This window comes from Meles meles, chromosome 6 (genome assembly GCF_922984935.1).
Source record: "Meles meles chromosome 6, mMelMel3.1 paternal haplotype, whole genome shotgun sequence".
NCBI classification, from domain to species: domain Eukaryota; kingdom Metazoa; phylum Chordata; class Mammalia; order Carnivora; family Mustelidae; genus Meles; species Meles meles.
In genome coordinates, this window is record NC_060071.1 from 48894091 (window position 1) to 48964604 (window position 70514).

Sequence of the window (70514 nt, forward strand, 5' to 3'; positions counted from 1 at the left end):
AGGAAAGGGGCGAAAGGTCCTGTTAGCCATCTGAAGTTCCCTAGGGACGGTGAGAAGGTAGAGAGGAAGGTCTGAGGAAGGCAACCTTAGGCGATACTTAGGGAGAGGGAGGGGAGTGCAGTGGGAATAGAGCAGCCAAAGCTGGAGCCCAGGGCCCTTGGCCCAGTGCCCAGTCTCTGATCTGCTGCATTGTTCAGCTATTTCCTTCCGTGGAAGTAGTAAGCGGGGTGGAGGGAACCAGGATCCAGGATCGCAGGGCTGGGGGTAAATGGAGCAGGGTGGAGCTTCCATGGGGGGAGGGGACCTCGAGTCCGTTCCCACGACCAGCTGCCCTTCCGGCAGCCATGGGACTGCGTGGGAAAAGGTCTTGGGAGTGCTGGGGACAGAGAGTGAGTGTATGTGTGTGTGTGTGTGTGTGCACGCGCACGCACACACACACAGAGGAACGTGGTTTTTTATTTATGACTGACTGTCTTGCTTGGATTTAGTCACAGGACAAAGCCCTTTGAGAAACAGTCACTAGTCTATATTCCCACTGGGCTCTGCCCCGGGAGAGGCACAAGAACCTGCCCCAATGCCTGAGAGGAGGACACTGGAGGCTTTAGGACCAACCCTCCTGGAGGAGTCTTAACTTCTAATGAATCTACCTTGGCTCACTTCCCTGGATTTATGAGAATGTTTCTGGAATCTTCTGCAGAGCTCCCAACTTCCTGGCAGAGCTCTACTACCAGCTAGATGTTGGACAGCAGGTGGGAACCAGACATCGGCAGTGAAGTCAACCATTCCCACAGCATCTCTCTAAGAAGCCTAGAGTCCCTCAGAACCGCAGATCTTAGAGCCAGGCAGCATGCCAAGAGATAAGAGATTACATGATGGTCCAGTACTCTGCCTTTAGGCAAGAAGCCTTAAAACAAAGATCACAAACTAGCAGGCAGAGGTCAAATGCATCCTGCAAACACATGCCTTGTTTGGCCAGCACAGCACTTAAGAAATTTTTGAACCAATACTGAGAGATTTCACACAAAAAAGTCCCAATTTCTACAGTCTCTTGAAGAAGATATGGCTAGCACTGATGCCATATTTCCTCCAGACAGCACTGAGTGGGCTGAGTAAGGACGGTTCCTGTCGAAAGAGCTCGGGCTGTCGTCCATTTTGCCATAGTCCCTACCGTCCCCCATTGTCCTCAACATTGAAGCTCATCACACTAGTGTGATCATTCCATCGTTTTCCAGGCCCTTGTCTCTATCAAAAGTGGGGACATAAAAGAAACCACGAGGGCCACCTGTTTCTAGAGAGAATATCTCTACCCAGCCAGGTATGTGAGCAAATAAAGGTGAGACCTGGTGTCCTCCCACCACCTCTTCTGTATCATCCCCTCCACTTCCCAGTGACATGATACTTAACGCCATCCTGACAATACTATCACAGGCTTTGTGCCAAAACTAACCCCACTCCTTCCCTCACCCCCAAATCACAATTCTCCTTTCCCCAGTGAGCAAACTCCAGTCATCAGCCATAAAAAAGTCATATACTGAAGGTATCACAGCCGATCCCCCAGCCCCTGGCTGCTTCATCATGTGATAAAGTTAAAATTCCTTCCCCTGGGTGTCCTCTCATGAAGCAACCTGTGCGTGTGAATGCATGGAAACCCACTGGAAGGAGGGAACACCAAACTGAAAGCCAAGGTCATTGCTGGGGAGGCAGGGAGGGGGCCAGAAATGGAGGTGATGGTCCCAAGCCTATCCCTAAAGCTTGACTATTTTACAAGGGGATTATACTCACACGTAACTTACATAATTAAAATTAAGAGGCAGAGATGCCTTAGCCTGGTAACTGTTAGCCTCACCCCAACTTGCGTTTCATGCTTCTCTCCATGAACTACACATTCTCTTGAAATTAAAAAAAATTTTTTTCAACTAGGTTTAAATACAGTTGAGCCTTGAACAATGTGGGGGTTAGGGGTGTCAAGTCCTGAAGTCAAAAACCCATGTATAACTTCTCACTCCCCCGAAACTTAACTACTAACAGCCTACTGTTGATTGGGGGCTGTACCAATTAACATAGTCTAGTAACACATATTTCATATATTACACGTATTATATACTGTATTCTTACAATAAAGTAAGCAAGAGAAAAGAACATGTTACTAAAAAACCTAAGGAAGAGAAAATACATTTACAGTACTGTACTGTATTTATAAAAAAAAAAATCCAGGAATGCCTGGCTGGCTCAGCATCCAACTCTTGATCTTAGGGTTGAGAGTTTGAGCCCCATGTTGGGTGCAGAGATTACTTTAGAATCTTGGGGCACCTGGGTGGCTCAGTCAGTTAGTCATCTACCTTCAGCTCAGGTCATGATCTCGGGGTCCTGGGATTGAGCCCCATGGGCGCCATACTCAGCAGAGAGTCTGCTTCTCCCTCTCCCTCTTCCCTTCCCTCTGCTCATACTCTCTCAAATAAGTATTTTTTAAAAATAAAATAAAACTAAAATAAAATCTTTTAAAAAAATCCATGGACCCCCACAATTCAAACCCGTGTTGTTTAAGGGTCACTGCAGTTGCAAAGGATATGATTTCTGGCATAATGGACTTACTGACATTTATTTTTATTTATTTATTTTTTAAGATTTTATTTATTTGACAGAGAAAGACACAGCGAGAGAGGGAACACAAGTTGGGGGACTGGGAGAGGGAGAAGTAGGCTTCCCACTGAACAAGGAGCCCAATGTGGGGCTTGATCCCGGGTCTCCAGGATCATGACCTGAGCCGAAGGCAGACACTTAACTGAGCCACCCAGGCATCCCCATACTGACATTTAAAAATTAAACTGAAATCACTGTGATTTGATACTCATCATCAACCATTTGCAAAATACATAAGTAAGCTCTTCTTTAATAGAAGAAAATTTATATCACTGCGTTTTCTCATTGAATGCATTTTCTTTCTACTTCTCCCACATAATGCTATCCTAATGGAATATATAGTTTATGCTTGAAAATCTTTTATTGATCATCAAACAATACTTCTCTACCATAAATATATATATATAATACGTATGTATATTTATATATACATAATTAAAATTATATTCTATTTTTTTGTGGCCATAAGGCTGCAGAGTTTAAATTTTTCTTCTGGACTGACTTATCATTATAGTTATAATTTGTTCACTGTTTATCAAAATGACATAAATATATTCAGATGTTGATAGAGCATTATTAAATATAAGGAGTAAAAATATTTTTTAAGTAAGCTCTACCCTCAGCGTGGGGCTCGAACTCATGACCAAGCCCAAGAGATCAAGAGTTGCATGCTTTACCAACTGAGTCAGCCAGGTGCCCCAGGGAGTAAAATTTTATAAGAAATTCTACTCATATTGAAATACTTATATACATGCTGGAATGCAACAGCGATCAACATCAATTTCATCCCTATATCCTATTTTTGTAAATGATAATACTGAGAAATCTCATTCACATAAATAAGTACCTGGGAATGGAAGAAGTTCAAGCAGAGTTACTCAATACCACCTAATCATCCAACCAGTAACAACTGAATTTGCTTCACCTCCCTCGATGGTTGAAAGCAAAATATTGGGAAATCTTTGATTTGCGAAACGATTTATTGCCCACATATCCTGAGTCATTCGCTTTCTCAATATGGAAATCACTATTTTAAATTGTTTCCTTGGAGCCCCACAGACTTTTACACACCAAAATAAGAGTTAGGATGGGGAAGACAGGAGTCCTATATATAATAGCATAGGTTCAATTAGGCTATAGTAACAAGCAACCTCAAAATCTCAACTGCTTTTAACCCACAAAGATTCTTCCCCCCAACTCACGATACGTGTCCGTTGCAGGTCAGCTGGGAGTTCTGGTGCATGCCATCGTCACTCAGGGATCCCGATGCCACCGTCTGAAATGTCATCAGTCAGTCACCAGGGCAGAGAGAAGGTTAAGAGGGAGAATCACACACGGGCTCCAAAATTCGTTCACCCAGAAGACCGATATTGGCCAAAGCAAGTCATATGGCCAAACCTGACTTTTTTTTTTAAGAGGATTTATTCCTTTTTTTTTAGCGAGAGAGAGAGAGAGAGAGAGAGAGGGCATAGAGTGGGAGGGGCAGAGGGAGAGGGAGAGCAAACTCAAACAGAAACCTGCTCGATCCCAGGACCCTGAAATCATGACCTGAGCTGAAACCAAGAGTCAGAGGCCCAATCGACCACGCCACCTAGGCGCCCCAAAACCTGACTTCTAAAAGGGGGAAAGTACCTGGAAGAGAACAAGGAATATGGGTGAGCAGCACTGATGGTTAACACACTTTTCTTTCCTAAAATGCCAGGCAAGAAATTGTGGAAATGAAGGGAAGTGAGGCGAGGCGTTCAGAAGCGGACACTAGTCTTCCTCGAAGATGGCGGTCTAGAAATTGATTCCCTTCAACACGACCCTGCCACTGACCCATACTCAAGTGTGGAGACCTCTGCGGCTTTGGCGAAGCCTTCCATTTAGATCCAGGGCCCTCTCCAAGTTCCTGCTGGCATCATTGCCTGTATTAGCCGTCTGGAAGCTGGGAGTTAGTTACATTTTTATACACGTGTTTCATGTTTTCCTAACAAGCTGTAGTTTCTTTAAGGATGGAAACCATATTTTAAGTTTTTATCTCCCCCCACCATCTAGCAAGGACAGTTAGAAGTTATGAGGTCTACCTAACGGCTGAATTGGTAATTTTTCCTCCATGTGTTTCCACCTCCTCCTCTCTGCAGTCCTAACAGCAAAGCTTGCCCCCAGGCTCACACTTAAGATGTCTGAGTCAAAGCTCCTCCCATCCCACTCCCTTTCACTTAACAGGCATCCGCGGCTTGCCACTACCCTTCTGAAAAGCTGTGTGTAATGATGAGCCATTGAAGGCTCTCGAAAGTTCTGTGGGAAATGGGTTTAGGCGGATCCACCTGACATCAGGGAATGCTGGATGGTTACGGGACCTGCAAGGCGGGCGGTGGGTTGGGGACAAGGATTCCAGGTAGAAATTTGCACTCCAGAAGTGATGCAGGGAATGGCGAGCCACACTGAACCCTCAGGGACCGACCCCAGATGCCTTCCTGAACTCCAAAAAACTGGATTCAGGGCTGAAATCGGCAACAATGCCAAAGGGTAATTACAAACCTCACGATTCCGCTCGTCAAAACCAAATGTTCTCTGCACCCGACCCTGCCCCCTAGTGGCCTCTCGAGGCATTGCCGATACAGCTTCCCGTCACCAGGAAGCCGAGTTCTCACAGGGAGATCTGGGATTGACGTAGGTGATGATGAGAGGATGGCCAAAATTGCTTCTGTAGAAAAGGAAAGGAACAAAGGAGGCAGAGGAGGGGCCATACACATGGGTTGAGTGCAACTGAGCATTTGGGGGGAATTTTTGTCCCTGGGCTTACTGCACAAAGTGAAAACTAGAAAAAATCTTTGAGTTGCAAACCAACACCACATGGGCATAGTTTGGTACTTGCAACAGTTTTTAAATTTGGGGGTTAGTTGCCAACAACCGAAATCATGAATCAAATTTTCCCATTAAAATCTGAATGTCCGATTTCTCTTGAAAGATCAAAACATCAAGCCATGTGAGGTCACCATCCTGCTGAGCTGCCACTGGCTGCGGCCCAGAAGCAGTGTCCCTTTCAGCAGGCCTGAGCTTTCCTGCCCCCAAGACACCCAGGCCACCTCCCTCAGTGCCACCCCCTTACCCTGCAGGCTGGGAGTCTGCAACTCCTGACTAAGGTGGATATTTCATGATGGAGAGCAGGATCAAAAAATACCAGGATGGGGGGCGCCTGGGTGGCTCAGTGGGTTGAGCCGCTGCCTTCGGCTCAGGTCATGATCTCAGGGTCCTGGGATCGAGCCCCGCATCGGGCTCTCTGCTCCGCAGGGAGCCTGCTTCCTCCTCTCTCTCTGCCTGCCCCTCTGCTTACTTGTGATCTCTCTCTCTGTCAAATAAATAAATAAAATCTTTAAAAAAAAAAATACCAGGATGGGGCCAACAGTCATCCAGTTTGTGACTTGCTACCAGAATATCCCCACTAAGCAGCACCTAGCTTATGTCTGAAGACCTTTGGGGACAAGAAAATCATTGCCTATGAAGGCAGCCCATTGCACCTTCCCACAGCTCCAACTGCTTTCACAGAGCGGGAACGGTCCGTTGAAGTTGCATTCTCTCGAAGACACGTGTCCAGAGAGACATGCAGATATTGCCTGCAATATCATCTCAGAAGTGAAATAGCCACTTAGCAGACATGTGTTAGGCACCAGGAGGCGCCCTAGACTATGCTGGTGAGTGATGATGGCATGACCTGTGCCCTAAAGAAACTTCCAGCATGGGCAGAGACCAGTCAGGTTTACACAGATGATATCAACACCTGGCAGTGCTAACTGATACGGAGACATTTGGGAATAGTGCTCTGAAAAGGAGCTGTCCAAATCTGAGGCATTCCCAGACATGAGAAATTAAACACGTAAACTCTGAAAATATCAGTGGTAGTTAGAAAGCTCAGTGCCATTCCTGGCACATTACTATGGACATTTAGGAGTTTAATCCATCAACCAGAAGGGCTTACAGGTAACTGACTTGATCTTTTGTGAAACAGTGAGTCAGCACACCTGTGTTATGTCATTTTACATAACTGAGTGAATTGGGGCAAATCTCTTTGCCTCTTAGAGTCAATGCTTCTCCATCTGTGAACACAAGCAAGGGACTGGATCAAATTTCTCGGGACCTAATATTTACTTTCATATCCCCAATTCCAGCACAGCAACTGGCTGCCTACAATACAAACTATGTACAAATCCAGTAGGTGCTCCCTAAATATACTTTAATTTAAAATTTTTGAAGATTTTATTTATTTATTAGAGAGACAGTGAGAGAGGGAACACAAGCAGGGGGAGTAGGAGAGGGAGAAGCAGGCTCCCTGCTGAGCAGGGAGCCCCTCAGGGGCTTGATCCCAACCTGAGCCAAAGGCAGATGCTTAACGACTGAGCCACCCAGGGGTCCCTTACTTATTTCTTTCTTTCTTTCTTTCTTTCTTTTTAAAAATATTTTATTTATTTATTTGACAGAGAGAGATCACAAGTAGATAGAGAGGCAGGCAGAGAGAGAGAGAGAGAGGGAAGCAGGCTCCCTGCTGAGCAGAGAGCCCGATGCGGGACTCGATCCCAGGACCCTGAGATCATGACCTGAGCCGAAGGCAGGGGCTTAAGCCACTGAGCCACCCAGGCGCCCCCTTATTTCTTTCTTTAAGTAAACTCTATTCCCAACATGATCAAGAGCCCCTAGGTCTGTGTACTGAGCCAGCCAGGTGGCCCAATGCTAACAATGTTCCCTAAATATTTGTGATTGCCTGCCCACCCTAACTTTGAAGGCATTAGCCAGAACAGAGGCAACCCAGAACAAATGGACCCGGAAGTAGCCCCAGGCAGAGTTCCTCCTGGGATATCAAGAGATATCTGGGTGAGGCTTGTGGACAGTTTTGACCACAAGAGGGCGCCAGAGCCTCACTCCACCCACCTGGCCCCTGAGAAGAGGGAGGCCTCCTCAGAGGTCACCTGTGTATCAGGCTGTGTTGGGTGAGCAGAAACGTCTCCTCAGGAACTACTGCACCAAGACAAGATGCCTGAGATGTAAACACAAGTGGTCACAGGACAAGGGGGCAATGGAGGATGTGGAGGAGGGAGGACAGGAAAAAGCCAAAGACCGAGAGAGAGACTCGTTCGGGTCCCAGAACGTGCCGGGAGATGTATCAGGAAATGAGACCTAGGGTGAGGTCACACTGAGCCCCCAAGTTACCTCAATTTCAGAGGGAAAAACTTCTTTGAGTATCTCAGCACCTGCACAGTGGTCAGCAAATGTCTTGACTGGCATGCACAGTAAAGAAAGGGCCAGAAGCCAGACTGAGATGGGTCTTGAATGCCTGAGTTTGACAATCAGCCCACAGGCTCTAGAGAATCATGAAAGTAAGTCCTTTGAAACTGTGAGAGTGGTATTGGGCATCTGTGGCCGTGGACAGGAGAGATTTTTTTTTTTTAAGATTTTATTTATTTATTTGAAAGAGAGATAGATTGCAAGCAGGCAAGCAGAGGAAGAGGGGGGGCAGCAGGCTCCCCACTGAGCAAGGAGCAGAATGTGGGGCTCGATCCCAGGACCTGGAATCATGACCTGAGACAAAGGCAGAAGCTTAACCGACTGAGCCATCCAGGCACCCCGAGAGATTTAAATATATATGTCCATAGGGGCACCTGGCTGGCTTAATCAGAAGAGTATGTGACTCTTGATCCTGAGGTCATGAGTTCAAGCCCTGTGTTTGGTGTAGAAACTACTTAAAAAAATAATGGGGCGCCTGGGTGGCTCACTCAGTAAAGTGTCTGCCTTCACCTCAGGTCATGATCCCAGGGATGGAGCCCAAGTCGGGGGGGGGGGGGGGGGGTCCCTGCTCAGTGGGGAGTCTGCTTCTCCCTCTCCCTTTGCCCCTCCCCCCTGCTTGTGCTCTCTCCCTCTCTCTGTCAAATACATAAACAAAATCTTTAAAAAAAAAATAAAAACCTTAAAAAATAAATATACACATCCATGAAGAGCACATGCAAAAAAAATTGGGGGGAATTGATTTTGGGGGGAAATCCTCTTCATGGTGTCTCTCTCTCCATCTCTTTCCTGAGAACCAAGCCACTTTCCAACATGCACACTCCATCAGTTCCAGAATGAGAACCTGGGCCTGGAAAGAGAAACTGGCACAGCTGAGAAGCCTCTAGTAGGACAGGCTACCTTTACCAGGGGCTGACCGTCTATGGTGTCCTGTTCTGGAAGCTGAGGAGTCACCCTGGGGTGGGAAATGGGGGTATCTCCCTCCATGCCCACATCTTAAACCGCCCATGGAGCTGTTCTGAGAAGCCAAGCACAGAACCACAAAACATGGCTCCAGAGCAGGGTCTGGACTCAGGGGAGGGGAGGCGGAGGAGAACAGAAGGGCGGCATGGGGCAGGGGGAGTTGGAGGGGGGCAGGACTGAGCCATCTGGAACCACTGAATTCCTTCTTTCTTTATTTGGGGGCAGGGGAGGGCAGAGGGAGGGGGAGAGAGGGACTTAAGCAGGTTCCAGCCCAGCATGGAGGCTGACATGGGCTTGATCTCACAACCCTGAGATCATGACCCAAGTGGAATTCAAGAGTTAGATGCTTAACCAACTGAGCCACCCAGGTGCCCTGGAACTGCCCATTTCTAAATCTTCTCCTCCTGGTTTCCGTGCACTTAAGTCAATCCACAGCCCAGATCTACAGCTGCATCCCCAGAATGGGAACTTTATCCTCCACCTGAGCACCAGACACAGGCTACACAGGGAATAAACGTCCAACAAGAGTCGGTGGCAAGGAAGGATGAGTGCAGAGAGAATGAATGGGTTAGAGGGTGTGGTCCCCCCCCCCCCGCCGCCCCTCAGTGAGGAGAGCCAAATACAACCCTGGCACCTCTCCAGACTTGAACTTCCTGTCCATGAAATGGAGACAGTTATTCCCCAGATCACATCCCAGAGCAACTGCAAAAATCAGAGACGAGTGCTTCGTGACTATAGGCTGTGGGCATAGCTCCCGTCTTCTCTCCTAGCCCCGTGATTTTAAGGTATTGAAAGCCTCAAACTCCAGTGATTCATCTTGAGTGATAAAAATTACTCATTCGGGTAAAACATTAACAAGATCATCCAAGTCGGGTATGAGAAGTCACTACACATACACATATGACCCCGCTCTAGCCAAATCAGGAAAGAAGTCTACCTTCAGAGTTCTGATCACCCTTATCCAGGGGGTTTTCCCTCATACCATACGATAATGGTTGGAGCCTTGCTTCTTGTTTGTTTGGTTAGCCTCTTAACCAGGTAACTAGAAAGGTGTGGGTAACTGCTCGTTCTTCTTCGTGCCCAAGTGGGCTCTTCCAGTTTCCATGAGATTCTCCCAGTCTCCCGGAGCCCTGGCCGTTTTGAGACCCTGTGCCCCAGAATTACAGGGAAGCATTTAACTTCAGACAGATGTGTCAGAAAGCCGGGTCTTGAGCCTTTTGCTTTCTGTGGGCCCCCCTTTTTTCTTTAGATTTGTTCATTTGAGAGAGAGAAAGCAGGGAGAGCGGTAGAATGAGAGGGAGAGAAGCAGACCCCTCACTAGGCACGGAACCCCGATGTGGGTTCCCTGAGCCGAAATCAAGAGTCAGATGCTTAACCAGATGAGCCACCCAGGCACCTCTCTGTGGGGCCCTTCTAACTTCCATTTCCATAGCTGCAGAAAGTAGATATAATACCTTTCTTGCTTATCTCACAGGGCTTTTCTGAGGATCACCAGAGATGCTGTGTGTGAACATGTTTGTCAGCTGTAAAGAAGTAAGTGACTGTCACTGTCGGTATAACCACTGCTATCGTTGGAACTCTCAGATCCTACAAGCCAGCTCTGGAGGCTTCCAGATGTCCGCTGGGATTCTTAAGCCTCTGCCCTCTCCTTCCTCCTCCACTCCTCCAGGTAGAACGTGTGGTTAAAAACCTTTTGAGAACCCTTGATCCACTGGGAAAATAACCAAGGAATGCATAAATTAGAATCACTTCAGGGATGCCTGGGTGGCTCAGTCAGTTAAGCATCTGCCTTCGGCTCAGGTCATGATCCCAGAGTCCTGGGATCGAGCCCCACACTGAGCTCCCTGCTCAATGGGGAGCCTGCTTCTCCCTCTGCCTGCCGCTCCCCCTGCTTGCACTCTCTCTCTGACAAACAAATAAATAAAACCTATAAAAAAAAATCACCTGGGTTTCACTACTTGTTCAGGACGAGAGAAAGAAAACAGGTGTTTTTTTCTTTTTTTTCTAAGATTTTATTTATTTATTTATAAAGAGATATATATAGAGAGAGATCACAAGTAGGCAGAAAGGCACGCAGAGAGATAGAGGGGGAAGCAGACTCCCTTCTGAGCAGAGAGCCCGATGTGGGGCTCAATCCCAGGACCCTGAGTCCATGACCTGAGCCGAAGGCAGAGGCTCAACCCACTGAGCCACAGAAGTGCCCCAGAACAGGTGTTTTTCTAATGATAATCAGAGCCAAGTGTCACTGAGTACCTCCTAGGCATTAGGCACATTCCTCTGTAATCATCAACACTCCTAATACTGAGAGAAGGGCAATGGGTTTTCACGGAATGATACAACCACCATTCCTATCTGAGACTCATCTTACTAAATTTGTGTTAAATGGAAATACACCATCTTGGTTCTTGCATAAGCCGGAAGCCAGAGGGGTCCTACAGACCCAACAACCTTACCCCTTAGGTTAAAAGAGAGACAGCACAGGGCTGGGCTGAAGGTAGATGGGTCTCTGTGTCCCTTAATCTGGGAGCAGCACCCAGTATCCTAGAAAGAGATCAGGCCATACTAAGACCAAGACACCTGGCAGAAAGCAGAGTGTGGCATGACAGGAAACCTGAGCTCTAGTCCTGGCCTCTGGAACTGCTGGGATGCTTCCCTGCTGCTAAAGGGTGGGTGTGTGTGTGTGTGTGTGTGTGTGTGTGTGTGTGTTTCTGGAATGGCCACACAGCTGGGCTGGGAGTCAGGAGACAGGAGTGAAGCATGCCTTAGCTGTTGTTTTTATAACCTTAGAGCAAACTGCTTCATCTCTCCTGCTTCAGTTTCCTCGTCTATAAAACGGGAGACTGGACTAAATACTCTCTGTGCTAATATTCTGATTCTGACCGTCACGGAACCCTCAGAAAACCAGGCAATGTGGTTTATTCTAAGGTCGTGAAGACCATGGCTAAGGGGCACCTGACCTCCCTCCCAATGCCAGCAGGGGCTCCCACTCACCCAACCTATTCAGGGGCCAGAGAATGGGAGAGCCTGTGGATGCTGTCTGCACTGAGCAGAGAGTGTGGGTGGGCTGGGTGATGGTCAAGGAGACCCAGGGGAAAGGCTTCAGGAGCTTAGGCCCCTTTCCTGTCAGCTCTGGAACACTGCCAGGACAGCGATCCACCCAGCCTCTCCCCCCTCCCAGGGGCGGGCCCTCAGTTCCTACATCCCCTCCTCTGTTCCTAAAGGAAAACATCAGGGAACAGTGCCTGCTTTCCTGGAGGTGGCCCATGACTGTGGGTGGGGGGAGGCCTTGCGTGGAAGGAAAGGTAGGGAAGGAAAGGTAGGCGGGGTAGAGAAATAGGTAGCTGGGTGGAGACATTTTTTTCTTCTTCCTCCAGACACTTTGTAGGAAAGTCTTTCTTCCTCCATGTTTATTCTCCCTCCCAGGGTTCCCTTCTGGTACTTTCCATAATCCTGTTCTGAGGGGCTTTGCCCCATTTGTCAGGGACATTTGCATTCTGACAGAGAGTTCCTCAAGATCAAAAAACCTTTATTCCAGACCTCAGAAAATGGAGCTGGCCAGGCACATACATGACAGGCTGGGCAGGGTGGAAAGGGCAAGGGACCGGTGAGTCCCCTTCCCTCCTGAGACTTCCAGGACCCCATGAAGCCTAAGCCTTCATCCTGTGCTAATTCTCAAAGAAGCTCAATGTCAGGCCACAGTCTAGAAGTTCCAAAGGTGGTCCAAGGAACCTGCTCTCCTACAAAGGCTCCAAATTAAGACACATCCCTAAAAGGGCTGTTTAGGCAGCAATGCCAAAGAATGGCCAAGTACCATCTTTTTTCCCAGGAAATCCAGAGCCAGCTTCAAGCCAGGCATGGAGGATAGCCCGGGCTCCCAAGTGCCCAGACAAGAATCCATTTGCACAGGCCTCGCTCGTGCGTGAAGGGGAGCGGGAGGTGCGTGCCCTTGTGAAGATGGCCTCCTCTGCCACGGACATGATCTCGGTGCTGCTGGGAAGGAGCAAAAGAACCCTGGCTGTTCCCAGATGCCTAAAATCCTTTTGGAAAGGGAAGAAGACTTTTGCCTGTAAAAGATCAGGATTAAACCCCTCTGGGAAGGAATAAGGTGCTTTTTGGAAGAAGCCCAAAATGGGTGGTAGGACCCGGCTGCTTCTGACCTGTCTTACTGTCCTTGCCAGAAAGATTTTAACTTCACAGCTTCACAGTTCAGTCCAGACATGACTTTCTGTGAAGGCCTTTCACCCTGAGGAAAGGCCCCAGTCCAGCTAGAGAGCTCCTCTGGGATGGCCTCGGGGGCCCCTCTCCTTCCTGGCTCCTCCTCTCAGACCCAGGCCTGGGCTCTGCTCAGCAAGGCGTGAAGGAGCCCCCCCCCCCCCCCAGGGAAGCCAGAGGAGCAGGGGCCTTTAAATTATGGAGCAGCTTTCCTAGCCCCTCTCAGAAAGGCCCAGAGCCCCAGCTAAATAATTCACCACCTCAGGAAGACCCAGTGGTTCCTGACACAGCGGAAGTAGGTCAGGCATCAGTGTGGCCCAGGAGGTGGGGGGCGGGGGTTCGGAGCAGCTCCCCGCCAGCACTAGGGGATGCTTCAGGCTGGGAAGCGATGCCTCGCTGGTCCAGGTACCGCAGGGAGGTGAGGAGTACACGCAGGAAAGCATCCACCCCTCCTTAGGCTGCCATGCTGGTGTGGACACAGACGTCCCTCTGGGGTCCCTGTCACCTTGCCAGGCTCCTCCTCCCGCACAACACCTGGGGGCATGTTCTCCCCTCATGTGCAGATACTGGCTGGGGATGAGTCACCCCATAGCCTCTAACAGCTGACACGCTCATGAGAACACCTTAGACCCAAATCCCCCAGTGCAGGGCTGGGATTCAGAAAAGGTGAGGCAGGGAGGAGAGAGACAGACCAGGGCAGCCACAGCAGCTCCCGTTTTGCTCAGAACAAGACTGGAATGAAACCCTACAGCTGGGAGCCTATGGGGCCGCTTCTGTCCTCCCTTTCTAGGCACAGCTTGGAGCCAAGCTGTGAAGGGTATGGGGTGGGGGGCGGGGCGTAGACCGAAAAGACAAACAGCAAAGCCAAGAGGACATTGAGCCAACCCTCCAGCTCCAAGAGCTGGAAAGGATTCCAAACCACCACTTCACAGATGAAACTGAGGCTCCAAATCACAAAACAACTGGGGCCGCTGCAGGCATCCTGACTGGGTTCCGGGCAGTCCGGGGTCTCAGCTCTACATGGTTTCCCTGACCTTCATACCCACGTACTCCGGCTTCCAGCAAAACTTACCCTCAGGAGTCAGCCACCACAGAGCTCACGGGGAGCCTACAAGAGTGCAGGAGCGTTGCCCTTTCTGGGCCAGACTCCTGGGTTCCCCTTCCCTCCAGCATAGCCTCACAGCAGACACTGCCTAGAGGAGCCCACCCTCCCGAACCACAGTCCTTTTCTTCTAGAGGGCCTGGAAAGGCTGCAGGCCAGGAAGGTCAGGCCAACTAGAGCACAGCACCCAGAGAAAACAAAGGTCCCATCTGGGTGTTTCCTCTGGGTGCAGAGACTCTCCACCCATGTGCTCAGAACTGGGATGAGGACAAAGTGAACGAATCAAAAGCAGGGTGGGCTGGCAGATATGCCCCCGCCGTGGGGTCCTTAGCAAGTCCCTTTTCCTCCAGGACTTAAGTTAGACAACAAAGGAAGGAAGGAGAGGCTACGTGAGCCCCAGGGCCCCGGGCCCACTTCACCTTTCTCCCCGCGGCTCACAACGTCTACCCTTTGGTTGTGCCCTCCCAGTGGCCATCTGGGTCCCGTGGAAGCAAAGGCCAGAGAACAGTTACTTTGGATGACTTTTTATTTTGCATTTCATATATTATCCAGCTTCACATTCTCACAGGATCAGCAATTACAACAGTCACCTTGTCTCCCAAGTCTGAAAACGTCAAGACAGCCACAGCTGCGGCCAAAGGCAAAAGCACTGATGTGCTCATGAAACAAACAAACAAAAAAATTGCACAATTTTTTTCCCTTCATTTTTCTGAAACTAACGCCTGACGCAAAGGCTCACTGCTGGAGAATGGAAACCCTTTTCTTCTTCATGCCTCAAACTAAACATTAAACTTATCTGACAAGGCGAACAAGGTCTCTTTAATAATTAATTGCACACACACACGAAAAATCCTTTATGCTGCATAAATATTTTGTTACACAGGGTACAAAAATACTTTCACTTTTTGGTTGGTTTCGAAGTTCGGAAAGAATGAGAAGCTTGGGCAGGGTGGGCGCACTGTGGAGAGGTAAGCAAACCGGCAGAGAAAGGATTTTCTTAGCAGATGCTGGCCTCTCTAGGAAGAAGCAGAAGACCCGGATTTGAAATGGAAAAGAAAACACGACCTGTTAGGTGGTCGTTGTTGTTCGGCCTGGAAGCACGTGGGGGTGGGGGGGGGGGTCCCCGGCCGCTGGGCGGAGCGAGCTGCGGGGCTCGGTCCTCACTGAAGCAAGGGGCTTTGGGGAGGGTGTGGAGAGAGGGACCGGGAATGATGAACCATTGGTGGCCAGGACCTGTTGCTATGGTGACACAATGTGAGAACAAACTGTACACTCACATATACACAAGTTTAAGTGTCTTAATTCATGCCAGAAAACATGCAAAATTAAATGCCTCGTTTCTCTGAGGTGGAGCTATGGAAGCAAGTCTGGACCGGAGGTCAGGCCTTGCTCAGTCCCAGTGAGGCCTCCGGGCTGGATCTGGGTATCCCAGCAAGAAGGCCCTCCCGGGAGGTCTTCGTGAGGGGGCTTTGGGGGAGGAACAGGGCAGAGGAAGAGGAGGAAGGAAATGGGAAGCAGTCCACTGAGTCAGGCTTAAAATTCACAGTCTTTGGAAGGAAGCCGCAGCTCTCCACAGGCCGCCTGGGGGCAGTGGAAGCTTAGAGCGGCTTCCTCCCCAGTGGGGCAGGGGCTTCAAGCTGCCGTGACAAGACCTGGAGGGAGGGGAGAGAGGTGGCCATGAGCAGAGGGGTGGGACGGGACCTGAACCCAGGCCTGGCCCTCGTGACAGGCTGCAAGATGGGTGGCAGGGGGTGACGGTGGGAGAAGGGGAGAGACCAGCCAGAGTGCCTAGCGCGCAAGCTCAGGAGATGCCTAGCACCGGGGAGCGGCCGGGCTCAGGCAGTGGGAGGAACCGTGGCCCCGCAGGAAGCCAGGCTCTCAGACTCTCCTCCTCCTGGGCCCTGCGCCAGCACTTACGGAAGAACTAACAGAACTGACGGTATTTCCATCCTTGCTGGGTGGCGTCAGAGGAAGGGTACCAGCGCACCTGCAAGAGAAGCCAGTGTCAGGAGCTAGCTGGGCAGTCCCTTCTCTGGACTGGGGAGCCGTCACCGTGCCGGCTGGAGCCCTACTTCTGTCACTGATTGGCCGACGCCGGGCCAGTTACTCACCTCTAGGCATCAGTTTCTTCATCCTGAAAATGGGAGAGGGCACCTGACCCGCCTCCTCCATAGGGCTGAGGTTCAAGTGAACCATGCTGTGCACTCCACTAGGCCTGATTCACAAGGCGCCAGCTTGTGCCAGGTGGAGTCTCGGCAGCGGGGGAACCGATGCCCGTAACCTGCCCCTCCCCCCGGAACCGGAAGTGTGCAGAATGCCTGGGGTCAGGAGAATGAACCTCCTATGGTTTTGCTCGGCTTCTTTCTGTCTCCGTGCCCTCATCCCCATATAGGACAGAGATGACTGAGCTGATCCTCAAGGGCATCCGTGAAGATTAGGGGAGACACGACATCAGACACCTGGGAAACCAGAGGTGCCGTGGTCTCCCAGAGGCACGACTCCCAGACACTGGCCCTGTCCTTGTAGGATCTGCCAAGGAAGCCAGGGGATGCCTCCATCCCTTCCCATACCTCTGTTCCCTCCTTTCCCAGCCTCCCAAGTCTTAGAGATTTCTAACCTGCCAGCTGAGCCCTCCACTGGGGGCCTGGCAGCCACTTCAACCCCCGGGCCCTATGGAGCAGTAACCCCAGAGCAGGATTCCCAGAGCTGGGTCAGGACATGATGTGCCCTCCCCTTCTAGGTACAGCGTCCCCACAGTCCCGGCATCTGGGCGCTGAGCTACACCGGGTGCCAAGCCAAGACTGCCCCAGTTATAGACAGCACCGCCTGCCCCGGCCTCCCCGTGGCTGCCTCGGACTGCTAGGGGAACACGGCATCCCAAGACAAGTCAGGGGCAAGGGGCAGAGTGCCCAGAGAAGGGGGCCCGGGGTCCACTCAGGAAAAGGAAGGGATGGGACCCAAGAACCAGTGTAGAAAACGAGTTGCTGCTGGCCTCACAGGTCACCCCCTCAGCGCTGCAGCGGTGGCCTCAGTTTCCCACTCGGCTGCCCGGAATCCCACCTCTAAGCAGGAAGATCGCCGGCAATGCCAGGTCACCTGGGGGCCGGTGGACGCTTCCTAAGAACTTCTCCATCTCCTTCAAGTTATAGGTGTTTCGTACACCCCAGGACCTGGTCACCACATGCTCCCTAGCACAGGCTGGTTACCCTGAAATGCCAGGACACTTGGCACATAGCAGGAGCAGATCCTAGGTCACCTGACCAATACCAGGACCTTCCCTGGGCTCCAGGGATGGGACACTGCTCTCACCAGGACACAGCTGACCCCATGCTGCAGGAACTACCTTGACTAAGAGCCATACAGCACAGAAAAGGGTCAAGTGCCTCTTCTTGCCTCTGAGCTGTTCAGCCTCAGAGGCCACTATCTTCTCCCCTGCCTCTACAACATCTGGAAGCAGTTCCCTCCCCTGCCGGGAGGGACAACCAAGTGGGGGGATGCCTCTCCTCCTCTCGGGTGAGCTGTGGATTATACTCTAGGCTGGAACAGTGGCTGGGCACAGAGCTCATCCCACAAGACAGGGACACGGAGAAAACGGACACAGGGACACGGAGGCTACCAGTCAAGCCTGTGAAACACCCCCGGGTGGGCCTGGACCACCACGCCTCACCCGGCCTCCGGCTGCTGCAGCCCTGCAGCAAGAAGTCTGGCCAGGCTGGGAGCCTTGCAGGGCTGGACAAGGGGCAAATGTTGATTAGGGTGGGGAGGACTCGGAGGCCTCTGACTCTCTCTTGTAACAGCGGAAGAAGCCAAGGCTTCCCGCAGCTGCGTAAGTGGCTCCATCGGCAAGACCTGCCTCATGGGGTCCCCCTCTCCCCACTAGGTGCTGCGACTCAGCCTCCAAAGCAGCAGCTCTCCCCCCAGCCTGAGATGGGCCACCACCTCCTTGGGGAGGAAGTAGAAGCCAGCCCGTTTCTGAGTTTGGGAGGGAAGCACCATCCAAGTGGACAGAACATCCTTGAGGTGCTGCCTTTCCAAGACATGGACAAGCCAGGACAGGCTGGCAGTCGGGGCTCTAAAGAAGCACGGTCCCTTCCTGTCCCTGCTTAGAACACGAGACTCGTAAGGCACAGCGATCAGGGCCAGCACCTCAGGGAGTGCTTGGCCCACTCCCAGGGCCTCTGGTTGTTCACAGGGATTCTGTGGGTCCTGAGAAGCCACCCCACAGGGACAGGCCCGTGGGCATCTAGAAGGACCCGGCTCCAAGAGGGGCAGCGTCAAAACGAAGGGGGAAAGGGGCACACGAAGGGGGCACATGAACTCAGTCGTCTCTCAGATCTTGGGACGGACTGAGAAGATACAACCAGGAGGCAGAGAGAGGACTCAATCCACAGGAGAAGAAACAGGAACAGCCAAGAAATACGGGCGCCTCGCTCATCAGAAAGCCAATTAAAGGAGCACTCAGGCTGGCATGTCTACACTTTGACCTTGTCATAGTTCTAGCAGTTTATAAGGAAACCAGCAGAACGGGCGCACAGGGTAGACAAGGGCATCCGCCGCAGCACAGCCTGTCAGCACAGAAAACTGCGTGAACAGCCTCATGTTCCATCGATGGGGAGCTGGACACACTTATATGATGGTGGGTTTGCCAGACAACCAGGATGTAGATCTACATTTACCGACAGGAAGCAAGGGCCTCATACTTAAGCTTTAAAAGATTAAATGTGTAACTTTTATATATATTTAAAAAAAAAGAACCACAACGACAGTCTTATACACGGGCACCCAACCAGCTACCAATCCTAAGGACTCAAAGTAGCCATTTGGGGGGAAGCAGGATAGTAAGCAGAGGGAAGAGAACCTTATCATGCCCATTACACAGATCAGAAAATAGAGGCAAGGAAGTTCATGTAACGTTAAGGTCACCAGTAAGCAGTGAGCCAGTGTAAGAGCCATGGTCAAAGGCCCCCACACCCTCAGGTGGAAGTAGAAAATGAAGCCCAGTCTGGGAGGGCCCTGGGACGCAAGGGGACACAGAGAACCCCTGCTTTCAGCCCTGTGCCAGACCCCGGTGTGCCCCAGCCACCCATACCTCTTGGATGCCTCACCCTCTTAAAGGGGAAGATTCTATTAAGAGAACCAGAGGGTCGAACAAAATGGCCTCATGCCAAGGCAGAATGCAACTGAACCCTCCCCAAGCCCCTTCCTGCAGGTCTGGGCCCCGTGGCCATAAACGGATGCCTCAGCCGAGGCTGGGCTAGCGGCAGAAGGCGTGCCGTTGGGGTGTACATGCTGGGATAGGGCAAGGAAGGACTGCTTTTCATCCCCTTTTGCTACTACCTTCTCTCCAAGTCCCCTCCTTGCCCACAAGCACAGAAAGTCAGTTCTGTTATTCCTCCAAGTTCAGAATAATGCCCTCAGATCAACAGCGTCCACTTTCCTTATTGAAGATTTCCGGCCCCCGTGTCTGGGCCGCACTGTCAGGGGACAAGGGAACTCTTGGGAGGTAAAAGCACAAATGCTTCTACTTGGAAAACACTCTCATTTTTACGACGACATCTGGTCCAGACAGGGTAGTTTCCTGCTCTGGAGACTGACGTACAGAGAAGTTGAGTAGCAGGGACAGAGCAAGTCACTCCCTGGTCTGATTTCTTCTTGTTAGCCCTCCTCCTGAAAAAATGCCATTATCCTTTGAGGTGGCCTTTATTCCCTTCCGGGGGAGGCCAGAGACAGGAACAACGACAACGAGTTGGGCCTCCAGCCTCAGGGAGGACCCAGGGGGCACGAGACAATAATGACAGTAAATACTAATTGTGATAACTGGCCCTCCTCTAGCTCTCCCTCTACACTAACATGCGAAAAACAAACACTGATAAAGTAGGCCTGATTATCACCATTCCAAAGAAATGGAGACACAGAGAGGTTAAGTAACTTGCCCAAGGTCATACAGGGGTTGAAAGAGCCAGGATTTGGACTGAGGCAGCCAGACCAGTTGAACAGCCCCTGGGCATGGATAGGGTGGGAGGAAGCTGGAAAAGACGAGGACTGGAGCACACAGAACCCTGCAGTACGGTGTTTAAGGACAAGTTGTCACATGCCACTCCCAGCCAGCTGGGGAGCCGCCCAAAGAAAGGGCAGAGGCGTCTCCCAGTATTAACCAGACACACTGTCTTGCTCCCAGCCTCTGCCTTACCACTGTCATGGCGGAGCATCTCAGAGCAGAAGGGGGAGAACCTCTCCACCTGATCTGGTCTTGCCCTCTCATTTTATAGATGAGAGCACACACGGAGGCCCAGAGGTGAAGTCACTTGCAAAAGATCACGGAGCTAAATGGTGGCAAAGCTGGGATCACAGGCAAGGAGGCCAGCAAGGCCTCACAGGGCTGCTGCAGTGAGAGTCCCTGCTTGGCCAGGAGCACTCCGGCCCACCTTCCCCACGCTGCCAGGTCACAGAGGACAAGGACTATCTTCCGGGCTCACAATTCTTTGCTCACCGAAGTACCTGGCTTGTGGTAAATACCCAAACACTTCCCTTGAGGGAAGGATCTTTACCACCTTCCTATCCCCTGATCAATTTTCCAGCTGTCTGTGGTACTCAGCTGGGGAACAGCGCCAAGTTTAACCATGCTTCTCTCAGTATGATCTAAAGGGGCCATGGCCAAGAACTCCCCCGCTGAAGGAAACGGCCTGCTAAGGTAGCAGCTGGGAAGTCCATACCTTCTACCTGGGGACTGGGTGGACCCAGATGTCACAGAGCCCTTCAGAGGACTGGAGACAGACATGCACTCAGCCGTCCCTTGCGCAGAGCACCCAACCTCTCCCACCCTCAGCTTCTGGTTGCCGTGATCTCCCTTGTCCTGGCTTCTCATGTCCTGCTTCCCCTCCTGCCCTCTGTCCTGGCTGCGCTACCTCCGACAGCAGCAGAGTGGGCCTGGCCCAGTTGGTCTTCCCACAGTCAACCGACGGCAGGCCAGAGTGGGCTTGCCGTTGCTCCTCAGCCTCACTGTGCCGCTGGTGGCACCCGGTCCCTACACCCGGCGGTGAGTCCTGCCACCACCGCCTCATGGAGGCTCAGGCCAGGATGGACGGCAGGTCACTGGCCTCTCAGGTACCCACCACGGCACTTGGGAGCACAGAGTCCCACGGTACCCAGGGCCCTCCCCAGTCCTCTCTGAGAGGGGATCATCCCCGGCTTCCCACCCCAGTGCAGGGCCACCAAGCAGAGTGTCCAAGCTTCGTGAAAACCAGCGCACACGCAGCCCTCAGGACGCTCCCGCTGCCGCGCCAGCGCTTCATGTGCTGTTACCGTGAACTCTCGCAACAGCCCTGAGGTAGAGAATACTGTTCTCATTCTGCCCGATAGTAAAAAAGCCAAGACACAGAAATCTTGAAGAGCTTTCTGAAGTTTATGAAGATGAGAGAGGCAGAGGCAGGCGGCCTGGCTCCGGAGGCCACACTCAGGCTGGGATCGGCATTGGCACTCTGTCACCATTGGCGCAGTACGGTGCCCGCCTGAGGCGTTCAGGGGGTGGTAGGACCACGCTGGGTCTCTCTCAGCTCACACATTCGGCCGCAGATCCTCGATGTGGCCTCTCGGCTAATCCTCTCCCTCCCCTCTGCCTGATACCAAACCCTAAAGAGAAGATCACGGAAGAAAGCAGTCCTGCTGTGGCTTTGGCAGCATGAGTGGCCCAGGGGCCACCCAGGAACAAAGTCTGGCTAGCTCGGAGCTTCCTCCGTCCCCTACTGCCCCTCCCCCAGAGGGGCTTACCTGAGCGTGGAGGGCGGCGGCGGCAGTGGCAGCTGGGTAGGTGAACGCAGCAGGTGAGATGGCGGGGGTCAGCTCTGTGGTGTACAGAGGGTAGGGAGCCCAGGCCTCTGGGGATGCAGGGATCAGAGCAGCCCCCATAAGGTCATCTGCAGTGGAAGAAAACAGACCCCACGGTCAGAGCATGGGTCTCCCCTTCCACTACCCCATTCCAAACAGAGAAGACCTATCACTATGGTTGAAGGGTGAAGTGCCCACTGAGGCCAGACTTCCCTCAAGGACCCAAGACCAGGGAAACAAGCCCTGTCAGCTTGACCTGGCATGGCAAGCATCCTCACTGCTTCAAGAAGCCCTAAGATGGGCCCCTGCCCACCTCAACCAAGAGAACCCATAGACCGCTTCAGGGGAGAGTTAGGGATACAGACAGCTCAGGAGCTCAGTCTGTCTGCAGTCCAGCAAAGGCTACAGGGGAGGAAGGAACCCTAGAGAGAGGTGGCTGTGGACAGAAGAAGCCCCCTGGCAAGGACAGATTCCCTCAACGACAATCTTGATGTCTCTCCTCTGTATGCAGCTCTGCTCAGGTCCCCAGCTTGGGCCAAATAAAAGGACAGCCGACGACAGACGACAGCTCTGAGCACTACTCACAGGGGTCCCGTGCGATGAAGTGTGCTCCTAGGGCGGGGTGAGCACTGGTGGGATTAGGTGTAGCCATTAGCTTGTTCTTGGCCATCTTGGTGTTGGCTTTGGCAAACTCTAGCCTCAGGGTCTGTGGGTTCTCAGGATCAAAGCGAATACCCTACAAGAGAAGGGAAGGAAAGGAAGGAAAAGACCTTGTAGGACCCAGACAAGAGCTCGCCTAGGGGGCACCTGGGTGGCACAGCCGGTTGAGCGAAGGACTCTTGATTTTGGCTCAGATTGGGATTTTAGGGTCCTGGGACCAAGCCCTGAGCTGGGCTTCCTGCTCTGCAGGGAATCTGCTGGTCGCCTTCCCCTTGCCTGTGCTCTCTCTCAAATAACTAAATCTTTTTTTTCTATTTAAGATTTTATTTATTTATTTATTTGACAGAGAGATCACAAGTAGGCAGAGATAGGGGGAAAGCAGACTCCCTGCTAAGCAGAGAGGCGATGTGGGGCTTGATCCCAGGACCCCCCTGAGATCATGACCCGAGCCAAGGGCAGAGGCTTAACCCATTGAGCCACCCAGGCGCCCTTCAAATAAATAAATCTTAAAAGAAAAAAGAAGAGGGGCGCCTGGGTGGCTCAGTGGGTTAAGCCTCTGCCTTCGGCTCAGGTCATGATCCCAGAGTCCTGGGATCAAGCCCCACATCGGGCTCTCTGCTCAGCGGGGAGCCTGCTTCCTCCTCTCTCTCTGCCTGCTTCTCTGCCTACTTGTGCTCTCTGTCTGTCAAATAAGTAAATAAAATCTTTAAAAAAAAAAAAGAAAGAAAGAAAAAAGAAGAAAAGAAATGATCTTGCCTAAAAGCCTCACCATGTGGGGGACAAGACAGACAACATGCTGCTTGGACCTTGCAAGTAGTGGCATCTGTGACACAGACAGTGCAGCCAGGGACGTGGCCCCGGAACGGCTGGGCACTCAGGCACATCTGTAGCCCTTTCTGGGGGAGCGGGGGGGCATGGAGTGCGGGAAGGTTTGCAGGAGGTAGAACAGGAATATTCGTGGCCTAGAGGTCTGCGGGTCAGAGAAAACCTTGTCTACTCACGTTCAACGCATTCTTGGCTGCTTCTGCTCCTGCTCGGCTGTCAAAGATCACAAAACCGACAGGCTAGTAGGAAGAAGAGAGAACACCCTTGCATCTCTCCCAACATCCCATCTCCCCCTCAGAAATAAAACAAACAAACAAACAAAAACCAACTTCTTGCCTATCTCCTGCCTATCTATGTTTAGCAGGAACAGAAGTTTCTCATGCATCCAAAGTCTCCCATCCAGGCTCCCCATTGTGGGAAAGGGTGCCAACAGAGCTTTATGCCACCACATTAAACATCACCCTCTCCATAAACCTTTTTTTGAAATGCATGCCCGTGGGGCACCTGGGTGGCTCAGTGGGTTAAAGCCTCTGCTTTCGGATCAGGTCATGATCCCAGGGTCCTGGGATCGAGCCCCACACCAGGCTCTCTCTGCTTGCAGGGAGCCTGCTTCCCCCTCTCTCTCTGCCTGCCTCTCTGCCTACTTGTGATCTCTGTCAAATAAATAAATAAAATCTTAAAAGAAAAATGCATGCCCGTAATTAAGAGTAAGTTCCAGTGTTTTCCCCAGCAAGAAAGGGGACACCAACGCATCAAGGACATAAGAAGGCTCCAGGCTCAATCAAGGGGCAACGGGTTGAAAAATTCTCCAACTTCATTCTGGCAAGTTCACTCCAGACCCCAAACGGCCCCCACAGGGCCATCAGGAGCCCGGGCACAGCCACCACATCTGTGCTCTTCAGCCTTGGGGCCAGGCCGCAGCTCCACAAACGCCGAAGCAGGAGGCCCAGGAAAGCAGGAGGCCCAGGAGCTGACTGGTAAGGACAAGGGAGCTGGAGGCCACGCTTACACTGGCCCAGCGCAGAAACCGGATGAGAGGGAGCAGGTCTCAGCTGCCAGATGCCTCAAGATGAGGAAGAAGGCAGCAGGCTCAGGTCCAAGCTTAGCAGCCAGTCTGGGCTGGGAGGAAAAAAACTTTGGAGAGAAATTACCTGTCTCGATGTGAGCTTGATCAGGGACCCTTCATAGCCCTGCAGAGAGAGAGGGTCATTGTGGAAAGGTCAGAAGCCTTCCTTGTGCCGATCCCAGCACCCCTCCTCCCGCACCCAGCTGCACCATTCTCACACTCCCCCGCACCCCCTACCCCTACCACGTCCACCACTCTGACCTCCACCACTGGCATGTGCCCTCTGCCCTTGTGTTCCCCATCACATGGTCTAGCACATGGGGTGGGCATCACGAGGCAGCATTCATCATTTCATGCGTAAATTCCCGCTTGCTCCGCTAACTTATAATCTGGAAGGACAGACCCTACTTTGTAAAGTTTTCTCAAAACTTCAACTGAAAAGTCTACACTGAATTGCAAATATTCCTTATATGGTTAAATCTACTGAGATCTCTCTTGTTTCCGCTTTACAGATGAGAAAAGAGAGGCTCAGAAAGGGCTAAGCCATTGGTGAAGAGAGACACGGGAATGAGCCGAACCAGGACAGAGAGCCAGGTCTGCAATCACAGTTTCTGATACGCTGTCCTCTGTCTTTTCTGCTACCCTGTCCAGATCAGACTCATTCCTGATGATCCTCCTCTGCCTACGGGCGGCTGGGTCCAGACTCACCTTGAATGGCCGGAAGAGCAGGTAGAGTTCTCTGGGTTTAATGTCCACAGGGAGGCCACTGACAAACAGTGTCCGGACCTGGGGGACAGAGACCACAGTAGACAGGGTATAAAGGCTCTTCCTTCAGGAAGGAACTGGAAACTTTCCAGAGGCAAAGGAGGAATCCCATGTACCCTGGGCTTCCTTTGGAGGCCAAGGCAAAGGAACACTCGGGAGTTTCACAGCATTTCACTTCTCAAAGCCCTTCCTGTGCACTTTGCTTTCTCTGTGTTCATCCCACAGGTGGTCCAACAAGCACCTGCTGACAGCCTCTGTGCACAGACTAAACGGTGGCCGGAGGAGAGAGCCCTGTGTGACAAGCACACAGATCAAGGATCCCAGAGACTTCCAGAAAGCTATGGTGTCTTTACCCCCAAAATTATACAAGTCACGATGTATATAGTTTTTAGAGAGTACCAATGGACCCCTGGTTGAGAGGCTCTGCCCGGACCAGAGAAGACACAGGAGGTAAACAGATCCTAAGTCTTAGGCCACCCTGGAAGGATTTCAACAGAGGGCCCAGCACGTTCACACCCATCTCCTAGTGCTTCCTACACGAGACGGAGGCTCTTCAATGGCAGGGACTATGCTGTATTCTTGCCTCTATGCCCCGTTCTTAGCAGGTGGCTGTACTAAATGTTTACTGAATAAGGAACCTGGCTAAGGAGGCAGAGAGGGAAGAGTTACGCGGGGTTTTGGAGAACGAGTAGGATCCTACCAGCTTCAAGTGAGGCAGATGGCGCTGTTAGAGCCTTGCCCTCACCATGGTGACAAGTTCCTGGTAAAGCCAGGTCAAGACACCAGGGGTCCATCCTGTGACTCCAACCAGCCCTGACCCCTGAGCTGTGGGTGAGGTTCCTGAGAGGCTGGCAGACACTACCTCACTGCTGGCACCGGATGCTCAAGGAGCAAGGCCAGATCAGCCAATAATTAGAATAGGGAGGGAGGATTTTCCGTCGTTTAGGTCCATTAAAAATACATATAAAAACCATGGTTGAGGCATGAAAAAACCCAAATGAATAGAGCTCCCCTACTGACTCCTGATTTCAAGCTCCATCTCGTACCATCAAGCCACGCATAGGTCTTCTCGACTCATCCCTGCTGGTGTAAGAGAAAGCTCAGAGGCCTCAGTCACCCCCACTCTCCATGTGGCCATTCCTGAGGCATTCAGGATGCCTTCTCCAGAGGCACCAAAGAATTTCCTCCATGCTCCAGTGGTAGCCTCCTGAACCCAGGCAACAGCCCTTCCAATGGCTTGAATCAGGAAGCTGAGCAGCCAGGCAAGTTACACCCAATGCAGGCAGGCACACATACAGACAGACAGACACACCCCCAGCGAATACACAGATCTCCACAGAGCCAGGAATGGCAAAGGAAACCAGCACTGACAGCTGCTGGTAACCAGGGTCACCAGTCCCGCCCACACCAAGAATGACTCCCAGCCCATCGCTGATCAAGAATGGGTTGAGGACAAGCTGCTTCTCTCACACAGGTGTTTGCCAAGCACACCAGGCAGAATCCCTCGCCATTCAGGATGCATCTTCCCCCTCTGGTCGTGCCTCTCCCTCCCCAGACATGTCTCTGCTTCTAGGCCCGGGTTGAAGGTTCTGCACATTTCATTTCCCTGCGGACGCAGTTCTCGGGCATGGCCCAATTTCCAGAGGAACCTGAGAAGAACTGGACAGCCCAAGCTCCAGGCAGAGTAAACCCAGCTCCTGGACTCTAGAGAACGACAGTCATCTACACGCCTCCGCCCTCTGATGGAAGGGCCTTTAATTTACATGTAAGCCCTCAAACAGAAGTGCTAGGCTCAGGTCACACAGCTTGTTCTTAAGAGGCAGCAGACCTGGGCCCCCAGCCCACCCCCCAAAGATGGACTGACAGAGTACAAGCCCAGCCAGGACCGTGCTCGATGGACCTGGCTCAGTCCTACTCCCTGCTCCCTGGGGTGTGGTTTTGGTCAAAGACAAGGAGCCAGAGCCGCCCCACAGAAACCTCTGCCTCAGTTCTCCCCAGGGGCCACCCATTTCACCCAGGCTAATTTTAAACCCTTCCTCAAATGGCTCCTTTCTGGCCAGACCTCCCTAGAGGCCCCCTTAAATAGCAAGTTCTCAGCATAAAATTTCCTGCTTGGGCTGGGGGTGGGGTTGAGGGTGAGTATGGGGGAGCTTTCCCTCATTCCCAGCTCGGAACCTTGTTTCCAGCCTTCCCTCTGGGCCAGATGACCCTTTTCCTCTGTTTCCAACTTTTAGGTCCTGAAGTGTCCAAAATACTACCATCTGGCTACCACCCCGTCTCCGGCCATCTCCCAGGACACAAGCTGAGGTCAGGTGGTTACGGATTAGGTGGTGGGTCTCCAGCAAGCCAGGTTGCAGATAGCCTACCCTGTATACTCACTTGACCCTGGGTGACCCTAGCATCACCGCAGATGATGTGCCCTCTACCTATCCCCTTGTGCAGACAGGGAAACTGAGGCCCAGAAAGGGCTCATACAGCTTCATGGAGCTGAGCTCACAAGGGAACCGAGTTAGGTAAGACCCAGGCACCCTGACTTAGCCATCTGTGCCACCAGCAGTCCATCCTGCTGTGGGGGCAGGGGGAGCGGCATCAAGGTGGCCTCATTAGCCCCACGGGTGGGTGAAGTTCGGTCAGTTCGGTAGGCGGTCCCTCCCCCAGGCACTTGTTTATGGCGCTGGAGTGATGGAGGAGGAGCAAGAAGGGACCAGAGGTGGGAGGAAGCGTCAGCCTGGGCTGCTGCTCAGCTACTGTGGAGAGGACAGGAGGGTGCAGAGACCACCCCCCTCCTGCCTCCAGCTCTGTCCAGTCCTGCGCCCCCAACAAGCGCCCCCACAGGCCTGTCTCAAGGCAGGTGCTTGTGCTGCCCCTCAGCGCACCCTTTCCTCATTCCCGAACTGAAGGGCACTCATCTTTTGGGTCCCTCTGTCTCCTCACTCCCGTTTCCTTCCTCTGAAGTCTTATGGGGCCAGGATGCCCTGCCTTCTTATGTTCCCACAATCTAAACTTCTAAACTTACCCCCTCCACCTGCACTCCATGAAACCCCCGAGATAGGAGCCAAGTCTCAAAACCTTCCCACCCCCCACGGGGCCTAGAGTCAGGCCTCTGCATTTGAACTACCCACTCCTCCCACCCGTCTCTGTGCCCCTCAGTCCGTCCAGATGAGAGACTCCCAGCCAGGGGCAGGTGTGGCCCGGCAGGGCACAGTGACACCACACAGGGGGAGAGCGCAGGCTCTCGTCCGTCACACCGGAGTTTGCCTCCCAGCTTTACACCTGGCTTGGGGAAGCGGTGACTTCTCTCCAGAGCTCAGTTCCTCCGTCTGTACAACGCAGATACCATCCACCTCCAGGATGAAGAACTCACTCTCCTCTATGCCCAGCACGTAGGAGAGGCTCAGTGAAATGCTGGTTCACTTAGGGCTCCTGTAATCACAGCACTGACCTGCACACAAACCTCCCCTATCAGGTGCCATGAGCCATGTATTTATAAAGTTGCCTAGTGAGTCCAGATTGGGTTCAAGTCAGTCTGGAGCTGGGAATGCAGGTCAGTGAACCTTAAGTAGTCACTGGATTCTTTAATGTTCCTCTTCCCTAGGGAGGGAATGGCCAAGGTGGGAGGCACCATGGAGAGCAGCTAGTTCAGCACTCTCACCCTGCAGATGAGGGAACCAAGGCTCAGGATAGGAAGGTGACACAGCAAGCTGATGGCAGTCAGGTCCTTTAGGGGACGGCAGGGACAGAGACATACAGCGACTTCTCCAAGGCCTTGCCTACTAGTTCTGTGTCCCAGGCTTGCACTGGAGACTCCTCCTTCTCTGCCCCTACTGATGCCAGCCTCGTGGCAATAGGGTGCGACACTCAGGAAAGAGGTTTGGTACAGACAAGGGTTTGAGCACCAACTGCAGGTTGATGCCAAGCTAGATAGATTAACCAAAGCACCCACGTCCTGCCTACTCTGTGTGTTCAGTATAGGAATTCAACACAAAATCGTTTTAAAGTATTTGAAGAAAACAGAAGGGGTGGTTCACACAATCCCGGGCTGCTGGAAGGCACCTACCTTGTTGCGTGGGCCCTTTTCCTTCCATACACTCACCCTTTCTCCAGAAGTATCCAGAGAATGCAAAGGATTATCTCCCCCATCCTGAAACGTCTAAGGCAACAGCAGACCTTCTAAGATGGTCATCTTTATGGCAAGCGCCAGTGGATGGTGCTGGACCACAACCACCACCTCAGTGCAGGTGGAAGGTAAGTTTGGAACAGGGTGGGGAGAGTATCAGGGGAGAAGTGGAGAAAGTATGGAGAATCTTTAGAAGTCAGTGAAAGAAGAAACATGTTGAGGAACAGCTCTTCTGGTAGAACTTGCTAGAACTACCATGTCGACATGGACAAGGAACTTGGCCAGAGAGCTGTGCCCACTAAAGACACTGCAGACATGGCTATGCCGCCTTCATGATGGTCAGGAGCAGACCTGGTCTTGTGGAGGTCCTGGCCAGCCCCAAGCCTGCCTGCAGGAACCAAATGGCCTTTGGCATAACTGTGTCCCCCACGTCCCCACCCAGCAGGCTCTGGGGACTCCTGAGGCTGCTCTTCCTTTAGACAAGTCCTGCTGCCTGTCCTTCCCCCAAGATGCTGGAAGCAAAGGGTTGAGGAGGTCCAGTCTCATTCAAGTCCATGCCCCCGGCTATCACTGGAGGTCAGACTTCCTGAGGTTGTCCAGCTCCTCGCTAGGGCCCCTCCAGGGCTGGGGGGAAGAGCCCTCACCTCCTCCACAGAAGGCCCTTGCACTCACTCTGGGGAGGGCAGAGAAGGGCAGTCTGCGAGTGGCCTCCCGTCCCCCAGCATTATTCTTGAGACCCCTGTGGAGGGAATGTCCCCCAGAAGGAGCCTCGACCCAATTTCTAACCCCAACATGACGGGCTCCCTGGAGTGCCTGGCTATTCCTTCAGGCCTCATACTGGAGGTCTCTCTCCCCCTGCGGCCCTCTCCAGACAGAGGAAGATGACCTTCTGAAGAGAAGTAGGAAGCAGGGACTGTGTGTGTCTGATGTTCCTCCTTCAGACAAACTGACATTTGCTTACACATGTTCAGAAAAAAGTGACATCAAACAAGCTTCAGGAGCGAGGGGATCGTGACGCACAAGGTATTAGCCTTAGAACAAGCCCAGACCTCTGTGGGAAAGGCCTCTAGGCAGGACTCATCCTCTCTGTACGAGTCCAGGTGGACATCCTCTTGGTCCTAGATATTCCCCCAGGCAGAAACCTGTCACTCAGTGCCGCCAACCCAGGCCAGCTATCTCGACAGCAGCTGCTCAGAGGTCTCCCTCCTCCCCGAGGCACGCACAGGACCCCGCTCACACGGAGGCTGTAGAGGAATTAAGGGAAGGGGACTGTCGGGGGACAAGGAGGGAGTCAGTGCTCTCTACAGAGGAAAACAGCTGAGTGAAGCTTCCACAGAGGGCGGTGGTCACTGAAGGACCCCCCCCACATACACACAAAGAGGACCCCACACACAGGCTGGGGCCTGGCCACGCTGCCTTAGCCACAGTGCGCCCTTCTCTGCAATGACAGGGACAGGACTGACGCTAAGGACCCTGTAGCCCCAACCTGCCCCGACCTTTTCAAGACAAGACTCCCTTCAAACCAAGCTTTAAACGTTCAACTTCGCAACTGAGGGCGCAGCAGGGTACTGTGGCTGAGAGGAGAGGCTCCCTAAGTCCCAGCTTTTATTATGAGGCAGAAAGGGAACGGGGCACCTGGGTGGCTCAGTCAGTCGAACGTCTGCCTTCGGCTCAGGTCATGATCCCGGGGTCCTGGGATTGAGCCCCACATCGGGCTCCCTGCTCAGCAGGAAACCTGCTTCTCCCTCTCTTACTCTCCCTGTTTGTGCTCCCTCTCTCTGTTTCTATATCAAATAAATTTTAAAGATCTTTGAAAAACAACAAAAAAAGGGTAAACACCACGTTCAAAAAACAGTGAAATGATCATGGATATGAAATCCTCTTATCCTTTAATTCTGAAGGACAGCCACAGCCTTCTTCTAAACCCCAGCCTTGTCATCTCCAAGACAGTCCTGCTGGGACTTCGGGGACCAACCACCCAGAGGATAGACCTTTCTCCACAAAGGCTGCTGAGGCAGGAAAACATCAGGACCACCCCGACCTCTTTCCCATCCCACCCCCAGATAAGCCCCTCGGGTCCACCAGGAACACTCTGCCCTAGAAGACAGACTTGTGCCTTCTAGGCAAATCCTTGCCTCACAGGCCTGGGACGCGGGAAGAACACACTCAGGGAAACGTGACTCTGGGCAATAGATACATCCACCAAAGAGATAAAAATGACATTTGAAAATGGATTCTTTGCAGCAGTCCTATAGCATCTCTGGAAGCTGGAATTCAATCTGGAAAGGAGTAACTACTTCAACTGTCCATTCCATGAACTACTGAAGTGACGGGCTCACTCTGAATCCCCACCTACTCGCGGCGGCTTCGTGGGAGCTCTGGTGTCATCTGGATGGAAAACACCACTTAGGGAAGGGAGTGGGGGGAGGAGGGAAGTCCAAAAAGGGAAAAACAAGCCTCTCATAAGCCCCTCCCACATCCTTCCCTGACTCCCAGGCCTCTGAAGCAACTGAAATGCAGAATATCTGAGCTGGAAGAAACCTTATTTTTAGATGAGGAAACCAAGGCCCGGAGGTCCAGTGAGCTGCTCATGGTCTCTGTCCACGAGCTCTATGTCCCCGGGTGCCCGTGAGTCAATACTTCGCAGACCTCAGTCTCACACACCAACTTACTCAGCCCTCAGTCAGGTCGGCCTTGGGCACCCTGAAAACAAGTGGTCTTTAGCCTCTGAGCTAAGAAGGCAGAAACAGCTCCTTGCAGAAGGCTGACTGGGGGTTGGGGGCGGTGGCAGGGGGTGTCTACTGGATGATCCCATGGTTAGTCCCTAACAAAATTAACTATAGGAAAGTCAAAGGAAGACAGACTGCCGATTCCCACCAGCTAAGTGGGAACAGCCTTGCACCCTGCTGACTTGCAGGCAGGCACCGGAACAGGGCCACAGACATGCTTTAGACAGGGCAGCTGGGCACGTGTGGCCCCAGACACCCAAGTCCAAACGGAAGCCCAGGCTACCCCATCAGCCACCACCACCCCCGCCAGCCAGACCCTGGGAGTTTATGAAATGCAACCGGTGTTACATCCAGCTTACGGCTTTCCTGATATGAAGATACTAAAGGCCCTATGGCACCTGGGTGGCTCAGTCAGTTAAGCGTCTGCCTTCAATCTCAAGATCCTAAGATTGAGCCCCACATCAGGCTCTGTGCTCAGTGCAGAGTCTGCTTGAGCCTCTCACTCTCCCCCTGCCCCCCCCCCTCTGTCAAATAAATCAAATCTTAAAAAAAAAAAAAAGCACTAAAGGTCCTTTCTTTTTCTAAAGATATTGATATTTGAAAGAGAGAGAGGGCAAGAGCAAGCAGGGGGACAAAGAGGGACAAGGAGACTCTGCATGAGCACGGAGCCTGATGTGTGGCTCGATCTCAAGACCCTGAGACCATGACCTGAGCTGAAAGCAAGAGTTAGTCACTTAAGGGACTGAGCCATCCCAGCGTCCCCTAAAGGTCCTTTCTAAGCTTGCATCAGCCATCATCATTCTTCCTCCAGGGAAAAGAAACACTGTTGAGAATGGAGACACCAGAGGACTGGGGCTCAGCCTCCTGCTCAGCACGCACCTGCTGCTCAGATACGGAAACAAAAGAGCCTCAAACCAACTGTCAGGGAGCCTGGGTAAGGAGCCCCAGCCTGGCCACCAGCCCGGCAGATGGCTTTGCAGCCTTCCTCTGCTGCTTCAACCGTGAAGAGGAAGGATGTACTGGCCTTGGGGTCCTTCACACTCCACCTTGTGAGATACCAAGGACACAGGAGAAGGTGACTGAGTCCCCGGATAAGGCTTGGGCATTGTCCTCCAGTTGCTCAGAGCTTAAGCGACTCCCTTCTGCCCGTAAAAAGGCCAAGAAAGTGGTGAAAAAGGGGACAAAGATTGAGACAGTGACAGCAGGAAGTCAGCAGCCAGACCCTAGGGGTCGGGATGGGGTCTCTGCTGGGGCGGTGTTGGGGCTGACAAAAAGAAACCTCAGGGCAGTCCCCCACACGTAACTCCCTCCCAGAGATCTCTGTGGCCAGGGTTTCTTCTTTGGGGTGTGCATGTAGAGGGCAGGGTAGGGGAAGGGAGCCGCCTGGGTCCCAGGCCGAGGCTTGGCACCAGCAGGTCGCTCTTACCCCTCCCAGGGGAAAGAAGTCCCTCTGAGTGGGGCCACTTGACGAGAGGTGGATGGAATGTGGTGACACGGCCCGCAGATGCAGGACTTATAAGGGCTGAACAAGGACACAGGGAAAAAGAGCAAGCAGATACAGCCAGACAGTGGATGGGAATTGAGACACAGGCTCCCAGAAAACCAGTGCTTCCCATGCTCCCTCCAAAGAGCTCTGGGCCGCTCAGCTCCCGGGCTAGGACACTGCCCAGCTTCCCTGCACCGAGGACACCTTCAATGCCTTGAGTCCAACCTGGTGTGAAGGACCAGGCTTCAGATGTGTTCCATAGCATTTTGCCTGCCCCTGCTAATTACAGCCCCAAATCACAGGGTTTGGCTCTCAGACCCCACCTGAGGCCGCACTTTGTGGTTCCCAGGTCTTTCATACCTACCATCTGGCATAGGAACCGGACGGTCCCTGGGTGGAACAGGCAGAGCAGTCTGGCCATTTCACAGATGAAGAACCAGCTCAGGGATTAGCTGCTGGGCCAGCCAGGGGCAGAGCTGGAAGTAAAACCCAAATCATCTGGGAAATTGAGGCACTTGCCCTACAACCTGCCATGAGTCCTAGAGTCCAGACTGTGTATGTATGGGCTCAGGGGAACCAAGCTGGGGTGGTAAGAAGTTCTCTAAAGGGTGGGGCAGGGCCAGGTACCAATAGAGTCTTAAATAATAAGGCTTCTGACCTCCAGCTACAAGCCACTTCTAGCCCCAGGAACAGAAGGCACAACATCTCAGGGAAAGACCTGTTCACAAAGCCTGTTGTGAGTATAGCCTACACCTCATTTATAGGAAAGCAGACCAAACCACATGAACTGCGCGGCGCAGACTCTGTGCACCAGGGGACAGTTTTCCATTTGGTTCTAGACACTGCCACGGGCCAAAGCTTTCCGAGGCAACTCAAGTTGGCAGGGTCACAGGGTCCCCAGCACAGAGGATCGTGAGGGCAGGCTTCCTTCCCTCCTGTGCCACCCACCTCCCCCGTCCCTCCTGAGGCTGTGTGGTCAGCCAACACAGATCTATTGCTCGTTCCTGTCCCTGGCAAGAGTCACAGCTGTCACCACTGCCACACACCAAAGTGTATTCCCGGGAGAACCTTATATCCCTCCCCCAGCTCCAAAACCAGTACCTCCGACCCTTAAACCCTTAAACCACTTGACATGATTTCACTGTGAACACAGAGTACCAAACCTGCCACACCTGCCCACTACCTGAAGCAAGCAGATGAAGCCTGGTAAGAGGGGGTTCCTAACACAACGTTTCTGTTGGGAGGGATCTCTGTTTGGGAACGGAAGCTGCTTCAAGGGTCTGCATTCTGGATTGCAGCTCCTAGGTCACACACATCCTCAGCAGTGCCTGGATATAGCCACCACCACACATTAAGAATGAGGGCCAAGTCTGGGCAGAAGTTCTTCCAAGTCTTCATTTCAACAAATGTTCTCAAAAGAGGGTCCAGGTCCTATTCCAGTCACCTCTCCCGACACCCCCTCTACCAGTAAAAGCCCAAGACCCATTTGGGAAGGGAGAGGGTGGCTAACCACAAAAGGGAGCTAGGTAATCCAGACACTCATCCCACAGCCTCGTCTAGGTCAGGTCCTACCCTTTCTTCCCAGGAGTCCCAGGCCTGTTCAGAACGATACAGGCAGCCTTGATGACTTGTGACAGCCAAGAGCCTCTGCTCAGTGGGCCATAAACGACTGAAGGCCATGGCAGACAGGCCTAGACAGACCCGCCCATACCCACAGCCCCTGCTATCCTCCAGAGGCCCCCAGCACAGACGAATCCACTAGTAGACTCTTCAGGAAGGTCGGATTCTTCTGTTAGCCGTGGCACATCTCGGAGGTACCCACAATTTTTCCATCCAAGGATACAATAGGGGAAGCAGCAAAAAGAGGGAGGCCATGCTGTCCCTGGGCAGGGAGTAGATGGGGTTCCAGCACACAGAGCTTTGTGGGGTGTCTATAGTCCCCACCTCACAGCAACACAGTTTCTGAAGTATAGGGATGGGCTCTGCCCCCCTGCCTCATGGCTTTGCCAGAGGTGTGAGGACACCTCTGAGGCAGCCATGGTCAGGGGACAGCAGAGAAACAAACAAGTTACCAGATGTCACGGCCACCCAAAACCAACAGCTCAGCCAAGTCTGAGGGCCATGGACCAGGAGCCCAGCCCTCAGGGCAGGTAGGATGGACTCTTGCTCTCAGGACTGTCTGGAGGCCCAACAGGATAAGTGAGTGGAGAGCACGAGAGCAAAAAGCAAGGCATCCCACACTTCATGTCTTGACTCCACTTTGAGTCCTCCTCAGCCCCTCTCTGGAGATGGGGATGAGAAGAAATTGGAAGGTCTAAATGCTAAATGGGATTGAGAAGCTGGTTCTTATTGGGATAAGCTAGACAGACTGCCCATGTGCTGGAAAGGAAGAAATAAGGCACCCTAACAGAATGATGCCCCCCCCCAAAATGACAGGCAGTCACTTTAGAGTGGGTACCGTTTCTTCAGTTAAAATGCCCAAAGCAGCAGGGTACCAAGGTGGGCTGGGGGCAGGGGTATGGATGGGAATGAAAGCAGTAAGCCCCAGGACAGGCAACAAGGGGGGGTACTACCAGTGGAGGCTGAATAATAAAACGGGCTTGGTCTGCTTTTATCATCCGGTGATAGCAATTCTCAACAATACCTGTGATAAAAGGCTCCTCCCCCAAGGGCTGCCAGCTCCCATCACCCAGTCCTCGGATGCCCCAGCCCAACGGGAACTAGCCTGCAGCAACATCACCCAAAGCTCGGGCCTCAAAAACTTTAGTTGCAGGACTTTACTCCCCACGCCCCTAACCCTCACCAAAAACCCTAATGTAAAACGGAACAGCAGGTATAGCGTGTGGTTAAGGGCAAACTCTGGGTTCAAATCCCATATTATCTACTTACTAGCTACACGATAGTTTTAAAAGATGTTATTTATTTAACTGAGAGAACGCAGACACGCATACACACACAGCTGGAGGCGGGGGACAGGGAGCAGAGGGAGAAGGAGAGAATCCCAAGCTGACTCCATGCCAAGCACAGAGGCTGACATGGCACTTGGCCTGATGACCCTGAGATCATGACCTGAGCTGGACACCCAGCCAACTGAGCCACCCAGGGCCCCTACATGAAAGGTATTTAAACTTTTGGTCTCAGATTCCTCATTCATAACGTGGCAATGACAATAAAGTAAGCAATTCACAGCGCTGTTGTGAAAGTTCAAGGAGTTAAAATGGTCAGGTACTTAGAATAACGCCCGGCATGAATGCTGGACATGCTCACCAATATCAGGACAGCCTCTCTATTAGGCTATCTGAGCAGAGAGGGCACATCCACAACAACCCCAGCCTATAGAATCTGCCTGAGCCTACCTGCCGGGGCCCTGTCTCCAGGTAAATGCCCAGAACAGAGGCCTGCCTTCCCTCATACAAACGAACAAATAATAAAAAGCTTACAGATAGAGCACCAAGATGTTCTGGATTCTGTCAAAGCTTTTTGATGGTAGAGAAAAAGGGAAGCGGCCGAGTCACATGCTGGACCCCAGAATTCCTTCACCTTCATCTAGAGTGCTAACCCTGGCCCATCCTGCCAGGGATGTGGCTGGCTCCTCAGAGACCTCTAGAGGACACACGACAGACCCAGGGGTGCCAAGCCTGCAAGCAGCCACACTGGCCCGGATCCACTGGATGCAACAGAGCAGCAAAGATGCAGTGGGAGGACAGCGAGAGGCCAAGACCCTCAGGTCAAGCTGTAGCTTCTTTGGCCGCCTTTCTACAGTTTACCATTAGGCTGGCAAAAAAACTTCTTTAACTCTTAGAAACTTGAATTCCTTCCACCCCAAGATTCCAAATACTATGCTTCCTTCAGCTCTGCTGCCCCCCACGCAGTGATAATTACTGTAACTTAGTTTCATCATGTATTATGAAAGTCTTCTTTTTCAAAATAGAATGCTTTCAAACCACACGTACCCCTCCCCAGAAACACTGTAACTCTCTAGCTAGCCCTAAAGAATGAGTAAGACATGCTTGGGTCTGGGGTTCCAAAGCATCAGAGGCAAGCCTGCCCTGTGCTACAGTCTCACTGTACTTTCTGGAGCTCCCAGCACCAGCCATGACCCACCTGGGTTAAGGCATAGCCTCTAGACCGAAAGGGACACTTAGCTCTTCCCCTGCAGACCTTCTCCTTAATTCATCGCCGTCCTCCTTAGCTTTCAAATGGTACCATAGCTTCTAACACATCTCCTTTCCAAGTGGCAGAAAAATGCCCATTTCCCCCCAGCCCTGAGTGATCTTGTACTCTTCATAATGTGGCCCCCAGGACTGCTTCAGCCTAGCAAACTCCAGGTACTCCTACGGTTCCACAATCCACCTCTCCCTCTGACATCTGCTACGCGCTCTTCTTGGAATGCTTTCTGACAGCACAGGCTTCCCAACCTCCTAACCTGGCCACATCTCAGAAGGGCTGATCTCTACCTTCTCAGGGGCACCACCGCATCGCTTGCTGATATTCCCTTATTTTACCTACTGTTGCATTTAACCTCCCATCCCTTCCTCCTTCTTACCTTCTAGCCCGTGACCTTGTACCTGTAATCCTGCTCCATGGACCAGTAAAAGAACCTAATGCCTGTGATAGGGATAAAGCCCCCAGCCATAAGGTGGTCGAGCAGGGGAAGTCAAGGCTACACAAAGGAACAGCCCTACTGATACCCCCTTCTGGAACCATGACAACACACTCCTTTCTCCAGCCACCTAACACCTTTAGGAATTGAGGTCTTCTGGTGGGCAAGAAGGATTCCTTGGTTTTCCAGGCTTGATTTACTTCATCTCTGAGAACCAGCCTGGCTCAGCCATGAGAGTAAACTATCCCAGCTAACAGAGATTCCCCAGATGGTGGCTCCTGGGGGATGCAGAAATGACTGCCTAGGGGGCAGCTAAGCTAAAGGAATTGAGTTCCAGCTCAAACCACCAATACAGCAAGGAACCTCAGCAGAAGAGCTCTTGGCCCAGAAGTCTAATGAGGAGAGGGGGCTCATCCTTGTACTTACCTGACCAGAGCAGACACCGGAATCCAGGAGATTCCCAGAACTTTAATTTTAGAACTCTGTTACACACAGACCTGTGCCCCTCCATCAGCACCAGGTGCGCTGATTCCCTTAACCACCAGGGTGCTGTCACCCACCTCTGCCCCCAATGAGTCATCACAGGGATTCCACTTCTTGAAGATTCTGCCTTCTCCCTCAGAAAAAGCACTTGGAAAAAAGCGACCAATACTTCACATGCTTTCTCTAAGAATTTAGCTTGGCCACAGGGTTCACCCTTCCCACTTCAAAGGGGTAGGTCTGAGGGTCAGCCCAGCCTCTTGGGTGAACTCCCTGCTGAAGTCAACCATCTAGCACTAGTGGCCTTCTGGGTCTTTGCCCAGCTTCACAGGAGGCCAAGCAGAGATCCCATACACACCAGCAACCCTGTCACCCTCCCCTCAACTCTCAGCGGAGATTCTGAACAACCAGGTACAGTTAGGAAGGGGTTAAGGTTCCCACCAGTGCCATGGGCCTGTCAGAACGTCCAGGTCTGAGGAGGACAAGGCCTTCAGGAGCCAACCCCCATCCTTTGCACTGGAGCCCACACAACCCCAGCGGACAAATGTCAGGCCCTCCCTTGTCATCCTTCTGTGTGAAGTTATATATTCCCCACCCCTTCCCCCCAAAAAGTGAGATCTAGACCTAGATTCTCAAGATGCCATGCCATTGGTGGACTCGGACTAGCAGCAACCCTCTGAATTACTAAGAGGGGGTGCCGCTGATGTGACCCTCCCACCATCCCTCCCACAGTGAGGAGCCCAGCCCGGCAGTGGGCCACCGCCGCCATTCTGCACCAAACCTACAGCATGGCCCGCCGACACCACGGCCACTGCACTGGAGGGAGGCAGCAGCACCAGCCCCCATCAGGGGCTCTGCGGTTTCTACCCCCGGACCAAGGGGAAAGGAGCTCAGGGTGGATAACTGGCCCTTGGTTTCCTGGGTAAGGGCTTTCCAGGGCGCGGCAGGAAGGGTCTCTCAGCCCTGGAGTGACACAGCAGGCCAGAGGCCCTTGGAGACAGCTGCAAAGCCTGCCCCTTCCACACACTTTTTGTCTCGGCCCGCCCAGGTCCTGGTCTCCATACGCTGCCCGTAGTTCTCAGGCTTATATCCACCACCTCACCCCCCCCCCCCCCGCCGCCAAAACACCCTCCCCGATTTGGCCATCCCATTAACCACCCAGCTATTGCTGATTCCACGAAGCCGCCTCGCACACCCTCCTCTTAGCACATGTCTGGTGGTCAAGATAATGTCGCCTCTCCTTGCAGAATCCCACCCAGGTCATCTCTGGGGTCCTGGAATGCCTGCCGGGTCAAAACCGAAGGGAGGAGAACCGGGAAAGGACTATCTTCAGGCATCTCTTTCTCAACTCTCACTAACCACCCGCTGACCTCCTTGCCAAAGCCCAGGTTCTGGGGCGGCAAGGAAAGCCCGTCCACCCCCCGTGACTACGGCTCAGTTGTAGTGAACCGGCCCGGGCCTCCAAGGTCACGGGGAGGGGTCAGGGTGGAAAGTGTAAGGGACTGAGGGTGCCGCCCGCCCGCGGTACTAATCCCGTTTAGTTCCTTCCAGCGGAGGCGGGAGTCCCGGCCATACCGGAGGAGCGCCTCGGATGCCTGTAGCTGACTGGCCCGAGAGTGGAGAACGAGGGACGCGCGGGCAGCGGGCGTGGGGCAGGCACCGCGCCGCTCGCCCACCACGGGACGCACGGACGGCGGCCGGCGCGCGGCCCGCCCTGAGCCCGGGAGGGCGGGGAGACAATGCCCGCCCGGCGGGGCAGTCCAGGCCGCGCGCCCCCGCCCGCCGGACACGGGCTGCTCCTCCCTGACCGAAGGGCAGCGGCGGGAAGGCGCCCGGAGCGCTTGCCAGACCGGCCCCGCGCGGCGCGGGAGGCCCAGCGCGCCCTCTCCCCCGCCCACCTCCGCGTGCACTTCACCCCGACAAGTCCCGGGGCCGCAGACCCACCTCCTCCTCCAGAGTGCCGCCGGAGCCCGTGCCGGTGCCCGTGCCGGTGCTGGTGCTGTGCTCGCCGTCCGGCTTCAGGTTGCTCATGGTGCGGGGGGTGAGGTGGGGGTGGCGAGGGGAAGGGAACGCGGAGGGCGAGCGCGGCGCCCGGCCCCGGCGAGGAGTGGGAAGGGGCGCGGTGAGCGGTGCGCTCCGGGAGTGCGGGGCGGAGTGGCGGTGGGGGGCGCGCGGGGCGGTGAGAGGGGCAGCCGCCGCGTAGGGCTGGGGTCACATCAAGTTTGGCGGGTGCGGGAGGTGGGGAGGGGGTGCGGCGGGGGAGGCACTCGGAACCAGAGCCGAGCCCGAGCGGCCGCCGCCTCCGCCTTTTCACTGCGACCGGCGAGTGCGCCCGCGGCGGCGGCGGCTGCGGCGGCGGCGGCGGGGGGCGGGCGCCGGGGGAGGGGGCGGGCGCCGGGCGGTGGCGGGGGGCGGGGGCCGGAACCGGCCTCAGCTGGGGCCCGGCCAGCCCCCCTCCCCCGCCCTCCTCGCGGTCTCCGGGGGAACGCGCAGCCAATCCCCGCCGCCCACTGAGGGCTCGCCCCGGCCCGGGCTGCAGCGCGCCAGCCTCCGGCAGGGCTTTTCCCCTCTCCCTCGTCGTCTCTCTCCCTCTCTTTCCTTTCCCCTTACCCTACTGCACGACAAGTTTTTAAACTTTGATGAACTCGCCTAGTGAACTTTCTTAAAGGGTCCGCGCGCTCCGTGCTGTCCCAGCCCGCGGGAGGTGGAGCTGCGTGCCAGGCACCCGCGCTGGCTCGTCCCCAGCCATCCGTGGCCCGCCGGCCCCACGCGAGCGGCGCCCGAAGCGAGGCTCCCGGGTCGTCGGCTTCGGAGGAAAAGCTCCCCTCGTACCCTGATTGGGAGTTACAGAGTGTCCCGCGCACTCATTTAACCCCCAAATCCAGCCTCTCAGTCCCCGGCCACGCTCCTGCCTTCCCCGAGCGCAGGACTGTTGGGGGTCGGGTTCTGAGGGTGATGGCCGTCGAGAGTCCGACACCTGGGGTTTGGCCCTGACTGGCCGCTGTTTTGCTGCGTGACCTTGAGGAAATCACTTCCCCTCTCTGGCTTCAGGCTTCCAGCCCAGAGGGTGGGACTTAGATCTCAAACTCCCTTCCCGCTCCTAGTCACTGAAAAAGGACTCTGGGCGGGGAGACAAGTCTTTGGGACCCAAATGGTATTTAGCCCCGGGAGGGGGTACCTCGAATGACCAAGATTCCATTCAATGCCTCCTTCCCCCAACCCCCACCTCCGCCTTGGGGTCCTCTCCTCCCGTAGCTTAAATACCGCCCCCCCCCCCACACACACACCTTTTCCCTTCTCCTATTCTGAGCCTGAGGGCGGGGGGAGGGGAGAGCAGCCCTGCGTTTTGGGCGGGGCGGTGGTGACCCCCTCCGCGGGACTCGAGCCTCTGGCTTGAGAACCCGCGCGGACTTGGCAGCCCCTGCCGCCACCTTGTAAAAATCCGTGCCCAGCTCGGGTCGCGCTTGAGATGGCAGCGGCCCCGAGCCGACCCAGGCGGAGGTCCTCAAGGACTGGGCCCTCCCAGCCACCACCCCTCGCCTGGAAGTTCCAGCCGCACCCCAGGGGATCCCGGCCAGAGGTTCCGTGTGGAATTGGGAAGACACTGCCGAGAGGTTAGGGGAATCCTGTGTGAGCCCGGCGCGGGGATCAGGGGTCTCTGGATGTGATTCTGACTTTCCCCGCCAAACCAGGTCGTGGCACCTGGGTTTGAGATTGGAAGTAAGGCGCAGTGTTGGTAGAGTGGGAGAAGCTGGGTTCGCAGGGTTGAACCAGTTGGGACCAGTTGCGACCGCGACCTTGGACAAATGACTCAACCTATCTGAGCCTCAATATGCCGACCTCTAAATAGGGCTAAATAGGACACACCATATGGGAGTGTCAAGTATGGAAGCATACAGTGTCCCTGTGACTTAGTCTCCCCAACAAATTACTATCCCCTTCTTAACCTGCCCTTTCACGGATAGGTAGATTGAGGTCTAGAGATAGGTAATATCTTTACCAGTGACATATTATTTCAGTAAACTGCCGAACACCCACTGTGTGCTGGGGACCCACTGTGTGCTGATGTCAAGACCAGGAGCACGCTGGTTTCCCACCCCCCACACTGCCAACATTTGGCTCAGTCCGGGTTATGAGAGGAACTGCCTCTATAGCAATCAGGCACTCCTGTTAGTGATAGGTGCTTCACTTAACCCAGAGTTTTCTAGGTTCTTCCAGCTTCTGGCACCTCCAGATGGAGCCAGCCTGGTGAACCTACAGGCACCCTGGCCATCCTTCAGACACCTCAGTCCACTGTGGCTGTATTCCCACTCCTAAACCCTCTTCCCTAGAATAGATCTTCTCATCAGACATGCCTCCAGCTTTGGCCCAGCAATATTCTTCCTCAATCCAAATCCTTCCCTCAAGATCCTTTTTCAGGCCCACTTTTTCCAGGAAGAGGACCCGGGGTCAGTTTTCTAAATTCAGGTATCCTATAGAAGTGAGTTTGAATTTTTCAAAGAGGAAGGGATTCTTATCTTGTCCTTAGGTCTTCATTTTATAGATGAGGAAGCTGAGGCCCAAAGAGGTGACAAATGGGGGTGCCTGGCTGGCTCAGTTGGTGTAACATGTGACTCGATCTCTGGGTCCTAAGTTTGAGCCCCATGTTGGGTGTAGAGATTACTTAAACACACAAAAACAGAACAGGGGCCACTATTGACCCTCGTCACTATTTTTCTGTGACATGAAGCTGATCATTTTTAAAATAATTTTTATTACTTTTCTGATGATAAGAGCAATACACGCTTATTGTTGAATAGTTGAAAGCTACCTAATAGTTTAGAAAACAGTTTGAAATCTGGAGAGCAACATTTTTAATATTTTCCTCTAGTTTTTTTGTTCGTGCCTATTTTAAAAAACAAAACTGCTGAACAATTTAAATACTCTTTTTCCTCTGAAATTTATCACAAACATTTCTTTTAAGTTCTTTAATCTTTTTTTTTTTTTCTCTCTAAGAAGGCTCCGGTTCCCTGGGTGGCTCAGTGGGTTAAGTGTCTGACTTTGGCTCAGGTATGATCTCAGTGTCCTGGGATCCAGCCCTGCATAGCATCTGGCTCCCTGCTCAGTAGGGAGTCTGCTTCCTCCACTCCCTTGCCCCTCCCCCTGCTCATGCACGCCCCGCACGCTGGCTCGCTCACACTCTCTCTCAAATAAGTAAAATAAATAAATAAATAAAGTAGGCCCCACACCCAATATGGGGCTCAAACTCATGACTCTGGGGTCAAGAGTGGCACTTTCTACCAAATGAGCCAGCCAGGCACCCCTCTTTGGTCATAATTTTGAATGATTGCTTAACCCCTATTGGGTGTGCCAAAATTTAACTCATTTCTTATTTGACATTTACATGATCTCCAGTTTTTTTCTTTTTTGCTTTCTTTTTTTTTTTAAGATTTTTATTTATTTATTTGTCAGAGATTTAGAGCACAAAGTAGGGAGAGAGGCAAGCAGAGCAGGCAGAAGGAGGAGCAGGCTCCCCGATGAGCAGGGAGCCTGATGCAGGACTGGATCATGACCTGAGCCAAAGGCAGATGCTTAGCCAACTGAGCCAGCCACTCAGGTGTCCATTTCTTTTCGTTTTCATAAGAAACACCTTATATTCAGATTCTTAATGCCTCTGAAAGCTTCATGTGTGACCAGACCTTAAGCACTTTAGGGGCAACAGCTTACTCCCCTATATGTCTATTGTCCTGGGAATGGGAGAATCTCTGACCCCAGAGGGATTTGGAGATCTATAAATGCAAAGCTCCCACCCAGCCTGGCATGAGTATCCATCAGTGCCCGGTTGGAATTGGGGTTAAGGCAGATGGGGCCAAAGAGAGGAGTTTGGGGTGTACCAGTCCGGCAGACTGCCTGCAGGTTGGGAACTAATATCTTTGTCTTACCCAACTGTGACCTAGTAGCCCATCATTAATAGCCTTTTCAGTGCCCTTCTCCTCTCCCAGTGCTCGGCTCCACATCACCTCTGAAATTCTCACATTTCTGTTCCCTTTGCCTGGAACTACCCCTCTTTCCCAGTTTCCTGATCTTTCTGATTGTTCTCAGAGGGCCTCCTCTGTGTCCTCTTGAGCCTGGGAATTCCTTGTCTTCCTGTCTTACCTACCAGATGGGAACATTTCTGACTCTGAGCTGTGCTCACAAGTCCTGCTAAGTGAATAGACACCCTCGATTTCTGCAGCCCCCTTGCCTCTAGCAGATAGCTTGATGAGAGATGGGCATTTGCAGTAGTAGGTATCCATAAATCTTTATTGAAATGGTACTGGGCCATTCCTGGGGCCTCTAGGTTATCTGGTGCCTGCCCCTTTCTCTCTGGTTTACTGTACATACATTATGATTTGATAGTTCATTCCTAGGGTAAGGGAAAGAGCCAGATGTCCTTACTCTTGAGAAACACTGCCTGGGACCTGGCATCCTGAGGGTAGGCCAGGCTACTTCCAAGTAGGTCCCCCATTCTAATTCCACCTCCCCTACTTTCAGGAAAGCCTGTGTGATTAGAAGGCAGGTAGAGAGGGTGACCTTGAGGCCCAAAGTCTAGGATGTATCGGAGGTGTTTTTCTTGGCATTTATAGGTTTAAGCTCCACTTGGGTACAAGAGGTCTCAGGAAGAGAAGGAGGCAGGATGCTGGCACTTACAGAATGCCTCCTTCTACTCTGGGCAGTGAATCTGTCTTCTCATCCAATTCTCCCATTGTTCCTGCTATCCCTAGTTATAGATTAGAAAACTGGGGCTCAGAAGTATTAAGGGGAACTCACCTAGCTAGTGGTGGATGGCATAGGTGGCGGGAAAAGCACCAAGCAGCCCTGTGATGCGATTTTGATCTGGTGACCTTGGACAAGTTACCAGCTGAGTATCAATCAGTTCATCAGTAAAATGGGGATACTAAGACATAACTTCAGGGATGTGTTATGTAAGACAAATAACCTCATGGGAAGTTCTTGGGGTTGTGATTATTGTCTGTGGTCCTGCTGCTAGTTTGAAGGTCAAGGTCAGAATGGTGTAGGTCAAGATCAGAGACTGGGCCATTTCAGCCCCAAGTTTCTGAGCTCTGTCTTCTTGCCTCCCTTACTCTGGGCCACATAGTAACCTAAATTGCAGGATTGCACGTTCATATCCAAGGCAAACTGTATTTCCAAAATGCCTATGCCAGAAGACCTAGGTTTAAGTCCAGGTGACCATAGCAACCTGTGTGACCATGAGCAAGTACTTTACTTTCTAAGGCTTTTTTTTAAAATGTCTTTACTGGAGGAAAAGAGCAAGAGAGCACAAAGAGAGGGAGCAGCAGAGAGAGAGAGAGAGAGAGGGAGAAGCAGGCAGCCTGATGTGGGGCTCCATCCCAGAGTCCTGGGATCATGACCTTAGCTGAATGCACACACTTAACAGACTGAGCCACCCAGGTGCCCCAATGCTTTGTTTCCACATAGTAAAACGAGAGATGTCTTTCAGGCTTTTGAGAGTATTATCCAGGCTTTTGGGGGTGCTAAGTGAGATCTGAGCTCTGGAAGTTCTCTGATGGTCTCAGAGCTGTAGGGCAACAAGAGGAGTGATTATAAAATCAGCAAAGGAATAGAATCAAGAACTTCACTTCAAGCCCAAGAGGCAGTATTTCCCCCACTTCCAAAAACAACACCAAAAACTTATTTCTTCTACCCCCTGAAAATTAGGGGAGGACCCTGAGGACAGGAATGATGCCTTCCTTTAAAAAAAAAAATCTTTGAATCCTTGGTACCCAGCCCAGGTCCTTGTAGAAGGGGTTCAGTAATGAACATGGAAAGAATGATAGGCTTGGGTGCCATGGGAAAATCCCTGAGAGAAGTATTTTTATACTAACATGTCAATGGCTGCATTTCCTCTCCCAAGATGGGAGAGACAATGAGATGCCAAGAACTTGCAAGGAAAGTAGGAGATTAAAAAAACAATGATCGGGGCACCTAGGTGGTTCAGTCCATTTAGCATCTGCTTTCAGCTCGGGTCATGATCCCAGGGTCCTGGGATGGAGCCCAGCATTAGACTCTCAGCTCAGTGGGAAGCTTGCTTCTCCCTCTCCCTCTCTGCCTGGCACTTCCCCTGCTTGTGCTCTCCCTCTCTCTGTCAAGTAAATAAAATCTCTTAAAAATAAAAACTAAAAATAAAATAAAAAAACAACAATCAGGAACCCAAAAGAGTGGCAGGCCAAAAGTTCCTAGGCAGTGCTCTGGGTCTCCCAGCTTACACCCTCCCTCTCAGCAGCCAGAGCCCTTGCCCCACTTGCCAGTTTCTACCCAGCCACTGACCATCTGCCTTCATAGTTGGGGAACTGAGGTTCAGTAGCTGAAATCAACTCACTTGAGGTCCCACAGCACGATACTGAGTTCATTGCATACTTCCTACTTTTAATCTCAAAAGCAGGTAGCAGATCTTTTCTTAGAGCCCTCAAATTTTATTCCCCAGGAAGTCTGCTTCAAAAAAAAGGAAGAAAGAAAGAGTTCTGGCAACAATCAAATGGTACTTGCTAATCTTTTACCAGTTTTGAGTCCTTTCCAGAGAACCAAAGGTCACTGAGAATGCCTCTCTGGGCTACGTCCATGCCTGTTGCTAGCCTCCCAGAAGCTGGGAGAGAACGGAACCTCTGGACCAGACAAACTCTGCAGAATTGCCTGTCCTGCCCAGGAAGCGGACCCCACTGGGCAGTGTCTGAGAAAGACCAAGGAGCTGAAAGTAGGAATGGTCGCACCGGACCAGGGCCCAGTGGGGCAAGTGACAGTTTTGAGGCTCTTTATGGACTGGAGTAGAGCAGGGCAAGGAAGGAAGATGAGCTGGCATCATCCTCACCACTGAAAGTGGCAGTGAGGCTCCTGTCCCTCCATCTTTGCAATCTTTTGTGCCTTCCCCAAAGCCTGTGTTCATAGGGGAAGGGGGTAGCTGCACTCATTCTCTCTAGGGCCTTAGGGAATCAGAAGGCAGGAGGGGGAGAGGACAATGCCTCACCCAATGGAAGGCTTTCCCCGAAGTGGGGGTTGAGGCATTGCAGATCAGAGAATCTGTGTTAGAAGGGACCCTAGAGGTCCTCCAAGCCGGTGAACCTCACACTTCACTGCAGGCCAGAACTGCTTTTGGAAAAAGAGCGATTCCTAGGCCCATCTGAAAACCACTACAGCTAAATCTCTGGGGACATATCTTGGGCATCTCCTTGCACCCTCAAAACTAGAACCTGGGACCTGAATCCAGTCATCTGCATCAAAGACTTAAATCTCTACCAAAAGCTAATCCAGCCTCTACCAGAACTTGGGGAGAAACAACTTACACCCCCACTCCAAACTACTCATTGCATTGCTACACCTTCAGCTCTGGTACACCAATGTTGTTATCAGATAAAGATTAGTGATCATTAATATCTCTCAAGTACTTGGCCATTGACCCCTTAGCACAGAGGCTAAGCTTCCAAGTTCTAGACGGAGACAGCCCTGGGTACAAATAGGCAGCACTTTATATTTATTTTTGTCACTTTGGGCAAAGTGACAAAGGAATCTGAGCTTCAGTTTTCTCATCTGTGAAATGGGGATACTTTGTGTAGAATCACGTAACAGTGCTTGGCATTACATCCTCTCAATTAAAAAGTTGTTCCTCTGGGGACATCTGGGTGGCTCAGTCTGTTAAGCATCTGCCTTTGGCTTAGGTCATGATCTCAGGATCCTGGGATTGAACCACACATCAGGCTCCCTGCTCAATGGGGAGTCTGCTTCTGCCCCTCCCCCTAATTGAGAGAGAACAAGAGCAGGGGGAATGGCAGGCAGAGGGAGAAGCAGGCTCCCCGCTGAGCAAGGAGCCTGATGTGGAACTTGATCCCAGGATACTGAGATCCTGACCTGAACCAAAGGCAGACACTTAACCAACTGAGCACCCAGATGTCCCTTAATAAAATCTTAAAAAAAAAAAAAAGTTATTCCTCCAGGTAAACCCAAATCTCTCTCCCTGTGCGTGCATCCAACTCCTCCATATTTATGGCCCTGGGCTCCATGGCTCCGTAAAGCAAACCCATGCTCCCCGTCCTAGGGCAGTCCTTAGTAGACAACAGGCCCCTTTCCTAGCACCTGTCGCCTTGCACCCTGGTTGGTCCCTCTTGAGAGGTTTAGCCCTAGAGGTGATGAAATTGTGGGAGGGGGACGGCCCAGCAGGCCAGAACTCCAGCAGTTCCTTGAGCATGTGGGGAATCAGAGCAGCTTAAGTGAAAAGGGCTGTAGAGAGCAGCGGTCCCAGGAGAGAAGACGGTGGCTCCTGCACTCTGCTAGCCTAAGGCCACTAACCTACCAAGCACAAGCCTAGACGGGACACCGCACTTGGCTTATCCAGCTCTCACAGGTCGATGATCTTTCCTTATTTTACAGCTGAAGTGCGAGAGGTTAAGTAACCTATACAGCAGTGCACAGCTGAAACTGACCGGCTGGGATTTGATCTGAGTTCTCCCTGTAGCCCACAACCAGAACTAGAATGGTAAAAAGGAGTGGAATTTGAATTGAAATCTTAAGTCCAAAATTGAATTGAAATCTTAAGTCCAAATGCAGTTTTCCTTAAAAATTATCTAGATAAGGGGCGCCTGGGTGGCTCAGTGGGTTAAAGCCTCTGCCTTTGGCTCGGGTCATGATCCCGGGGTCCTGGGATCGAGCCCCACATCGGGCTCTCTGCTCAGCAGGAAGCCTGCTTCCTCCCCTCTCTCTACCTGCCTCTCTGCCTACTTGTGATCTCTCTCTGTCAAATAAATAAATAAAATCTTTTAAAAAATTATCTAGATAAAAATTTGCTTATTTCTTACCTAATGATAACCCTTTACACTAACAGTATGCTTTTTTCCCCCCAAGAGTACATATATATACCTTCATGTATTTTTTGTTTTTGTGGGCGGAGTGCTGATATTTGCTCATGATGCTCATGACATAAAATTTACAAGGTACAAAATAATATTGAAAAGTTTTCAGTTCTTAAAAAAGTTAAACATAGAATTACCAGTTGACCCAACAGTTAACATTCCTAGATATGTACCCAAAAGAAATGACAACAGGTATTCAAACCAAAACCTGTACACAAGTGTTCATAGCCATGCTATTGCCTATAGCCAAAAGGTGGAAACTACCCAAATGTCCATCAACTGGTGAACAGATAAACAAAATGTGGTCTGTCTGTACAATGGAATATAAAATCCATGATGAGGATGGGCATGGATGAACCTCAAAACATGCTAAGTGGAAGCAGCCAGGCACAAAAGGTCACATACTGTATGACTCCAGTCATATGAACTATCCAGAGTGGGCCAGTCCATAGAGACAGCACATTAGTGGTTGCCAGGGGCTAGGAGCTCGGGATGGGGAGGGACTGCTAGTGTGAATGGTGGGTTCTTTGTAGGGCAGTGGTTCAACTGTACAGAAATTGTACACTTTATTTTTCTTTGATATTTTATTTACTTATTTTTATTTTTTAATTATTTATTTGAGAGAGAGAGAACATGAGAGAGGTCAGCAGAAGAAGCAGACTCCCTGCCAAGCAAGGAGCCCGATGTGGGACTTGATGCCAGGACTCCAGGATCATGACCTGATCCGAAGGCAGTCGCTTAACCAACTGAAACACCCAGGTGCCCAATTTACTTATTTTTAAAGATTTTACTTACTTACTTGTCGGGGGTGGGGGGAGCTGTCAGGGGAAGCTGGAGGCAGAGGGAGAAGAAGCAGGCTTCCCACTAGCAAGGAGCCTGATGTGTGGGACTCCATCCCAGGACCCCGGAAACATGACCTGAGCCAAGCAGCTGCCTAACTGGCTGAGCCACCCAAGCAACCCTTTAAGATTTTATGTATTTGACAGAGCATGCACAAGTTGGGGGGCAGAGAGAGGGAGAGAGGGAGAAGCAGACTCCCCGCTGAGCAAGGAGCCCCATGTGGGACTCAGTCCCAGGACCTACAGAGCATGACCTGAGCCAAAGGCAGACACTCAGCCAACTGAGCCACCCAGGCGCCCCAGGAACTGTACACTTTAAAATGGTTCATTTTGTGTTACATGAATTTTACCTCAACTTTTTTTTTTTTAATTTGACAGACGGAAATCACAAGTAGGCAGAGAAGCAGGCAGAGAGAGAGGAGGAAGCAGGCTCCCCGCTGAGCAGAGAGCCCGATGCGGGGCTCGATCCCAGGACCCTGGGATCATGACCTGAGCCGAAGGCAGAGGCTTTAACCCACTGAGCCACCCAGGCGCCCCTTACCTCAACTTTTTAAGAAGAATATTGAACATTGAGTCTCTCGCTCCAGTCCTGTCCCCTAGCAACTGGTACACAAACAAAGAGATCTGACAATTTATAAACATTTGTATGTATAGTTTTTCATATAAATGGCAGCATCTTGTGACTGTCATTTTGTACTTTGTTTCTTTTACTGAACGGATTTTGGAGATTATTTTGCATCCACACTTACAGACTTGCTAGGCTCTTGCCTTTAACATCTGTCTACTGTTTCATTTCTCAAGATGTGCCCTGGTTTATCTAGCCTGTCTGTCCTCTTTGGATGGACATTTAGATTGTTTCCAGTATTTTGGCATTTCAAACAAGGCTGCCTGAATAGTTTTGTATATGGGTCATTTCACACATGCCTCTATCTGTAGGGACTTCCTAGAAATGGAGTTGCTGGGTCAAAGGGCATACACATTTTAATTTTTCCAGTTACAAAAATAATACATGCTTGTCATACAAATTTCAAACAACTCTAAAGCTCACAGGCTAGAAAGTGAAAGAAGCTCTGCCTACAACCTCTATCCTCCCTCTTCTTCATCTGCCTCCCTTTTCTGTGCACTTCCTCCTTGGCCCCTGGTCCGCAGCTCTCAGAGCCTTCCCTGCCTGACTGATTCTGCATCTCCCCTCCGCCTCCTCCCCGCTCCCTCTTCCTTCCCTCATCCCTTAGTAGAGATTTTCTCATCTGTCTGCAGGGCCTGGGCTGGGACTCAGGCTCATGGTAAAATATAGCCTGTTACCACCAAACCTACCAATGGCAGGTCCCTGGGAAATGCCTTCAAACCATAAAATGATCAAACCAAAAGAATAGGAGCTTCTCATCCAACTCTCACATTCTGTCTTACCTAGGAGGCAGCTGAGGCCCAGAGAAGGGAAATGTGGCTCAGTGAGTAGATTTACAGAGCCAGGAAGAGAAGTCACATTGCCTGACACCCCGTCCAGGAGTCATTTCATTAATAAACAATTATTGAGTACCATGAGTGTCCATTGTTTCAGGCACTGTTTTAGGCCCTAGGCTCTAGCAGTGAATGAGACAAACTTCACATTAGGTTCAGAGAGAACAACAAAAAACAAGTAAACCAATAAAATATTTCACCTGGTGGTAAGTGCCATGTAAGAATAAAGAGTGACTTGAGCCCAAGAATTTTAATGGGGTGGTGATACGTGAGCTAGAACCTGAATGACAGGAAAGTGCCAGCTAAGCCAGCACATGCAAAGGTCCTAAGGTAGGAGGAATATTTGTGTATTCAACAGACAAAAAAAAAAAGGTACATGAGGCTAGTCACTTAAGGGCCCTAGAGGCAGAGTGAAGTCATTCTACAAAGCGGTAAGATCGGCTTCCCCCCAGACTTTGCCCCCAGTAGCCTGGAGGACACAGAAGGGGTTCCTTGAACCCTTGCTGAATGAATGAAGGAACACTGTGTGTTAAAGGTGAGTGGAAAAGCACAAAGATGTATCACGGGGTCCTTGAATAGACATAGATTTGAGCTCCAAATTACTAGCTGTGTGAGTAGAGACTGTGTGTCAGGGACAGCGGCGGAGTACCTAGCTGAGAGGAGTCTGTGGCGTGAGCTCTAGATGGTTGTCTTCCCAGGGAAACATGGCCCCTGGAGGGCTCCCTTCCCAAGGCAAATGGCAGAAAAAGCCTAGCCTGGGGCAGAGCCCAGCGGGAGCCCTCACTTGGTCCTGTCTCCTAGCAGCACTTGGAGGTCCGGCACATCTCTTCAGCTCTGCCTCCGCCGTAAAATGGAGGCATTGGGTTAGATTCCTTTCCGGCTACAGATATTTATGGGCACCTACTGTATACCAAAGAGTCCACTGAACCTCACAAGTGATAAAGCAGCCTCAAGAACAAAGACCTCGGCCCAAACTGAATGAGAAGCCCCTGTGGCCTTCAGCCAGACTGGAAGGGAGGCCAAGGCACTAGGGCCAGACCCTGAAGATGGGTAGGTAGTTGGGGGCATTCCAGGCAGAGGAAAGGACATGGGTGTAGGGAAACTCTGTGTGGAGGGCCTGGTTTGGGTGGAGTGTCAGGTGAACAGAGAAAAACTCCCAGGAGTTAGGCAAGAAGGAAAGTTGGGTCCACAAGTGGCTAGGGCCCTGGTGGGAGCTAGACTAAGGGTCTCAGGAGGTAACAACTGTAGGGCCTTAAGATAGAGAGAGACAAGTACTGGGCCTCACAGAGCTTTGTAGGAGGGGAGCAGGAGGCAGAAGGAGGCCTGGGTGGAGGGCGCTAGGGGCAGGACAGAGAAGAAAGCCAGATGTGATAGGACATTTGTCTCTCGGGCTTGGAATGGGAGGCTGGAGCCAATCTGGGACAGATTGAGGAAAAGCCTACCCAATGTGAATGGGAAGCAGTGGCTGCCTTCTCAGAGAGGAGACATGGGCAGGCGCTGTAGGGAGCCAGTTTGGGAGCTTCCATTGTTCCCTTTCCATCTGTAACACTTCTGGGAGGCCCGAAATGCATGTTAGCATGTGAAAGGCTCACAGGGAGGCAGTGAGACCTCAGTTTAGCTGTTTCTACAGGCTGTTCGGCTGCTTTAGGTCTGGGGGCTCACTGGGGCTCACATGTGGACTTACTGGAAGAACATTTCAGGCAAAATAAATAAACCTAGGCAAGCATCAAAAAGATTTAACCATCAGGGCGCCTCGCTGGCTCCATTGGTGGAGCATTCGACTCTTGCTCTCGGGATTGTGAACTGAAGCCCAAAACTGGGTATAGAGATTACTTAACAAGATTTAACCATCTGACCAACTTGAGTATATTTTTTTTAAATGTTTTGAAGTATAGTAGCTTCAGTTAGAGGGATGAATGGAGTAAGTGTTGTGCTCCTTAAAGCAACCTGAGCCTTGTCCACCTCTAGTGGAACTCATCTCCCCTCGACATTCTAACCCAAGAGGCTGGGGTTGTTAATCCCTGTTCCAGATGAGGCAGCTGTGGCGAGAGGTTTAGAAGCTGCCCCAAGATCACACAGCAGGAAGGTAGGGAAGCCAGGGCAGGACTGGAACTGTCCTTGCTCTTAAACTCCAGGACATAAAATTTGGCAATAAAATTTAACTCTTACCAAGATGGGATTAAAAGTAGAAGCAGCAGGGGTACCTGGCTGGCTCAGTTGGTGGAACAGGTGACTCTTGATCTTGGGGTTGTGAGTTCGAGCCCCACTTTGGGTGCAGAGATTACTTAAAATCTTAAAAAAGAAAGTAGCAACATTAAATCCATGTTTGACAGAGAAAGGAAGCAAGTCCCGCTTTGCTTCTCACCATGTCAGTGCAGATGGCCTGTCTGCCACCCAGTCTGAGCCCCCAGCAACTTCAGAGTTGCAGGTTGTCCTAAGACCCTGAAAGCAGGAGAAATAGCCAGGTGTCAGGGCTGGTGCCACCGGCAGGAATAGGCAAACTGAGAAGAGGAATCAATTTAGCAGGATGATTTTAGTTCATTTGTCATCAGACACACTTGGATTCACCGCTTATCAGCTATGTGACCTGGGACACTAAATAAACTGTCGTTTAAACCTGAATTTCCCACAATTGTGAAATGGGACAGTAGCAGTACCTACCCCACAATGTATATGCAAATGAAATCGGTATCATATGTGTATATGGCCCGGCTTTTGATTGTTAGTGTTGATTATCCTCAGGCGGTTGGCGTGGGTCCTGTGGTTTCTTTGGCATTCTGCACGGCTCTAATGAGTTCACATCTTGAGTCTTAAGATCCCCAGAGCTGTTGAAGCTGAAGGATGAGGGGTCAGGAGAGTGGGGTGGAAACTGGGCTGAGTCTGTGGCATAGCTCAAAGGCGGTGTCATGCCATGGCAGGGGACGGGGCATCTTCTGCAGAGCAGCTCAGAGATGCTACCCAAGATTTTTTCCCTTTTCAGTCCCTGCTAAGCACTCACTGACCAAGCCCTTCTCTCCACACTCCGTTTTGAAGTCTCCCTTGGAGAGGGAGAGGGAGCAAGCCAGGGCTCTGGTGTCAAAACAGTAGAGGTCATATCATACTCTTGAACTTGGGCAAGTCATCAATGTCTCTTATTGCCATTTCCCCCATCTGTGCAATGGGATATAGAATAATGCTAACCCCAGGGGAGAGGTTGAGAAGGTAGGTCTACATTGTAAAGAGAGGCTATGAAAGCACTTATTAAACTTTAAAGGCACACAAATGCTGGGAATACATTTTCTCAGAGAACTGATATCTTTGGCACCTCTTCCGTGAAGCCTTCCTAGACTGCCTGGTTGGAAATCATTTCTTCCTCCACTGATTCCCGCTGCTGCTCACTTGAGCATTACAAATATAGATGCTGCCCCATCAAGAGGCACAATTCTGAGTACAGAACAAGCCAGGCTTCCTGAGTTCCAGCTAGGATCTTGGTAGTTTCTCTTGGCATTCTTTTTGTGGTGTGTCCACCAGGCACTTTCCTAGCACTTGTCCTGTTCTCCTTCTGCAGAAAGTAAGACCAGTCACGTTCATCCTATGGGGCTCTGCCCCCTGACCACATGCCTTGAGGCACCGTGTAGTCCTTAACCCAAGTAGGCCAATAGGGTCTTTCTCTGAGAATTTACATTTGGATCTGTGATTGACAGGGAGTCGGTTCAGCATCTCCGAGTAATTAAACTTATAACATATAGGGGCACCTGGGTGCCTCAGTGGGTTAAGCCTCTGCCTTCAACTCAGGTATGGTCTCAGCGTCCAGGGATCGAGCCCCACATCAGGCTCTCTGCTCAGCAAGGAGCCTGCTTCCTCCTCCCCACCCCCCACCCCCCGCCGCCCGCCTGTCTCTCTGCCTACTTTCGATCTCTCTCTCTGTCAAGTAAATAAATAAAATCTTTTTTTTTTAATATTTTATTTATTTGACAGAGAGAAATCACAACTAGGCAGAGAGGCAGGCAGAGAGAGAGGAGGAAGCAGGCTCCCCGTAGCTTTCCTTTTCCACCATGTAGATGGGGAAATAGGGAAGGCTGTGATGAGAGAAGCAAAGATAAGGGATAGGAAGAGGTCTTCCCGGGACCCTGTGGCGCTCCATCACTTTCTGAGGCTTCCTTCCAATAAAATTCCTGTTTTGGCTTACACTAGCACTTACTGGTAGGTTCTATGACTTCCTGTCCTTTACAGAAGAGGAAACTAGGTCTCAGAAAGGCTTACCAGCATGCCTGGGGGGTCACATGGCAAGCGAGCAGCAGAGACGCCATATCACAAATACAATCGTGTCTTAAACATTAATTGAAGGATCACTGACTGACAGTAACCTGCACATACGTAAAGTGTCCAGTGTGGTAGGCACACGTTTGTAAAACCATCACATTCAAGACAGTGAACATATCCATCCCCCACAAAAGTTTCCTCCTGCCCTCCTTGATCCCTCCAGCTCCTCGCTGACTCTCAGCCCAGGCAGCCACTTTCAGTACCTATACACTAGTTCGCTTTTATAGAATTTTATAAAAACTGAGTCATCCAATATGTACCCTTTTTTGTCTGTCTGCTTTCAGTCAGCTTGACTAGTTGGAGAGTTGTCTGTGTTATTACACATCTTAATAGATCAGTTCTGTGGCTGAGTCGTAACAAGTTACATGGACATGTGACCATTTTGGTTACTATTCACCCGTTGATGGACATTGAGGTTGTTTCTAGGTTGGGACTATTACAAATCAGGCTCCTATGAACATTCGTATGTAAGTCGTAATGTAGACATATGCTTTTATTTCTTTTGGATAAATACTTAGGAGCGGAATGGCTTGGTCATATGGTGGGTGAACACTATGCTTAGCTTACGCAGCCGAAGTGGCCATACTGCTTCACATTCCCACCAGCAGTGTGTGAAAGTTCCAGGTGGTGCTTCAGATCCTCACCAGATCCTTAGTTTCAGTCATTTTGATTTTAGAAAGTCTAATAATTGCCCGTAGTTTTAAGTTTTGCTCTTAGGTCTGTCACCTGTTTCGTGTTAATTTTGGCATATGTATGCGGTCCCAGTTAAATTTCTTTCTTTTCATGTGGGTATGAATGTCCGAGAGGCCCAGCATCCTTTGTCGCAAAAATTATCCCTTTTTACAATGAACTGACTTTTAAAAATAGATATAGGGCTATTTCAGTTATTTATTTCTAGTTGAGTTAGCTTTCATGCTTTGTGTCTTTAATTGAAGAATTTGTCCATTTCATCGAAGTTATCAAATTTACTGGCATAAAGTTTTTATGAATGATGTCGAGTGTCTGTTCATTTGCTTATTATCATTGTGTATCTTCTCTGGAGAAATGTCTATTCCGACATTTCTCAATTTGTAATTGGTTTGTCTTTTTATTATTGCATTGTAAGAGTTCCTTATGTATTCTATATACAAGTCCTTTATCAGACATATAATTGGCAACATTTTCTCCCATTCTGTGTGCTTTTTCCCTTCCTGAGTGCTCTTTGAAGCACAAAAGTTTTACATTTTGATAAAGTCCATTTCATCTCATTTTTCTTTTGCTAGTTATGCTTTTGGCATCATATTTAGGAATCCATTGCCTAATCTGGGATTTACACCTACGTTTTCTTCTAAGAATTTTATTGTTTTAGCTTTTACATTTAGGTATTTATCTGTTTTGAGTTACTTTTTGTATGTGATATGAAGTAAGGGTAAGACTCCCAACTTTTTTTTTCTTTCTTTTTTTTTTTTTTTGCACATGAATATCCAGTTGTCCCAGCACTATTTGCTGGGATTTTTAAAAAGATTTTAAAATCTTTTTTTAAAAAAGTGGAGCATGTGATGGAACAAATAAAATAAATTTTAAAAGATTTTATTTATTTATTTGACAGAGAGATCACAAGTAGGCAGAGAGGCAGGCAGGGGTGGGGGAGAAGCAGGCTCCCCACTGAGCAGAGAGCCCCATGCGGGGCTCAATCCCAGGATGCTGAGATCATGACCTAAGCCGAAGGCAGAGGCTTAACCCACTGAGCCACCAAGGCACCCCTAAGTTATTAAATTTATTGACACACAGTTGTTCATAGTATTTCTTATGCTTTTATAAATAATGCTATTTCATAAGGTTGGCAATAATGTTCCTTCTTTCATTTCTGATTCTAGTGATTTGAGTCTTTTCTTTTTTCTTGGTCATTGTAACAAAGGTTTGTCAATTTTGTTGACCTTTTCAAAAAACAGCTTTTGGTTGATTGCTTTTTTCCTATTTTTCTATTCTCCTTTTCATTAATTCACATTCAAATTTTTACTATTTCCTTATCTCTGCTTGCTTTAGATTTAGTTTGCTCTTCTTTTTAGAGTGTCTCTAAGGTGAAAGGTTATGGTATTGATTTCAGACCTTTCTTTGCATTGACAGCTATATATTTCCATCTAAGCACTAATTTAGCTGCATACCATAAGCTTTGATACAGGATTTTAATTTATTTCAAAATATTTTCTACTTCCCTTGTGAGTTCTTTTTTGGACCATGGCTTAGTTCAGAGTTGTTGCTTAATTTCCACATGTCTGTGAATTTTCCAAATTTCCTTTTGTCATTAATTTCGAATTTCATCCCATGTGGTCTCACTTTCATTTTTGAAAGTTTTTTTTTTAACCTAGGTAAACATTTTAGGTTGATGTTGTATTTTTTCTTTCTGTATTTTTTTTCAAGTTTTTATGTATTCATTTACTTAAATCTCTACACCCAAAATGGGGCTTGAACTCATGAATTCAAGATCCAGCCAGGCAACCCTCTTTCTGTATTTTAAAGATGCAGCTCTATATCTTCTTCCTTGCATGCTTTCTGACAAAAAAAAAATCTGTTAGCATTATTTTTGTTTGTATCTAGTATGTCTTTTTACTCTGGCTGCTTTTACTTGTGTGTGTGTGTATATATATATATATATATATATTTTTTTTTTTTTTTCATTTTTAACTAAGCTCCATGCTAGGCTTGAACTCATGATCCTGAGATCAAAGACCTGAGCTGAGATCAAGAATCAGATGCTTAATTGACTGAGCCACCCAGGTGCCCCACTCTGGCTACTTCTAAATCTTTCTCTTTATCACATTTTATTTTATTTTTTAAATATTTTATTTATTTATTTGACAGACAGAGATCACAAGTAGGCAGAGAGGCAGGCAGAGAGAGAGAAGGGGAAGCAGGCTCCCCGCCGAGCAGAGAGCCCTATGCAGGGCTAGATCCCAGGACCCTGAGATCATGACCTGAGCTGAAGGCAGAGGCTTTAACCCACTGAGCCACCCAGGCGCCCCTATCAAATCTTAAAAACAACTTTTGATATACCTTGGTATAGGTTTTTTGGAGGAGCGGGGGCTGGGTCCAGTGTACTTTATTGGTGGTACTTAACTTGGAAGGCTCCCTAAGCCCCTCCCACTCTTCAGGGATTCTGGGATGGAGACTGTAGAGCCTCAGTGCGTTGGGAGGTTGAGTTGGGGTAAACACTCTCAAGCAGCTGAGGGTCTCTCTCTTCTTTTGTTCCTACTGGAGCTGTTGGTCTTGGAGACTCTTACTCCTTGGAGGCCATGTGGACCATAAGATCTATCACCCTATTGCTGTAGTCAAATTCATTTTTATACCAGGAAATGAGCTTGACAAAGGATCATTGAAGGTAGCACAAGCCCCAGCATCAAAGATGGAAGAGTGGGTATCCTTATTAAAGTTGCAGGACAAACCTGGTCCTCAGTGCAGCCCAGGATGCCCTTGGGGGGCCTCTCTGATGCCTGTTTCACCACCTTCTTGATGTCATAAAATATGGCAGCTTTCTCCAGGGACCAGGTCAGATCCTGCTGACATATTGAGAGTGGAGACATGGAAGACCATGTTGGTGAGCTTCCTATATAGCTTGGGAATTACCTTGCCCTCAGCTTTGGCAGTGCCACTAGAAGAAGTAGGGATGATGTTCTGGGAAGCCCATGGCCATCATGCCACAGCTTACCAGAGAGGTCATCCACAATATTCTGGGTGACAGTGATGGCATGGATTATGGTCATGAGTCCCTCCGTGATGCTAAGGTTGTCATGGATGAGACTGGTCAGGGAGGTCAAGCAGTTGGTGGTGCAGGAAGCATTTGAGGGCCTTGAGGGAGTTGTCATACTTTCCATGGTTCATGCCCTTCACAAACATGGGCGCATTAACAGAAGGGGCAGAGGGACGCCTGGGTGGCTCAGTTGGTTAAGCTGCTGCCTTCAGCTCAGGTCATGATCCCAGGGCCCTGGGATCGAGTCCCGCATCGGGCTCCTTGCTCAGCGGGGAGCCTGCTTCTCTCTCTGCCTGCTGCTCTGCCTGCGTGTGTTCTCCCTCTCTCTCTCTCTCTCTGACAAATAAATAAATAAAATCTTAAAAAAAAAACAACAAAAAACAGAAGGGGCAGAGATGGTGACCTTTTTGGCTCTACCTTCAAGTGAGCCCCAGCCTTCTCCAAGGTAGTAAAGATACTAGCAGATTCTACATACTCAGCACCAGCATCGCCCCATTTGATATTGGTGGAATCTCACTCCTGGAAGATGGAAATGGGCTTTCCATTGATGACAAGCTGCCCATTCTTAGCCTTGACTGTGCCATTGAACTTGCCACATGTGAAATCTTACTGGAACATGTAGACCATGTGGTTGAGATCAATGAAGAGGTCATTGATGGCAGCAGTACTCCCCTTGGGGCACCTGGCTGGCTCACTTGGCTCACACAACTCTTAATCTCGGGGTTGTAAATTCGAACCCCACATTGAGTGTAAGATAACTTAAAAATAAAATCTTAAAAAAAAAAAAAAGTAGCCCCGATGACCAGGTATCCAATATGGCCAAATCCATTTACCACAACCTTTACCATTGTGTCCCAGGGCCCCAGCTGGCACTGCTCAAGAAGTTGTGGCTGTCTGTTGAGCTGGGAGAAGCAGAGAGCTTGGTATAGTTTCTTTATGTGTATTGTGCTTGGGGTTCATTAGTATCTGAGATCTATGGATTTATCAAATCTTCATCAAAGTTTTCATCAAACTTAGAAGTTTTTCAGTTGTTTTTTCTTCCTTTCCCTTCAAGTATTTCTTTTTCTTGTCCTCTTCCCTCTGTGGGGGACTCTAGTTACACAAATATATTAGGTCACATGGCTCCCCAGTGCCATGTTATTATTATTTTAAAGGCTTTTTTCTCTGTGTATTTTATTTGGGATAGTTTCTGTTACTATGTATTCAAGTTCACTAGTCTCCTGCCACATCTAATGTTCCATTAATCCATCAGTGTATTTTTTATCTCAGACCTTATAGTTTTCAGCTTTAGAATTCCAGTTGGGTTTGTTTTTTGTTTGTTTTGTTTTGTTTTGGTTTTTTTTGTTTGTTTTTTTTGACAGAGAGAGAGAGAGATCACAAGTAGGCAGAGAGGCAGAGAGAGAGAGAGGAGGAAGCAGGCTCCCCGCTGAGCAGAGAGCCCTATGCGGGGCTCGATCCCAGGACCCTGAGATCATGACCTGAGCCGAAGGCAGAGGCTTTAACCCACTGAGCCACCCAGGCGCCCCTCAGTTGGGGTCTCTTAAATAATATCTTCTATTTCTCTATTTAACATGGCCAGTCTTTGCTTTATTTTCTTGCATATACGGAACATAGTTACAATAACTGGTTTTTTTTTTTTTAAGATTTTATTTATTTATTTGGCAGAGAGAGATCACAAGTAGACAGAGAGGCAGGCAGAGAGAAAGAGAGGGAAGCAGGCTCGCTGCTGAGCAGAGAGCCCGATGCGGGACTCGATCCCAGGACCCTGAGATCATGACCTGAGCCGAAGGCAGCGGCTTAACCCACTGAGCCACCCAGGCGCCCTTACAATAACTGTTTTAATGCCTGTGTCTCCTAATTCTATCATCTGGGTAATTTCTGGGTAGGTTTCAATTCATCAGTTTTTTTCTTTTCATTATGGGTCATACTTCCCTGTTTCTTTGCATACATGCTACTTTTTATCAGTTGCCAAACATTGTGAATTTTATTTTGTTAGATGCTGGACATTTTTGTATTCTTATCCATATTCTTGAGTTTTGTTCTGGGGTGCAAAAGCACTTGGAAATAGTTTGGTCCTTTTTCAGATCTTGCTTTTGTTAGATGGGACCAGAGCAGTGTTTTGTTTTCACCCACTTCTGAGTCAAAAGGTCTTGTGAGTGCTGCACTCAATGCCCCATTAATTGTGAGGTTTCCACTCTGGTTTGTGGGGCCAGCCCTATTCCCAGCCTTGTGTGAGCGCCAAGGATTATTCTCTCTAATCATATTGGTTGATTCTGTGCTTTCTAGTAGTTTCTTCACATGCAGGCACCAAGCTGAATGATTGAAGATGTACCCTCTGTAGTGCTCCGGCATTCTCTCTGGGTACAGCGTGTTCCTTTTTGGTTCTCTGCCTTGTGTCCCCAGACTCCTAACTTCATCTTGTCAGTGCAGGGAGAATGCCGGACCCCACCTGCCTTCCTCTCCCAGTGCTCTGGTCTGGAAGCGTTCTTCAGACAGTAATGTGGGGCATTCCTAGGGCTCTCCTCATTTGTTTCCTGACTCTCGTGGTCTGGCATCCAGTGTTTTGAGAACCACTGTTTCATATATTTTGTGGGGTATTTTAGTCATCTTAGGTGGGGATGTAAATCCAGTCCTGGTTACTCCATCTCGGCTGGAAGCAGAAATCCGTGTGATTCATTTGTCCAGTGGGCACTTACTGGGGGAGAGCTCGCTGGTCTGTGGCTCTCCAGACACTCCAGATTTTCCTATCTCAGGGCCTTGGTGTGGGCCCTTACCTCCGTCGGGACTGCTGTGTCTAGCTGTCCTTCCCTCTCTCAGCTCAGAGGCCTTCTCTGACTACTTTGTGTAAAGTGAATCGCTCTCTTTTTTATTTCCCATTCACACTTTTGCTTTCCTTTACAACTTCTTTTACTAGAGTGAAGGCAAGAATTTCTGTGAGGTTCACTGGAGCCAGCTCAGGGCCAGGCACACTATAGGTGTTCAATAAATATTTATTGAATGACCGAGGTCTTTGTATATTTCATGGTACCTGTCATATATCAGAGCTTGGTCAAACCAGGGGTACTTGGCTGATGGGAGCACAGCTCCCTGCCCTGCGTCCCCAGCAGGGAAGGGATGCAGGGCCCCTGGACTGAAGCCACACTCTCCTTAGTGATAACTGAAGGCCCCCGGGTGCCGGCCAGGGGAGGGCTGACAGGTGGGGCTGATGAGTTCCAGACCCAGGCCTCTGGGCCCCGGCACAGCCCGACAGAACCGGACGCTGGGCAGGAGCCAGAGCCAAGCTTCCATGACGTCGCTGCCTTCAAGGGCCATGCTCCTCCCTGGGCCCTTGGTGGGGCTTCAGGTCTTACCCACCCCTCTCAGAGCCGAATGCCACAGGCTCTGGGGAAAGATGGAGCCGTCCTCCCTAGTTCGAGTCCCAGACCTGGTTGTGTGACCACTGACAACTACCAGAACACTCACAGAGCTGGCTCTATAAAGTCAAAAGTACTTTGTACACTGAAAACGTCTGTAAACGGAAGTCAAGTGCTAACTGAACTGGTAAGGCCTTAGGAAGCTTCTGTCCCGAAGACCTTTTGACGAAGGGAGAGCCTGAGGTTTAAATGAAATAGTCTGTGTAGACTGCTGTGGCACCAGGCTTGGGACTGTGTGTTTTTATCCTAGCTACTAACCGCTTGCCTACCTCTGGCTGAACAGCCTGTGTCCCAGTGCCTCCCTGCTTCCCAGCAGCCCTTCCTGCCTCAGCTGGGGGCCTTGATCCATATGGGTTTGGTTTTGTTTCAAGATTTTACTCATTTGAGAGAGAGTGAGAGCAAGTAGGGGGAGGGAGAGGAACAAGCTGACTCTGCATTGAGTTTGGAGCCTGACGTGGGGCTTGATCTCAGTACCCCGAGGAGTCAGACACCGAACCAACTGAGCCACCCAGTCACCCCCATTTTTTTAAAGTTTTTTTTTTTTTTTAATTAGATGGAGAAAGAGAGTGCATGCACAAGCACATGAGCTGAGGGGAAGGGCAGAGGGAGAGGGAGAAGCTGAGCCCGGAGCCAGACATGGGACTCCACCCCAGGACCCTGGGATGATGACCTGAGCCGAAGGCAGATGCTTAACTGACTGAGCCACCCAGGTACCCCCATCTGTCTTCAACAAGGATATAGTTACCGTTTTGAGCATGTATGAGGTACCAGGTCATGAGCTAAGCACTCTGCATGCATCACTCAATTCTTTTGTCATAGGATGAGACAATATTATTGTCCCCATTTTACTGATGAGGAAGCCGAGTCTCAGAGACAATAGATAATCTCTCCAAGGCCCTATAATACTAGTAAGTGGTTGAGAGTATTTAGACCCCAGAATGGAAAGTCTCCAAGCATCTAGTTTCTGACTTCTCTTCCCTTAGATGTCTCTTAATAACATATTTCCTGCCAGCCACTGCTTCCTGGGCCTTTGGGAAGGTTTCTGAGAATCCACTTGGTCAGTCATCAGAAGACAGCAAGACAGGATCTAAACCTTCCAGCTGAAAGCCTGCTGTGAGGCCCAGCTAGAAGTCTTTTTGGAGTTGGCAATAAAGATGTCTCTGAGGGTCAAAGGTAATTCCCTGTCAAACACACCACCCGGGGGGAAGGAATGGGGTGTGGGCAGGAGCCCACAGCCCCCGCCATTGTCTCAGCAAGAGTCCTGCCAGCTGTCTCTCTAGGACCCCCCAGTTCTTACCCCCCCCCCCCCAGGATGGTGGGAGCTGCAGATGGAGGAGATGCAGATTATCCCTTACCTGGGATAATCAGGGATCCCAGTATGATCCAACTCAGCTTCTGTCTCACTATGGAAACCCAGAGCCTCCCCTCTCATTCCCTGGGTCACAGTTAGCTCATCTGGGAATGGAGGCTATCAGACCCGCTGACTACTAAGACCTCCTTCTGCTTTAAGTATCCAGAGAAAGGCTAAGGCTTCTTGTTCTGGCCCCCCAACCCCCAGTCCAGCCTGACACTGACACGGGTTGGGGCTGGTTCTGCTGGAGCTCACATGCCTAAGGAGTGAGTGTTTGGTCCTAAGAAAGGCAACATGATCCGTAAAGGATCCCTGACCCTCTCCTTTTGAACCCTGGAGAGGGCATCTCAGTCACATGAGGACCGCAGGGACATTAGCCCTGCCTGAGCTGGGAGGCTGGGGAGATGGCTACCTGGCGGAAAGACTAGGAAGAGGGGAGAGAAGGAAGCTGGAGAGGGCAGCCTCAGATCTTCCCCCTAAGATCTGTAGGAAGGGCCCTGTCGGGATCTTCGAGAGGTCTGCCTCCTCTGGAGGGGTGTGGGACATGCCACCTTCTACCTATAATTTTCTCAGTGTATCAATCAAGTCAAGCAGGAGAAGGGGAGAGAGGAATGGTGGGCCTGGAGGAAAGAAGAAGCAGGCAGAAAGGAAGGAATCAGGGCCCACCCCCTGGGATGTGTGCAAGCAGAGGGAGGGTGTGTGCAGGGGCCTTTCAATGAGGCCCTGTTCCTGATAAGAGTCACTGTCAGTTGTCACACACAGCCCCAGCACAAGGACACCTGCATGAAGAGGAAGAAAGCATTAAATTTGAGCCAGGCTAGGCTTGTATTTCAGACCCTTCTACTCATCAGCTGTGTGGCTCCAGGAAGGTCTCTTGGACTGTCTGAGCCTCAGATTCTAGAACCAAAAAACGTTTATGTTTCATCCTTCACAGTGGGCAGGCTGTGGAGATCAGGTGTTGATCCTATCCCAGAGCCTCCCACTCCCCTTCCTGGTCACCCTGATTGTGCTCCTCCTTCTCCCAAGCGTACACCCATCCCAGGCCCTGGGACTGTCGTTATTCCTCATCGCCCCACCCCCACTGCCTGTAAGGGGCTGCATGAAGCATTCTGGGGGTGCCCCAGCTCCTCTAAAGGGGTTTGAGCCAACTGAAGCCCTGTTCAGTAAGGGGACCAAATGGGAGGCTGGGAGTGGGGGGTGGGGCAAGGACATTCCCAGACCTGCTTCATTCCCATATCCCCTTCCCCCCACTCTCTGATGGGCTGTCTGGGGCTCCCCTCCCCTTTCCCTAAACTCAGGCCTTGCTTGTCTTCTCCACAACAAGAAGCGAATGTTATTTAAAAGGAGATCAGGAGATTTGCCTTAAATAGGCATGGAGTGCGGTGCCAGGGCCCAGAGTGAGGGGCGGGGGAGGAGGCCACCCTGGGTGGAGAGAAAAAAAGGAAAGAGGGGAAGGACCTCCTCAGGGGTGTGCGGAGCCCTTCTGGTTTATGGAGCACAATCCCAGGGTGCAGGGAACAGGTCAGCGGCGGTGCTTATTCCCACCCTACCCCCATTCCGAGGATAAGGAAACTGAGACCCAGCTCAGGGAAATGAGGCGCACTAGCTACCAGATGCCAGATGCTGCGATCTTCCCATAACCGCCCCCAGCAGGTGAGAGGAGTTCAGGGAGGCATTGAGTCCAAAAGATAGGGCCCCTATGGCAGGGATGGGGGGCACCCACAGGGGGGTCAGGCCTCCCCACACACACTTGGTTCCACCATCAGTTCCCAGACCTTCGGCTCCTGCCTCCAGGTTGCCCCCGCCTGTCCTCCTAGCCCCAGGATGTAACTGGACGCCCTCCTCACTCCACACCTTGCAGGTGAGCCCGGGCTCTGCTTACTGAACCCAATACCAGCAGGAGAGGAAATGAAGGGCCATTCCTGGCAAGGAAGGAGCCGAAGTCAAGGGAGTGAGAGTCTGAGGAGTAGGAGGTGGGGTAGCAGTCAGTCCCCTCCCTGCAGAACTCCCTGAGTTCACTTCCCTATTTAGGGTCTCCTTCCAAGCCATTCCCCTTCCATCTTTTTTTTTTTTTTTTTTTTTTTTGACAGAGAGAGAGATCACAAGTAGGCAGAGAGGCAGGCAGAGAGAGAGGAGGAAGCAGGCTCCCCGCCGAGCAGAGAGCCCGACGCGGGGCTCGATCTCAGGACCCCGGGATCATGACCTGAGCCGAAGGCAGCGGCTTAATCCACTGAGCCACCCAGGCGCCCCCTTCCCCTTCCATCTTGACCCCTTCCAGCTGTTTCTGTCTCAGCAGGTGATGCTCTCAGAATCTTAAAGAAGGGGTGCCTGTGTGGCTCAGTTGCCTTCAGCTCAGGTCATGATCCCAGGGTTCTGGGATCCTCGCTCAGCAGGGAGTGTGCTTCTCCCTCTGCCTCTTGCTCCCCGTTTGTGTTCTCTCTTAAAAAAAAAAATGGGTGGGGGGTGGGGGAGGAAAAAAGAAATGGAGTCTTGAGTGTGTGGATTCGGGGACAAAGCTAGGGGCTGAAAGCACCCATGCTTGCTCTTTTTCCGAAGCCTCTGAATACCAGGGTGAGGCCTTATGCCCATCCTAGCTCTGCCATTTACAGTGGAGACACTGTGAGCTGCCAGCCTTCTGTGAGCCTGTCTCCTGCTTGGGAATCTCAGTCTGAGGATCCCACTCAAAGGGTCATCAAAGCTCTGTTAAGAGGAGGAACGGAGAGGGTGCCTGGCTGGCTCAGTTGGTAAAGCATGGGACTCTTGATCTCAGGGTTGTGAATTCAAGCCTCATGTTGGGCATGGAGTCTACTTAAAAAAAGAAGAAGAGGGACAGAGGAAGGAAGAGAACTGATTTGACAAATGTACCCACTAGGGCTGGGACCTCATGTTTATTGAGGGGGCCCTTTATTCTCCCCTTCCTCCTGGTGGGTGGGCACAGTCTGGGTCCTCCAGGAGGGAAGACTGAAAGAGAACTTTTCATTTACTCTGGATCCTGTTAATTCTGTTATCCTCAGGGCTACTCTAGAGGCAGGGAGGGGAAGGGGGGGTGGGTGCAGGGTGGCTGCTTCGAGTAAGTACAGTGTAGACAAGAGGTAATCAAGAGGGGTCATCCATGCCTGCCTCCACTCCAGCTCTGTACTTGTCCTCTGTTGGTCGCTCTTAGACCCACTTTGCTGATGATGAGACTAGGGCTGAGGATTTCAGCAGCTTGTTCAAGGTCACATGGAAAGTGGCAGAGCCACTTGGAGCCTCAATGCCCTCTGCTGACTTTGCAAAAACTCCAGGACCCTCCCTGTAGCTGGGACTACAGCTTGTAGGGTGGCTTCGCCTAAGTCATCTAACATTTCAAGAAATTCGTTCTCTCTCCGATGAGGTGGGGATAATGTCCCACTGTCTTCTCATAGATGTTATGAAAAACAAACTAGAGGGCTCATGAACACAAACATGAGGTCCTCCATACCTACTTGATGCAAACTTCTCAACAGAGGGATCTCTCCTCCCTGCAACTACTGGGCAACCCAGCTCCTGAGGTGCCCGCGAGCCCCGCCCAGGGACAGCGAGGAGACAAGGAACCGCCCGGTCTCTGGGAAGGGACTAGCTGACCACTTAGCGCCACCTAGTGGTCTTCAGTGTGTGTGGTGTTTGGGGAGCAGGAGGGCTTAGTTACTCTGGGATCCAGGGGTTCTGAGGATGAACATTGGCCCTGTGGCGGTAGGCAAAATATGCCAGGATGAATCATGCCTAGCTAACCCTTCCTGGGCATCCCTCCTGAGGGGAGGGGGCTGGTGGACACTCGATCGGTCTGCCATCTCGGCCCCACATTTTACTTCCTCTGCAGGGCTCCAGGAAGGGTGGGTTTGAGTTCCAGCTCTGCCACTGCCTGGCTCAGCTCCCTCCTCTGCAAGAATCAGAGTAAACATCCCTGCCGCTTAGGGACTCATTCTTTCATTTATCCAACATTTTGTGAAGTATTTCCTTTCTGGAGTCATGGTGTGGAGTGCCATGGGGGCACTCAGACATCTAAGCCGGGTCTCTCCGTCCCAAGGGCTCTGGCTCATTCTAGGAGATAGAACTGTAAGTTGCTGATTACCATCCAAGGCAGGTCACGTCTGGCCTGAGGGCAGAGCACTCAGGCCCAGGAGACAAGTGGTGGCTAGCTGCAAGTGGGACTCACAGGAGCCCCTCTTTCTCCCCAGAGGGGTTCTATCCACCCCTTCCCATGCTGAGCACCGTTAGGAATATGCTGGACTCACCCAACTGCCATTTTGTCTTGCTTTCGAGTCTAATAAAGCAGAACCTCAAGCTCCATCTTTCACACCTCTGTGCCTCTGTACTGCACAGTTCCCTTTTCCTAAATGCCTTTCTCCAACTTGTCCACCTGCTAACTTCTCTCCGGCCTTCCTCTGGAGAGTGGAGGGGAAGAATGGGAAACCCCCATGACTAGGCAACCAGAGAGGAGACGGAAGGCCAGGGTTCTCCTGAGCAGCAGCACAGGAACCACCATCTCCAGGGCAGCGTGCTCCGGCAGGTGGGAAGCCCTACAGTCCCTAACTGCAGGTTCCCTGCGTTCTTCCATCACATTTATGCACTCCGTGCTGCCCCAGGCCTTGTGCTGTGCTGGGTGCACAGACTGCAAGAAGCAGGGGCCTCAGTCCTGCTCTGAAGAACTTTCTGGTGCAGGAGGCAGACCCACAGGGAAGGACCACATAATGCATGTGCTCAGAGACTGGAACCATTCTTCTAGAAAGGGGCAGGGCTAGATGCTGGGAACAGAGGCGTGTTTCAGGTGAGACATGAGGGGTTAATCTGGGCATTTCAGGCTAGAAACATGTAGACCAAGTTGGGGAGGTGTGTAGGGGAAGGCACTCACTTTGCAGTCCTTTCTCCCACCATCCTCTAAGCAAGTGCTCCTCACCTGTGGGTACTCTCCCCCCCCCCCCAATCTTATTTGCCAGAGAGAGAGATCACAAGTAGGCAGAGAGATAGGCCAAGAGAGAGGGAAGCAAGCTCCCTGCTGAGCAGAGAGCCCGATGCAGGGCTCGATCCCAGGACCCTGAGACCATGACCTTGAGCCGAAGGCAGAGGCTTAACCCACTGAGCCACCCAGGTGCCCCACCCTGGGTACTCTCTTAGTTGATCATTTAGCTTGTTTATAATTTGTCTCTCTCCATTCATTGTAAGTACCCCAGGGTCATGTCACTCTGGTTTACTGAGGGGGTCTCTACTGTCTAGCCCAGCACTTGGAATATTAGAGGATCTCATAGATGTTTGTGGAACAAACCCATGAATGAACCAAAAGGATGGGTCTCTTTCATCCCAGAATGACAGTGATTACTGGAGATATCTTCTCTTTCGGCCCATACTTATCCATCTACCCTGCCCCCATTATTCTAAGCAAGGTCACAAGGCTTTGTGCTTCATGGCCTCAAATCTGAGGCTACCTAAGACCATAATCCTCTGGCTTTTTCTTCCAGTTCCTTGAGGGGATTGTGGTAGGGGGAAGGAGAGGCAAAGAGAGGAGGTTCTCCAAGACTAGGGAGGGGTGAGTGATCAGAGGGTCCCTGGGAGCACTATCAAAGAGGTGGCAGGGCTCCAGAGGGCAGGGAGGGAGGCCCCTGGAGAGGCTATGACCTTTTCCCAACCCTTACCTTTCCTTAAGGCCTGGGTAGAGTTAAAGCCTATGGATGCTTGTCACTATCGATATCTGCAGCCACCATGAGGCTGTGGACAGGAGAGGCCTGCTCTTGTAAGCCCTACTCCCTGCCTGTGTGACCCTAAGGGTGGATGGGGAGCCCTCAAATCTGGCTGAGATGGGG

At 51.1% G+C, this 70514-nt stretch overlaps 1 protein-coding gene across 3 annotated transcripts; it reads right to left on the bottom strand.

Moving 5' to 3' along the window:
* Window positions 1-14817: 14817 nt before the first annotated feature.
* Window positions 14818-43406, bottom strand: RBPMS2 (RNA binding protein, mRNA processing factor 2). Of its 3 annotated transcripts, none has more exons than XM_046007975.1 (8): window positions 40676-43404; window positions 25260-25337; window positions 24637-24675; window positions 23662-23724; window positions 22586-22736; window positions 21944-22089; window positions 16094-16163; window positions 14818-15192 (listed from the first exon to the last, which is right to left on the bottom strand). In XM_046007975.1, exons 1-7 carry the CDS (start codon window positions 40760-40762, stop codon window positions 16101-16103), a joined length of 627 nt encoding a protein of 208 aa, XP_045863931.1. In that variant the 5' UTR covers window positions 40763-43404; the 3' UTR covers window positions 14818-15192; window positions 16094-16100. The 3 variants fall into 3 exon arrangements, with proteins under 3 accessions (XP_045863931.1, XP_045863930.1, XP_045863932.1); XM_046007974.1 differs by having other exon boundaries at window positions 14818-15828; XM_046007976.1 differs by lacking the exons at window positions 14818-15192; window positions 16094-16163 and adding an exon at window positions 21560-21805 and having other exon boundaries at window positions 40676-43406.
* Window positions 43407-70514: the final 27108 nt, after the last annotated feature.

Bases quoted from the DNA above. Each gene is read 5' to 3' on its own strand.
- RBPMS2 (XM_046007975.1), bottom strand. From the start codon at position 40,762: ATGAGCAACCTGAAGCCGGACGGCGAGCACAGCACCAGCACCGGCACG. The intron at 24,676-25,259 runs GTGAGTCTGGAC...CTCTCTCTGCAG, and splicing joins TGCTCTTCCGGCCATTCAAG to GGCTATGAAGGGTCCCTGAT. The intron at 22,090-22,585 runs GTGAGTAGTGCT...CTTCCACTGCAG, and splicing joins CTTCATCGCACGGGACCCCT to ATGACCTTATGGGGGCTGCT.